At 38.2% G+C, this 72,089-nt stretch overlaps 1 protein-coding gene across 1 annotated transcript; it reads right to left on the reverse strand.

Moving 5' to 3' along the window:
* Window positions 1–21,308: 21,308 nt before the first annotated feature.
* On the reverse strand, window positions 21,309–41,582 carry IL6 (interleukin 6; the record flags this gene model as incomplete). Its single annotated transcript, XM_081283286.1, has 5 exons — window positions 21,309–21,476; window positions 22,411–22,563; window positions 23,085–23,198; window positions 24,223–24,429; window positions 41,496–41,582. 5 exons carry the CDS (start codon window positions 41,580–41,582, stop codon window positions 21,309–21,311), a joined length of 729 nt encoding a protein of 242 aa, XP_081139412.1.
* Between the last annotated feature and the right edge of the window lie 30,507 nt (window positions 41,583–72,089).

Here is a 72,089-nt window from a genome sequence, read left to right on the forward strand (position 1 = left end):
AGATAGAGCACTAATCTCTAGGATATATAAAGAACTCAAAAATCTTAACACCAAAAAAAAAAATAATAATAAAAAAACAAACAAAAAAAACCCCAAATTAACCCAACCAAAAAATGGGCTGAACAGACACTTCTCAGAAGATAATATACAATCAATCAACAAATATATAGAAAAAAATGTTCAACATCTCTATCAATTAGAGAAATGCAAATCAAAATTACTCTTAAGATTTCATCTCACTCCAGTCAGAATGGCAGCTATTAAGAATACAAACAACAATAAATGTTGGCAAGAATGTGGGGGAAAAGGCACACTCATACATTGCTGGTGGACTGCAAATTGGTGCAACCAATCTGGAAAGCAGTATGGATATTCCTTGGAAAACTTGGAATGGAACCACCATTTGACCCAGTTATCTCACTCCCAAAGGACTTAAAAACAGCATAGTATAGTAATGCAGCCACATCATGTTTATAGCAACACAATTCACAATAGCTAAATTAAGTGGAACCAACATAGATGCCCTTCAGTTGATGAAAGTATAAAGAAACCATGTTATATATACACAGTGGAATATTACACAGCATTAAAAGAGAATAAAATCATGGCATTTGCAGGTAAATGGATGGAGTTGGGGAAGATAATGCTAAGTGAAGTTAGCCAATCCCAAAAAACCAAATGCCAAACATTTTCTCTGATATGAGGATGCTGATCCATAATGGGGATGGGAGTGTTGGAGCATGGGAGGAATGGAAGACCTTTAGATAGAGCAAAGGGGAGAGAGAGGAAGAGAGGGCACAGGGAGATAGGAAAGATGGTGGAATGAGATGGACATTATTACCTCAAGTATATGTATGAAGACACAAATGGTGTGACTCTGTGTACAACCAGAGTCATGAAAAATTGTGCTCTACATGTGAAATATGAATTGAAAAGCATTTTGCTATTATATAGAACAAATTAGAATAAATAAATTTTTAAAATTAAAATAAAAATTATGAACTGTATAATTCATATAGAAGAGTATAAAAGACATGTGTCTTATTAGTTTTTAAAGACTAATAATAAAATGAACATCCACATGGATACCACCCAAGTTAATAAACAGAACATTTGAGTATATTAGAAATCTTCTGTGTTCCCTGCCTTGATCATGCCATTCTTCCCCTCATGGTAGTCATTTGCTGACTTTTGTATTCACAACTTCCTCACTTGAAACAAGTTCTAAAATCACCTATGTATATATGTCCAAGTGTATGAAAAAATGTGAGTATAATCACCCACTGTATGACACCTTTTTGGTCAATGATGGACTGAACATATGATGGTCATCCCATGAGATTATAATATACCCTAAAAGTGAAGTTGATGATATCATCTAGGTTTGCGTAAGTACAGTCTATGATGTTCTCCCAGTATTGCTTAATGACGCATATCTCAGAACTTAGCCCCATTGTTAAGCAATACATAGCTGTAGGAAGTACAGACCTAGTTGAATAAGGAAAGAGTGACTTTGCTTTTGTTAGTAGACTCCTATGAGAATATAAGCTGAGCAGAGTCTCTTAGACATAGTTTGTGGGGTCCCTTCTGGAGAAGTCTGTGGGCAAATGTTAGAATGAGAATTGGGAAAGTGAAAACATCTGGAAAGTCAGGAATGTAGGCCAGGAATGTCTAGAGGGAGCATGTGTGAAGAACATGAGACCATTTTTGGTTCCCTTCTCACTATGACCAACCCCAGCATTCTAGGTAAAAAGAAGTGGTTTTCAAAGGGTAGTTCCTTAGCCAATATCATCATCATGTTGGAAATTTCTAAGTCTCAGTCCAGAATTACTGAAGCTGAATCTCAGGTTGGGGCCCAACAAGCTTGCATGGTTTCAATGCATGCTAAAAAATTTAAAAATAAAGGGTAAAAGCAAACATTCCACATATCTCCAATTGATCCAGGTTGTAGAGCGTGGGGGAAAGTAGTATCTTAATTAATTAGCCCATGGTCAAGATAGACTGAATATAGATGGTAATATAAACAGGGTTCACCTAGGCATTTTGCCCTCTCTTAAAAGGACAGTGCAAACAGCAAGTGTTTGGGACACCCAGCCCTTACTGTGCTGTTTTTTTGGTCACCCTGATTTAATCTGCACTGTGGTCTGTTAAAACTGGTGCAGTTATCAAGCTAAGACCCTTCATCATTCCACTTCAGATTACTTTGAGTTCTTTCCTTTTTCCTTTACTCAGTGACTACCTTTTTCTTGGTTTACTCTCTAGTTTTGGTGAAACTCAATATTCAGTATCACTTTCAAAAGAGTGCAGGGGATGTAAATTTTTTTAGTTCCTGAATGTCTAAAAATATCTTTGTTTTGTCTTTGTTTTATCTTCATACTTGATTATTTGTCTGGCTGAATCGAGCAGCATGTTGAAAGTTTTACTCTATTGCATCTTATTTTTGTCCCATTTAAAAATTTATCATAAAATACATATTAAATAAAATTTACTGTCTTAACCATTTTTAAGGACACAGCTCAGTAGTATTAGTTACATTTATAATGTGCAGCTATCACCATCATCCATCTCCATAATTCTTTTCACATTGTAAAACTAAAACTCTGTATCCATTCCATAACAACTTCCCATTCCTGGCAACTACCACTCTACTTTCTGTCTATAATTTTGACTATTCCAGGCACCCCATATAAGTGGAATCAGAAAATTTTTTCCTCTTTTTGTGACTAACTCATTTCACTTAATGTTATGTCCTCAGGATTCAGCCACATTATACCATATATCAGAATTTTCTTCTCTTTTTAGGTTGAATAATATATCCCACTATATGTATATTTCTCAGTTTTCTTATTCATTCATCCATGTATGGACACTTTGGTTGCTTCCATGTTTTAGCTTTGTAAATAATATTGATATGAATATGATACATACATCTCTTCAAGACCCTTAATGTGGTACATATACACAATGGGGGTGGGAGGGTGGGGTAGTGGTGCTGGAGAGTGATATTGACCAAATTATATTGTTATATTCTGTGAACATTCAAATATGTAACAATAAATCTCATCAATATGTACAACTATAATGCACCAATAAAAATTGTGGGGAAAAAAAGACCCTTTCTAGCTCAGAAGAAAACCTGAAAGTAGAACTGCCAAAATAACTAAACAGAAAATTCTCAAAAAAAGAAATACAAATGGTGGACAAATATATAAAAAAATTCAACATCTCTAGCAATTAGGGAATTGAAAATCAAAACAACATTAAGATTTTATCTCATGCCAGTTAGAATGGCAATTATAAAAAATACAAATAATTAATGTTGGCAAGGATGTGGGGGGAAGGTACACTCATCATACATTGTTGGTCAGACTGTAAATTGGTGCATCCACCCTGTAAAGCAGTATGGCGATTCCTTAGAAAATTTGGAATGGCATCACCATATGACCCAGCTACCCCACTCCTTGGTATATATCCAAAAGATTTAAAATTAACATACTATAATGATGCAGCCACATCAGTGTTTATAGCCACACAATTCACAATAGTCAAGATATAGAAACAACTAGGTGCCTCCAGCAGATGAATGGATAAAGAAAATGAATATATGCACAATGGAGTATTACTCAGCCATAAAGAAGAATGAAATTATGGCATTTGCCAGAAAATGGATGCAAATGGAGAATATTATGCTACATGAAACAGGCCAGTCCCCAAAAGTCAAAGGTCCAGTGTTTTCTCTGATATGTGGAAGCTAACCCAAAATTGCGGCAGGGGTAGAGAAAGAGAAAAGAAAAAAGGGAAAAGGGAATTTCATCAAAATAGAGGAAAGATCAGTAGAGTAGACAAAGGGGTTTGATGGGGAGGAAGGAAGAACAGGAAAAGGGAAGAACAGTGGAATGAATATGACTGAAATGTAGTATGTATCTACATGAATATAGCACAGTGAGTTCCAACATCATGTATATCCACAAGACATGATTTTTTAAAAAAGTATAAATAAATTGAAGAAAGATCCAGTAGAGTAGAGGTAGAGGAGCAAGGAGAGGGAAGTGGGGGAAGTGGAAACTGCCAGGGATTGATTCAGAGCAAATTGTATTCCATGCTTTTGTGATTAAGTAAAAATATATCCTAATATTATATATAACTAAAAGGAATCAATAACAAAAAGAATTAAAAAGCTGATTAGAATCTCTGAGTATTTGTATTAAGGGTTTGTTGTTCTTGAACTTTATGAAATAATGGATAGATTGTTGGGGACCCCTGATATATATATACACACACCCCCACACACATCTTTTCTCTTTTGTCAAATTCCCTTGAGAAGATTTTTCCAATATCTTACCTGACTCCCAGTATTCTGGAACTTGAGTTCCAGGGGTGAGGGCAAAAGGAGGTAGAATTCAGCTTCTCAGATGGCATTCATTCTGTCTCCCTTATTTGGCAACCTCTACACCACCAGTCTCCTTGGCTAAAATGGAAAGGGTGGACAATAGGAGAATATGTGCATGGCTTCTCCATAAGTGACTATCCTTATGGACATTCATTGGAGTTGAACTATACTTCTCTATATGCCTAAAGGCAATTCTGCTATAACACTTTATACATTACTGGAAAATCCTATGTTCTACAAAATCATGCTAAAAATATAGGTGTTATGGAGAAAATAGGATTAGGAGAAGACTATTCAAAACTGTGTATAATATTTAATCAGTGTATCACAAAGCTAATACTAATTCTAATAAAAAACAGTAGTGCTTACCAATAGTGAAGCAGTGAAATTTAAAAATAAAAATGCAATATCAATTAAATTAATACCCAGGAAAATAAAAAACAGGTATAAACCTAAAGAAAATACATATATTTTATATATATATATATATATATATATATATATATATATATATATATAAGCAAAATCACAAAACTCTAATGAAAACATCAAAGAAGAACTAAATAAATGGAGAGATCTTCCATGTTCATGGATAGGAAGACTCAACAATGTCAAGTTATTAGTTTTTCCCAACTTGATCTATAGATCCTAAGTAACCTCAATTAAAATTTAACAGGGTGATTTTTATGATTATTGACAAAATAATACTAAGGCTTATATGGAGAGAAAAAGATCCAGAACAGCCAACATGATATTCATAGGAACAGTTAGAAGACTAACTGTAGCTCAGCTAGAGAGCTACAGCTCAAGAGCTGTAGCTCAGTGGTAGAGCACTTGCCTAGCATGCATGAGGCACTGGGTTCGATCCTCAGCACCATATAAAAATAAACAAATACAATAAAGTCATTCTGTCTAACTACAAAAAATATTAAAAAAAGATAAAATAATCAAGACAGTATGTTGTTGGCAAGACAAATAAATCAATGGAAAAGAATAGAGAGACCAGAAGTAGAGCCACATAAATACAGTCACCTGATCTTTGGCAAGGGAACAAAGGCAATGCAATGAAGAAAAGATAGTCTGCAAGTGATATCAGAAATACAAAATAATAAACAGAGTTAAATAGTTGATTAGATATTCACATAAAAGAAAAATAGAAAATCTAGACACAAATCCTACAGCCTTCACAAAAAAGCAGTCACAAAGGTCTCAAAATGGATCACAGAATTAAATAAGAAATGCAAACCTATAATACTTGTGGAAGATAGCTTAGGAGAAACTCTAGGTGACCTCAGGCTTGGTGACAACTCATATACAACAGCAAAGGTATAATCAATGAAAGGAAGAATTAATAAGCTGGACCCATTTAATTAAAAATTTCTTAAGAAAATAAAAAGGGGGCTGGGAATGTGGCTCAAGTGGTAGTGCGCTCGCCTGGCATGCGTGCAGCCTGGGTTCAATCCTCAGCACCACATACAAACAAAGATGTTGTGTCTGCTGAAAACTAAAAAATAAATATTAAAAAATAATTCTCTCTTTCTCTCTAAAAAAGAAAGAAAGAAAGAAAAGAAAAGAAAAAGGACTGGTAATGTAGCTCAGTAGCAGAGCCCCCCTGGATTCACTCTCCAGTAATGCAAAAACATTAAGTAAATAACATAAAGAAATATGTCTCTTTAGCTGATAGATCTTATACTGTGTGTGAATAATATTGCCAGATGTTTTGATTGAAATATATTATATTAGATGTTGAAAAAAATAAAATTTCTGCTCCATGAAAGGCAATGTCAAGACATAGGCTAAAGGAAAATATTCACAAAAGATAATCTGATGAAAGGATAGTTATTTAAACTCCATTAAGAACTATTAAAACTCAACAATAAGAAAACAACACAAATAAAAATAATGAGTCAAAGACCTTAGCAAACACCTTACCTAAGAAGATGGCAAACAATCATATGAAAAGTTGTTCCACATCAAATGTCACTAGGGAAATGAAAATTAAAACAATAACGAGATACCACTACATACCCATTAGAATGGCCCAAATCCAGAACACTATACACTGTCAAAGATGTGGAGCAATAAGAAGTTTAATTCATCGTTGGTGGGAATACAAAATGGCATTTACAACTACTTACAGCTATTGTCTCTTTGGTATTTACCCAAAGGCCTTGTAAATTGATTTCCACATAAGCACCTGCACATAAATTTTTGTATCGGCTTTATTCATAACTGCCCAAACTTGGAAGCAACTAAGATGTCCTCCAGTAGGTGAATGGATAAATAAACTGTGATCCAGTTTTAGTGCCAGCACTTAAAAAAAATTAGCTATCAATCCATTAAAAGACATGGAAGAAACTTCAATGCATAGTATAAAGGAAGCCAAATCTGAAAAGGCTATATATAGTATTACATGGTTCCAACTCGACTACATTTTGGAAAGGCAAAAATGAAAAGATCAGTCATTGGTTGTTAAGAGTTGAAGGAGGGAGGATGAACACAGAGCCCATGAAGGATTTCTAGGGCAGTAAAACCACTCTGAATTACTATAAGGGTGAATATATGCCATTATACATTTGCCAAACTCATAGAATGTATAAAACCGAGAACCCTAATATAAACTATGGACTTTGGGTGATGTATCAATGTAGGTTCATTGATTATAATAAATGTACAACTCTGTTGTGGGATATTGATAACAAAGAGGTTGTGCATGTGTGGGAGGCAGGAGACATATGGGATGTAGTTGTACCTTCTCAATTTTGCTATGAATCTAAACCACTGAAAAAGTAAAATCTATTAAAAACTATCAAACCCCACGTGGGGCAGCTAAATTCCACATGTGTTTGTATTCAGCATTACTCGATAGCTCCTTTGGAGCTCTAAATAGAGCTATAGATTCTTGAGAGCATTTGCTTCTAACAGAGATTAATATCTCTGCATTTGAAAAATATGCTCTGACCCAAGGGTTTCCAGTCATTTTTTTTTTAATTTAACATGGGGGAAATGCCTTTGCAATTTCTTCATCTGGACTCTTGGTTTCCTGAAATGGATTATGTAGTAGAAAATGTGGAGATTCTTGAAGGATTAACCAGCTGATACTTGTAACAGATTTTCAGCATTTAAAAAAATTTCCCAGAATTTCATATATTAAGGCTTTCTGTTTAATTGTGTGAAATCTTGCCCTTGGTAGCTTCAAAGTGGCACATTTTAGAAAGGTTGTATGTAAATCTTTGATATCTCTGCATTATTCTGGTATCATCTGATTGCTTGTTATGTATGGATTCACTATCATTGAAGAAATGTGTTATGTCTGAACATACCATATACCTCTTTCCTGGGCCTTTTCTGCTCCCAGACTTTTTAGATGCTGATATTCTGGTATTCTGCATGCACTCCATTCCTCTCATATCTCTGTCCAGACTCCCCATATTTCCAGTAGTGTGCTTGTATACTGGAACTGAGATTGTTTACTTGTTTCACTAACAAAGTTTTTTTTTTCTTCCCCTTAAATTTGTATCCCTTACTGTTTTCAGGGAAGGCAGTGGAGCAAAATATCATTACTCCACCATCTTTATCTAGAGCTCTACTACCCTGCCCTAGAGCAGTAATCTTCAAGGAAAAACTTAAAAGTTAGCTGGAGTTTAACCGGTTTGCTTTGGTCCCAGAGAGGAATCACCAATGCAGGCTTGAGAAGAAAAACAGGCCATGGGGAGTTAGAGGGAGGGAGAGTTTGAAGGAGGCATTTCCAGAAACAGCTATTGATCTCCTTTAATTGAGCTTGATATCAAGTCTTAGAGTACTCTCTTGTTCTCTACATTTTGAACCATCAGAATCACCTGGGAATTTGTAAAGAAGCATATTCCTGGTCACCATTCCTCAGAACCCACTTTAGGAAATTCAGGCTGGTAAAGAAGGGAAGGAAATCTAGCACATGACCATAATGTGGCATTTTCCATATAAAGGTGCAACTCGGTTCTATTTCTGATTTGTTGCATTGCATAGAGATGTAAAAACTCTTGCATCCATTTTATCAGCAGTTGTCCAACCACTGTCTAATTAAATTGAATCTATATCTTTAAGCATATATTTGTGTTTTAGTCAGCCTTTTTTGCCGCTATGACTAAAACACCTGGCCAGAATCATAGAGGAGGAAAAGTTTATTTAAGAGCTCACAGTTTCAAAGATCTCAATCCATAGACAGTCAGCTCCATTCCTCAGGGCTCAAGGTGAGGCAGAAGAGTATAGCAGAGGAAAGTGACTCACATGATGATCAGGAAGGAGAGAGAGAGAGAGAGAGAGAGAGAGAGAGAGAGAGAGAGAGAGAGAGAGAGAGAGAGAGAGAGAGAAACACTCCACTTGCCAGATAACAATTATATACCCCAAAGCTACGTCCCTCAATACCCCACCTCCTCTAGCCACATCCTACCTGCCTTCAATTACCACTCTATTAATCCCATCAGGTGATTAATTCACTGATTGGGTTAAGGTTCTCACCTGGTTTTGTCTCACATGTGAGCTTTTGGGGTACATCTCACATCCAAACCATAACAATATGAATCATGACTTGTGTCTTTGACATTTATTACTGCTTCTCCCCACCCCAAACAGAATATTTGACTCTTTCTATGAAACTCTCAATTTTCATTTTCTTTTATGGCTCTTTTTAAAGCTTAGAGACTTCTAAAACCTGAATTGTCCACTGTGAACCTATTGTCCACCTCCCTATTATAGCTCCTAGTATGTATGGCATTAATTATTATTGCACTGGAATTGAACCTTGTTATACTTTAAAAGTTTATGGATATGCTAAACAAGAATTTAAAATTTATTTTTCAACTTGTATGTAGCCTACCAACTCTACTAAAAATCCAAGATCTCTCTCTTATTTCTGCATAGATGTGTACACTGTGTGTGTGTGTGTGTGTTCAAAATTAGAATATAATTCTCTACCAAGACTCCATTTTGTAGAAGTTTAACTTCAGCTAAGTCGGAGTTTCCTCTGTTAATGCAGGCTCTTGCTCCCCTCCATGACCCTCACACCTTCAGGACTGAGCACTAGTCCCATGGCAGCCAAGACTTCCTGGGGGTTAAGATGGAGCAGGAGCAAGTCACCTGTGATCCAGTGGTTTCTACATGCTTCCAAGGCACCAAATATAAATTCATCAGACACAACACAGCTGTCCTTGTGTCTGCCTTGATCAGTTCCAAAGTCCCCAGGTTCTTCTTACTTGGGTCCTGTGGATACACACAAAACATTTGAGTGCTGTTTTCAGAAATATTTATAAAAAAGTAACATTTGTTTTTCTACCTTATGAATGAATCCATCTTTCCTACAGCTGAGGGAATCCATATTTCCTCTATGTAGGAAAAACTGAATTATGTAAGTCATAAATTTTATTCAATCTACTTGATAATGTATACTTTTGTCATAGACTCAAAAGATCAGGCTATTACAACAGATAAAAAAAAAAACTTTCTATAAAAGTGTTCTTTCTTGGAGGTAGGAGTTGCCTTAATGTTCAGTTTGAGTTGGGAGAAGTGTCAGAAGGCAAAAAGGAATGGCTAGAAATGAAAAAAAAAAAAATCAGTTTAATATGTAAAAATATTATCAACAAAATTATAATGAACCTTGGAATATATGATTGGTATCCATTGTGTATTCTGGATTCTTAATTTTAGTTTTATATTCTAGTTCGCTTCATGAATAGTTTTCAAGTCTTTGTGGGGAAATGGAAAGCTGGCGCAGTGGGAGATGGCTTGTTGGCACCAACAGCATGATAAAAGTGTGATCTTGCACATCTGATTTTGGGTTAAGAACTGGGAGTGCTTGGCTTAGTACATGTTGTGTTAAAAGGAAGTACATATTCTTCCAAGAAGGTGGAATAGTCATATTTCCCCCTATTCGTCCCATTTAGTACAACTACTATCCTATACATTATATAAAAACCAAGCATGGGGCTGGGGATGTGGCTCAAGTGGTAGCGCGCTTGCCTGGCATGCGTGCGGCCTGGGTTCGATCCTCAGCACCACATACCAACAAAGATGTTGTGTCCGCCAAGAACTAAAAAATAAATATTAAAAATTCTCTCTCTCTCTCTCTCCTCTCTCACTCTCTCTTAAAAAAAAAAAAAAAAACAAGCATAAAAGGACTCTTGAAAAGTGAAGAGGCAGACACTTAGAGACCTCAGCACTATGGAACAACATGGTGGTGAGTTCTCTGGGTTTTCTTTTGCCTCACATATTTTTAGACTTGATACTTAGAGGAAGTATCCAGAAAATTTCTGGACAACCCAGAAACACCAGTAGATGAAGAAATTTTCCAAGAAAAGCCTGTTTGTTTAGCCAAAATGCTAGGGAAGGGCCAGATTAAAAAGACAGAAAACTTTTAGATAATAACTACTAGACTCCTGCCAAATATTACAAAAAAAAAAAAAAAAAAAAAAAACATAGTCCTGCCTCCTCCTATAGTTGAAGCAAATAAAGAACCTAGATGCCCCACCCCCACCTCAAGAGGCTATAAGAAGGCATGCTGACACCCTGCTGGGGGGTGGCAGAGAAGGCTGTGATGCGGGGAAGCTTTCATTCCTGCCAGATGGTGATAAGCCCCCTTCTCACTCCACTCCTGTGGTGCTTGTGGGTCTCACACGGAGAACCTGGACTTCCATGCCTGATGGTAAGAAGATGGCTGTTCCTCTATCCATGAGGATAATGTCAAGGAACTTTAGTGGAGAATCAGGACTTATCACTAACTCTCATATGCAATAAGAACACCCTTCCTACACTGTCCCAGTGGAGTGCAAATGGGGAGCAGTAAAGAGTGACTCCTCTCCAAAAGGGGTGTATCAGTGGAGGCTCAGTAGACAGCCTCCCTTCCCTGCCTAGCAATAACTAGATACCCCTTCACCATAGGTGTCAACCAAGGACAGATGTAGAGGCTGGACTTTCTTCCTGGTAAGGAAAATACTTTGAAAGCAGCTAAAAAGAAATAGCATATTACCTATTGGAGAAAAACAGAAAAACAAACAAAATCAATTTGAATGACAAGCAGATTTCTCATAATAAACCACAGAAGCCAGAGGGGAATGACACAACATTTTTGAAATATTGAAAAAAGGACTGTTAATCTAGAATTCTATACCCAGTGAAAATATCTTTCAGGAATAAAAATGAAATCAAGACATTCTCAGATGGTGGAAAACTAAGAAAATGTGTTGTCGAGCTGGGGATGTGGCTCAAGCAGTAGCGCGCTGGCCTGGCATGCATGCGGCTCGGGTTCGATCCTCAGCACCACATACCAACAAAGATGTTGTGTCGGCTGAAAAAACTAAAAAATAAATATTAAAAAAAAAATGTGTTGTCATCAGATCTATTTCAAAAGAATGGCCAAAGGAAATTTCTGAAAAGAAAGACAAAGAAGGAATTCTGGAATACTAAGAAGGAAGGAAGAACATGGAAAGAAAGAGAAATTAAAGGATAAAAACAATAGATTTTCCTGTTTTGAGTTTTCTAAATTATGCTGGATGATTAGATTAAAAAATATAACTGTCTGTTATGGTTTAGATATAAAATGCCTTCCAAAACTCATGTGTGAGACAATGCAAGGAAATATAGAGGTGAATTAATTGGGTTATAAGAGCCTTGACCTAATCAGTGCATTATGCCACTTGAATGGATTAACTGGGCCGTAACTGTAGGCTGAAGGAGATGGGTCACTGGGAACGTGCCTTTGGGGGTGTATGTTTCATTCCTGGTGAGCCAAGCTTGGTCTCTGATTGCCAAGTACTGAGCTGCTTTCCTGTGCCACACAATTCCATCATGACACTCTGCCTCACCTCATAGCTCAAGGATTGGAGTTGACCAGCTATGGATAGAGACCTCTGAACCAGTGAGCCCGAAATAAACTTTTCCTACTCTAAAATTATTCTTGCCAGGTCTTATGGTCACAACAGTGGAAAAAAGATGACTAAAATACTGATACTCTCTACTGTAGTTTTCAAAGTATGAAGAGAAAATAGTTAAGATAATTACACTACAAATGGGATAGAGTAAAGGGATACAAAGAGAAATAATTCCTATGCTTCTCTCCAAGTGGTAAAATGTTGACACTAGTAGACTATGATAAGTTATGGTAATGCCTAGAAGAACTACTAAAAGAGATCTATAAAGAAAAGCACTCAAAAGCACTATCAATCAATCAAGAAAGGAATCTAAAAATTGTTTAAGTAACCTATCTAAAGATAGGAAAAAGAAAATAGAGAAATAAGAATACAGAGAGATCAAACATAATGCAGAAAAATAGAATAGCATTATTAAGCCATAACATATCCATGATTACATTAAGTGGGAATGATTTCACAATTAAAAATAAATAAACAAGATGAGCAAAAGGAATATCAGTAGAATAGAGGAAGGAGAAAGTGGGGAGGGAGAAGGGAAGGGAAAAGGGAAGAACATGAACTGAAATCAAATTCCATGCATGTATGAATTTGTTGAGATGAACCCAACTACTGTGTATAATTATAATGCTCTAAAAAATAAATGAACAGATGACATTTATGAAATGAAGGACAGTCTACAAAGATGTGGTCATGGAAAATAAGGGAATATTTTTTAAAAATGTAAATGATTTCAGCATACCCTTTAGAAGATGGGAATTGTCATAATGGACTTAAAAACTGACCCAACTACATGTTGCACAAGAAACTCATTTCAAATAGTTCAAATGATATATGTAGTTTAAAAATAAATAATATCTGGGCTGGGGTTGTGGCTCAGTGGTAGAGTGCTCACCTAGCATGTGCGGGTCCCTGGGTTCGATCCTCAGCACCACATAAAATAAATAAATAAATAAATAAAGGTATTGTGTCTGACTACAACTAAAAAATAAATATTAAAATAAATAAATAAATAAATGATTTCAAATATGTACCATGCAAATATTAATCAAAAGGAAGCAGAAGTGACTATATTAATATAAGATAAACTAGATTTTAGAGCAAAGAAAAACATCAAGGACAGAGAGGAGCATTACAGAATGACAAAAGAAGGGTCAATCCAACAATAAAACAGCAAATTCAAGTGTGTTTTCACAAAACAACAGAACAGCAAAATATGTAAAGAAAAAACCAATAGAAGTGAAAAGAGAAAAAAAATCCACAACTATAATTAGTGATTTCTACATCCCTCTCTCAAGAGTTGATAGGTCAACTAGAAAAAATCATAAGTATATACAGGAATTCAATAGCACCATCAGTCAACAGAATCTAATTGACACAGAAAGCCCTTCATCTAACAACTATATAATATGTATTCTTTCAAGCACCCATGGAATCTGTACCAACATAAACCATTCTGTGGGTCATAAAACAAAACAAAGTTAAAAAACTGAAATCATATGGAGTATGTTCTTTGACCATGGTCAAACTAGACCAGGATATCAAAAAGACAATAGAAAAATCTCTAAACGCTAGGAAACTAAAGAGCACATTTAAAATGTCTGTGTCAAAGAGGAAGTCTCATGACAATAATAGTAAAAAAAAAAAAGAACTTTCTAATTGAATGAAAATGAAAGTATAGCAGATGGAAATTTGTGGGATGAAGCTAACACAGTCCTTAGAGGGAAGTCTGTAGCATTAAATGCTGGATTAAAGGGATTCATGTAGATCTTTAAGCTCTTCCCCAATGATGACACAAGCTGGGACTGTGAAAGGGCACTGTTAGAGCAAGAATTGACCTTTCCAGCTCCTCGAGACCTATCCTAAGTGGACAGTGTTACCAACAGGCTTGTGCCCTGTCTAAAGACCTGGGCATCAAGGGAGATTGTGTTCAGATAAGCATTCTGCTCCTGTCCTGCATGATTACTTTATTTTCTACAAGAACAAATTAGGAGGAGTTCAGCGGTAGAGCACTTGCCTACCATGTGCAAGGCCCTGAGTTCAATCCCTAGTACTGGAAAAAAAATGTGAGCTATATTTGTTAGAGTATATTAGCTACTTTAACAAAGATATCTCCAAATATAGTTGCTTAAATAAGATAGAAATATGTAATATTTATATCATTTTTTTTTGCAGTATTAGGGATTAGATCCATGGCTTTGCACATGCTCTACCAATGAACTACATCCCCAAACCTTTTTTATTTTATTTTGATGTAAATTCTCACTAAGATGTCCAGACTGGCCTTGAAATTTTGATCCTCCTAGCTCAGGCTCCTGAGTCACTGTGATTATAGACATGTGCCACTGCATCTGGCTTATTCCTTTTTTTCTTTTCTTTTTTCTTTTTCTTTTTTTTTTTTTGAGAGAGAGAGAGAGAGAGAGAGAGAGAGAGAGAGAGAGAGAATTTTAACATTTTTTTTTTTTTTTTTTTTAGTTTTTTGGCGGGCATAACATCTTTGTTTGTATGTGGTGCTGAGGCTGGAACCCGGGCTGCACGCACGCCAGATGAGCGCGCTACCGCTTGAGCCACAACAATCCAGTGATTGTTAGTGGTCCAAGCTGGAGTCCATTCAGTTCCAGGAGATCATTGAGTGATCAAAGTTCCATTCAATTCTGTTCCATTAAACCCTAATATAAGCTGTTCAATAGAAAGTTCTGCAATGATAGAAATGTTTCTATACTGTTTATTACTACTCAATATGATAAATACTAGCCACATGCGAAATTGGGGTAATTAATTTCCAGTTTTATTTACTTTTAATTAACTTAAATTTAAAATTAAATGGATACGTATAGCTACTGTGTACCATCTGGGTGTTACAACTATGTGTATTGACTTCCTTTATATGATTGAAGCTGGTTTATCACATTTTTATTTTAATCTACAAAAAGATGAAAGACTAGAAATAGATGACAAATAATTTCTTTTTAAGTAAATGAAAGTAAAATTACATCACATTTCATTGGTGAAAGTTTAGTCTTTATGTTGGGGGTTTCCAAGAGTTCCCTGAGAATCAGTGATTTAAAGGAGGGTACCCACTACTCAGCATATAGTGATACTCATAGCTATAATTTATTATAGCAAAAGAATAAAAAACAAACTCAGCAAAGGAAAAGCATTTATGGAGTGGATTCTGGAGGAAACCATGCACAGGCTTCCAAGAATCCTCTTCTAGTGGCCTCATATAGAATGTATGTAACTCCTCCACCAACAAGTTGTGATAACACATGACCACCAGGATGGTAACAACTGGGTGCTCAAGATATTTATTAGGAGATCCTCCCTTTTGCATGTATTTAAATTTCGGATTCCCATAAGCCACATTGTTTGTACAAACCTTTAGATACTCCCATTCTTTGGAAAAAGTGTTATGTCCATGTTAAGGACTGTTTACCATTCAAATTCCCAGACACCAGCCTAAGACCAGGTTTGTAAGCAGGTCTTTCTAAGGATAGTGGACTGAGGCCTGCAATATTCTCTTTGTAGCATAGCTTCATATAAATTGCATAGGAGGATGGGCAATGTAGTTTCTGGAGGAATAGCCGTGCCTCATTATTACTGTGGACATGGTGGAGATTAGAAATGAGTGGATAATAAGTAGTATAATATAAAATTTGCAAACTTTGTGACTTTCATTAATACGTGTGCTTCTTAAATAGTACATCAAACTGTGCCTGGCACATAGTAAGTGCTCCATAAAACCATATCACCACATTCTTTTTTTTTTTTTTTTAAAGAGAGAGAGAGAGAATTTTTTTAATATTTATTTTTTAGTTTTCGGCGGACACAACATCTTTGTTCGCATGTGGTGCTGAGGATCGAACCCGGGCCACACGCATGCCAGGCGAGCACGCTACCGCTTGAGCCACATCCCCAGCCCCATATCACCACATTCTATTATTAATTATTAATCTTTTTTTTTTAAACAACATGTGGGTGTGTTTGGGAGCTGGTTTATCTCTTTCTTCCCCTCCTAAACCCACCCAAAACTCTGAAGTTGTTATCAGTGGAATCTATACTGCTGTCTTTCTGCTTTGTCTCTTGCAAAGTTTTGGATCATATTCATAGTGTAACCTAAGTGTTACCAAGCCTTTAACATTAGGGGTAACCTTTTCTGTTACATCCAACTATAATAGCCAATGTCTCTAAGCCATCATCCTAAGCTGATGACAGGAATTTCACATTCTTCCCAAATATCTCTGAGCATTTTTTATTTTCTTCGAGGAGTCTTGTACTTTGTGGTTGTTGCCTGTCCCTTTTATCTTTGTTCAGTTCTTGAGATCTCATTCTGATTCTTCCTGTGGTTTCAACCATCCCTTGTTCATTTTGCTCCCAAATGTGGCTAAGGACTTCCCTCCATTTTTCACAATTGGTTTGACCCCAGCTGGCTGAGATTTGCTTTGTCTTGGTGAATACATCTTACAGAAGTCTTATGAGTGTGGAGGAGGAGAAATTAAAATTTGCTACTAGACATCACAGTGTCTGAAATTTCTAGGGCACATCTGTCCCTCGTAGGTCTTTATTGCTTTCTCTCTCTATTGCCTCTCACCTCCTTGGTACTGTATGCCCTGTTGCTAGATCTGCAGTAGAAAACTGCATTGCTTCTAGATCTTCTCTATCCTACCTCTGTAGCCCACCCTCCCAACCCCATGTCACTAGCAGGTACTGAAAAATCCCTAAATATTAAAAAAAAAAAAGAAGAAGAAAGAAAGCAAGCAAACAAAGAAAAACTCCAAGAATATTTCTCTTTCTCTTTCTGTTGCATTAGCAATTTTATTTAATCCATCCTATCTGCTCTGTCGTGACTCTCCTACTGTAGAATAGCTGTATTCATTTTCTAGGGATGTTGTAACAAATTACCAGAAGCTGGGTAGCTTAAAACAACAGATTTTTTTTTTTCTATGACAGTTCTGGTGGATAGAAGTCTAAAATCAATGTGTCATCAGGACCACATTTCCTCCGAAATCTATAGGGTAAGATACTCTCTTGTGGGTTCCTACCTTCCAGTAGTCATGGGAAATCCTTGGTATTCCTTGACTTGTAAATGCATCTCTACAATATTGGCCTCTATTTTCATATGAACACCAGACCGTAGATATCTCTATATATTTTGAGTTGGGAGTCTCACTATGTTGCCCATGTGGGCCTCCAACTCCTGGGCTTAAGCAATCCTCCTGCCTCAGCCTTTTGAGTAGCTTGGATGCCCTCCACCACACTTGGCCTGTTTTCCTGTGAATATCTCCATGTGTGTTTCTGTGTCTCCTTTCTTCTCATAAGGCCCATCCTAATGACCTCATGTTATCTTGATTATGTCAGTAATAATCCTATTTCCAAATAAGGTTATATTCACTGGGAATCAGGACTTCAACACATCTTTCTGGGGGGATAAAAGTCAACTCATAACAGTAGCACACCTGCTTAGTATATGCCATCAGCCATTTCCTTAAATTGCTTTCCCTATACTGTAAGTTCTTTGAGAGCAGAGACTTTGCCTGTCTTATTCACTATTGTATCCCCAGGGCTGAGGACAGCTGGTACATTAAAGCTGCTCAGAGAACATGTGAATAAATGACCATTCTCAAATCCCAAATTCTTCATTCTTTTACCCTACTTCTTCTCTCCTTCAAAGCCTTCAAATGCCTTCTGGAATTCCTGTACCTTGCTCTGCACTCAGCACATCTTACTAGACTAGCTCTGCTGTTTGACTTATACTTGCCATTGCCATCTCTTCCTTTGTCATGACCACTTCCCTAACACAGGCCATTCTCATCTGGTCCCTGTACTATAATGCAGGTCTCTAGGAAGCTTCTCCAACATCTTCTTCCAGCTGTTTTTCATTCATTCTCTCCACTGCAGCCTGAGTGATACAATTGAAATGTAGATCTTTTATGCCATTCTACTACTTAAAATCTACCTTCTTACCATGTGTGGGAGAAATTCCAAAATTTCAAATATGGCTTTTGATGCTGTGGCTTGATCCCTGTCTCTCTTTCTGTTCTGTCTCTACCATTCCCTTTCTTGTTCTTTATGCACTAGACATAGTTTTCAATATCTCAACTATAATATGCTTTTTGTTGATTCAGGTCTTTTCACATGCTATTCCCTCTGCTTGGAATGCTCTCCTGTCTTGGCCTGCTTAACTACTTTACATCTTTCTTATCTCAGTTGAAACCTTGTTTCCTCTAGGAAGCCTCCAGGCCTACCCTCCCAAAGTTTAGTTAGGTCCCCCTGCCATCAATGCCCCTGAGTAGGGTTCTAGAGAGTCTCAACATTTCATTTTTGTAAACCCTCATCACACTTACACTTTTTGATCAATGCCTGTTTCCCCCCTGATAGTAAACCACATGAGAGTGGAGACCCTGACTATTTTGTCCGTAGCTTCCTCATGAACAGTCCTTGACAAATACATGAAGCTCAATACATTTTTGTTTGAAGAATGAATTCTTTGGTAAACTGGTATTTCTTGGATTTGACCTTAATTTTGGGAAGCCCACTTGTGATGCATGGTTTCTAGAAGTCAGAGCATGTGCTCTTTTCTTGCTTAGCTCCTCTCAGTTCTTGGCCTCTGTGGACTTTCCCTTACCCAGCAGGAGGAAGAAATTTATGGTGGTTAGGGAGGTGGAAAACTTTATTAGAAGGCAGAACTTTTACATTGTTGGGGTTAGAAAGGGGAAATCTGTACTAAATTCCCAATGTTGTATTGAAATGGGATAGAAGAGCCAATGTTAAGTTGTGCAGGTTGCTTCTCTCACCACCACTCTTGGTAAGGGAGGGGAGAGGACAGATGAAGAATATTGCCAGTATGAATGGAGGTATATCTACCTGCACTGACTGAAGGTATATCTACTTTCACTGCCTCCTCTAGAAGTCCTTAGAATATTTCTTTTAAATTCTTGCTATTGTTCCTAAAGATGAAGAACACATAAATATATAGAATTAGCAATTTCCCCTAATACTATGTGCCCCTAACAATTGAAGTGTTTTATTTTATTTTAATTTTTTTTTAAAGACAGAGAGAGAGAGAGAGAGGGAATTTTAATATTTATTTTTAAGCTTTCGGTGGACACAACATCTTTGTTTGTATGTGGTGCTGAGGATCGAACCCGGGCCGCATGCATGCCAGGCGAGCGTGCTACCGCTTGAGCCACATCCCCAGCCCAATTGAAGTGTTTTATATTTGATTACCTAACTATACTTTCGTTATTTAATAACTGCTTTTGGGGGCCTCCTTTGTTCAAGTTCTGGGTTATAGGTCTATGATGCAAAGAAGGATATACTACAGTTTGTTTTATTGAGGAGCCAACATGCTGGCTGAAAAGAAATCCCTCTATTTTAAGCTGATACAGCATGGTAGATGCTGTGACAGACAGGTTTGTTCAGTGTCTGAAGAACTCAGGAGGGAGGCAGAACTTCTCGTTGTTATTTGGAGGCTTGCACATTGCTATGTCTTATATAAGTGGTTGGATGATCTCAAAGTCTTTGATTGCATCTATAAATGTGTTCCCTATATTTAAATGGGATCTGAAAGTTAAACCTGGAGACAGGTTGACTTGGATTTCAAATATGGGTTCATGCTATATCTTTCCACTGAATGACTTAGGTATATAACTTTCTCTCCTACATCCAGAAAAGAGTGTGCAAGTGCTGGGATTAAATGATATGATGTATGTGACACATATAGCTTGGTACTTGGCATGTAGTTTGTGTTCAATTATTTCTTTCTCCAAGTGATTATTGCTTTTTTTATTTAATTAAGCTTTGAAAACCAATAAATTATAAATGAGATTAAAATAAAAGCAAAGAATGTTTATTTGGTGAGGAATACATGTGCAAATTGGGAAACAGGCTTAGCTAGAACCAACCAACCAATATTTCAAGTGGCACTTCACAAAATTACAAATGTCAATTGACAAGTCCTGCAGTTGGAAACTGATGCATAAGGATGCTGGTAAGTTTTCTAAGTGTTTGAATTGCCCTTGGACAAGAGGCAAAACTGGTCACTCTGGTATTTCTCAAACCTTGCAAGCTATTGTTAGATCTTGAAAAATTGTTCCCTCTGGGGGATTCAATTACCATCATGATTCTGTGTAGCAGTCTTTCTGTTGGTAAATCTCTAAGACTCAGGAAAGAATTTTTGCTTTTATTTTCTTCTTCTATATTGATGGGGCTGTTTTACCTCTGAGCCATGACCCCAGTTCTTTTTTTATTTTGAGACAGAGTCTCACTAAGTTTCTGAGGCTGGCCTCAAACATGTAATACTCAAGCTTCCTGCTTCAGCTCCACAAGTCTTTGGGATTATAGACATGCCCAGGTGCTCTTCCTTCCTCCCTCCCTGCCCCGAGTTTTGAACACAGGGGTGCTTCACCACTGAGCCACATCCCAGCCCTTTTTAAATATTTTTTAAATTGAGACAAGGACTCTCTAAATTAATAAGGCTGGCTCTGAACTTGCAAGCCTTCTGCCTCAGCCTCCCACACTGCTGATATTACACACCTGGCTGCTCTTTCATTGTTTAACATTTTGCAGTCATTTGGACTTTAGCTTCATGACATAAATGCTGATTTTTAAAGAATGTGATTTTTGGTATAAAAATAGTCTAAACATAATAAACACACAACATGAATATTTCTTTAAAAATGTATAAATTAGCAATTTTATTGAGGTAAACTTATACATTCCAAGAAATGATCTGGCTCTGAAGCAGGATATTCAAACTGCCTAGACTTTTATATCATTTCAAAACCATTATATAAAATATTTCAAGTGACACTTTATAAAATTATAAATATAAATCACATATAAATTAACTCAAATCTCATATTTAAATTATCAATAAATTAAAAATAATTAAAATAGTGTCCTAACGCTCATACTGTCAGTTCTTCGTAGAGAACAAGATAAGGTAGGTACCCAGTGGACAGGACATGTTTTCTGACCATGGGAAGCAATACCCATGAACCAATAAGCTTAGATGCCCACTATGCTTTCCGAACAGCTCTCAGGGTGAACTGCAGGAAATTCTCAAAGTTGCTCAAGATGAGTTGCATGGTCATGACCTTCTGCCAATCATTCTGTGACTCCAGTTTTGCCAACAGGTGGATATTTGCAGTTGGGCTGGGGAAGACTATTTTATTGGGATCCTTCACCTGAAGGGAAAAGAAAACAAAAAGGATTGTTAGAAAACAAAAAGGATTGCTCCAGGCTGTAGGAAGATGTTTAAATTTGGGGTGAGATTATTTGAGGCCACTTGTCCTAACACATCCAGGGGAAGTGCTTTTTCTCTGAGCCCACACTGAGAAGGTCCCTTCTATAACAACTGAATTCTAATAGTCTCCCACCAGATGGTTAAGCATCTATAGGACAGCAACACTACCTTGTCTGTCTTTCCCTTTAGTTTCTAAAACAGTGCCTGGCACAAAGTTGTTATTTAATAGGTAAATTAAGAATTCAGTTTTCCCCTTACTATCCATCCAGCATCTTTTGAGAGACCACTGATTTGTGGTATAAAGAGGACTAGAAAGGACTTTAAGTGTCCCAAGGACAGGGGGACAACTAGTTGCAGAAGGCCTTGAATCCCCCAGGTGTGGTCCTGGAGTACTGTAGCATTGACATCAACAGGGAGTTGTAAAAAATGTTAATCTCAGGCCCCACCCAGAACTGCTAAATGGGACCACAGCAAATGATACTGGAATTCCTGTGCAGATTAAGGTTTAAGGCAAACAACTACAAGAGGTAGGGTTAGCACAGAGCATTTTTCATTCTAGGACTCTCCTCAATTCACTTTGCTTGGCTCATCCAAACTCTGAGCCACCAACCTTCCATGACCTACCATTTAATAGTTAGCTGGTGGTGGCAAAGCCCTTGGTCCCTCCTTGGTCCCTAGCCTTTGGCCATTTCTCTGCATTAACTTTCTGGTAACAAGAATGTCACTTGGCAGTGACTAAAATATGAAAACCATTTTTTGCTGTTTTTTTTTTAATAATGGCTCACTGTCCCTCTGCCTCATAGGCAGCCATCCCTGTCTAAGCAGCCTTGCATCACTGAGTTCTTGAGCCCTATAGAGGATAAGGAAGTACTCACCTCTTGTTTCAGAATCTCAATCAGGGCTTTGGAACTGAACTGCACATGTTCAGCTCTGTCCCTGTTATTGCCTTCCTGAAACTTGTTCCGGATGTATCTCAGGTAGACCTGAAACTCCAGAAGCCCAGAGGTGATTCGCACAAGGCAGTTGTCCTATAAGAAGAGAAGGAGAAATCAGTTATTGTCAAGAGACAGAATCAATCTGAAAGCGTAAAATTTCTATAATTCAGCATCTTTTCACTCTGTCTCTCTAGAGAATTAGGCATCACATTTTGGGACACTGGACAGCATCAGCTGCCCCATTTTAAATATCTGGACAATAAGAGACTCCTGGAAGGAGACGGGTGTAACAGAGTGACATCAATAGGGAGACTGGGCCTGGATCCTGCCTAGGGAAGCCAGAGAGGAGAATGGTCCCCTAACTATCTTACCCAGAATGAGCTAGGTTAACATTAAGCAGCTGTGAAAAATCCCAACACAGAGGACCCATCTCTGGCCTTGCCTGTTCAGAGATAAACCTTTTTTTTTTTTTTTTAGAGCTTTAAGTTAGCTTTGTCCTACAATTAACATAATGTTCTTTACATCTGTCCCCTTCTTTGTTGCCTGCCTGGTTCTATATGTATGCAGGCCCTTCATGCAAGAGAGCTTTGGCTGAGGAAGTTAAAAGTTTTTACCCGATTGTATCCAGTTTGGAAGCATCCATCTTTTTCAGTCATCTTTGGAAGGTTCAGATTGTTTTCGGACACTGCCACATGGCTCTTGATACAGGTCTCATCATTCTTGCACAGCTGGGAAAGAACACTAGAATTGTTAGCATTTAAGTGCCCCTAAAGCAAACACCACTAGAGGGCTGATTTGTGTTCTATCACAGCCAGGAAAGTCTAAGAAAAATGAAGTCACAATCTATTTGTAACTGGCAAGAAAAGTCTAGTGGAATTAGGCATACTTGAGTTCAGTCCCAGGCCCACCTGTGACTTCACTCCAAACTGGGAATCATTAAATATCTCCTTGTTTTGAGGATTTGATAGTATATTTATATAAAGTGCCTGGCACATTATAGGTATTTAATACATGACAACAATTTGATGATAATTTTGGGCAAACATAATTTAAACTATAAAATTTCCAGCTGGAAGGACCTATGAAATCATCTAGTCCAGCTCCATAATTTTAGATAGAGTTCAGAGATGGTAGGAAATTTGCCCAAGATCACAAAGGTGATTCTGCACAATCAGAACTATAGTCTGGGCTCCCAGTTTGCTCTCCTGTATTCTTTCCTTTTTATCAAACAAAGTCCAAATACTTTGCAATGACAGTTGAGAGATGCTTTAATCTGCTTAAGGTTTTGCCTCTTTGGTGGGCCCTCAGGTAGGCATCTCAGAAAGAACGACACTAGGGAATCCTCATTGAGCTTACATCACCTAGAAGTATTACAACTGCCTTGAGAAGCTGAGCATTAATTTCAGGGGAATCTAATCTACCCATCTCTGAGGTACAAATTGAAGGTTTGCAGACTTTACTTTTCAGTAAAGGAAAAAGATCTGAGAAGCAGTAACCCTCAGTTTATGTCAAGTATGGAGCTGAGAATGGGCCAGGGAACAGAGATTCAGGCCCCATTCTGTATTTTTCAGAAAAGGACCCCCACCCCAGACCAGCAAAGAAATACAGAACAGTCTGCCCCTTTGCCTCAAGCCTAACATGCCCCAGAACCCAGCAGAGACCTCCTAATTCAGAAGCCCTGTCCACATTTCAAGGACAAGAATGAATGAATGCCCACATGGGGCCTTCATCCCCAACACCAAGCCTACCCACCTCTTTTCTCATTTCGAAGACTTCCTTGATGAGGTAGGAAATCTGTCCTGCGGTTTTTCCAGAAGAGGCACGTGTTGGTTTATTTCGAGTGACACTATTCTCTCCATCTTCTCTCCTAAGTTCTGAGGCAGGGAAGGCAGCAGCCACCACTAGGAGCAGCCCCAAGGAGGCAACTGGAAGAAAGGCGAAGAGAAAGCAGGGCGTGAGCTGACAGCACAGCTGGAGCCTGCTGCTGGCTGGCAGCCAGCCCTACTCGACCACACGCCTCCTCCCTCACACCGTGCTCAGTAGCCCCGCCAGCAGGACTCCCAGGGCCAGGGATTTTCTTCACTTACTTGAGAAGAACTTCATGGCTGTTCCTGGAGGGCAGATGGAGTGCTCTTTCTTTCCTGGTGGGCTCAAGAGCTGAATGTGCCTCAGACATCCCCAGTCTCATATTTATTGGGACTTGAGGCTCTAATTTTGAGACTCATGGGAAAATCCCACATTTGATAAAAATCTTTGTTGTGGGGTGGGGGTGGGGCCAGAATGGGTGAGGCTGATTGGAAACCTCATTAAGATTGTGCAATGTGACGTCGTTTAGCATCAAAATATTCACACAACTCTGGGGGGGGGGGAAAGTGTGGCTTAGGTCATCATTGAGGCTAGCTCTAAGAAGCAGGATCACTCTTCCTTTACTTTCTTCTTTTTTTTTTTAGTGACTCAGCACTTTAGCATGTTTTGAGAAAGTAAAGCTGAAGTCACACACAGTATTTTATGAGGGGGAAAAAGAAACTAAAGCTATGATTTTTAAAAAACAATACTTTGATTACCAGACTAAGAGGCTAGGATTTAATGTTCTGTCTATCTGTATTTGTGAAAAACCTTAGATGTTCTGATCTGAGTTTCCTCAGCTCACACCACAGGACCCCGGCCTTCTGGGGTTACACAGAAGATACTACTACCAGTCATCTCAGAATTTTTATTTCCTGGCTTTCATCATGACCAGCTGTTGGAGAATTGTCTGGCTATCCTCAAATCTTGTGCAGTTATTTCTAGGAGTCTCCAGATAGAGTCTGTGGTACATGCATAAATGACTCCTTTTTGCCAAAAAGTGGCACCTACCAGTTTCCTCCTCACCTGTTCCAGCCTGCATAGGGGAGATGCCTGCTCTCACCTTGGTTCCCTGACCTCTTCCTGGGGGGTCCTTGTGAATTCTTCTGGTAAGAAGAATTAATTAATCTCTGTGTCAGAGTTATCCTGTACTCTAGCTAGTTATGTCCCTACTGCTGCCCAACTTTCTTCACCACTGCCAGCAAACATGCAATCCTCTTGTCTTAGGGCAGCATAAGGTAGGTGAGTGGGCCCAGGTTTGTGGGAGTACTCAAGTTGCTGAAACACACTTGGTTCAGGGTAAAAATGGGGAAAGAATACTACTAATTTCTTTGATGAGGATGTCAAAGATGGATCTTATGGCGTCTTCTAAAACTTGACTACATAGTTTCCTCTCTATGTGACTTGATTTGAATCTGAAGATGGCATGGCTCTAGAACTGAATCACCTTCTCCTCCAATGCCTAAGGCTTGCTTATTGGGTATGTTTAGACAGCCCTTCCCCCTTCCCTCAGGATGACTTTGTTTGCTTAGTCTCCTGTAAGTGAATTCTAGATCAGGCTGCCCTACCAGCCTCCAGAATCCCAGACAGCTCTGAGGATGGTATTTCAGGTTTAATCTTGGATACGTGTATGGCACTGAAAGAAATATTTACAAAACACAGTGTTAACATCACAATGGGCTTCTTTGCTTTGCAGAGCAGATACCTTCAACTTTGCTAAAACAATGACCTTTGTTAGGGCATTTAAAACATGATTATAGATGGCCACACCTATAATCCCTTCTGCTGAGGAAGGATGGTTCCAAGGTCAAAGCCATATTTAGCTATGTATCAAGGCCCTAAACAACTCAGTGAGACACTTTCTCAAAGTAAAAATAAAAAGGGCTGGGGATATGGGTTAAATCTCTAGTACCAAAAATTAATTAATTAAAGATAAGGATGATTTCCTCGAGTTTTGTTTTGTGAGTAACATTTTAGGACCCAACTGCTGAAGAATGTGAGATCACCCATTTTCCCCCATTCATCTAAACAGAGAGGCCACAGTCAGGTCCTCTGGCCATAGTGGGGGTTTTTAGTTTGAAAATGAAAATGGGGGAGGATGGCTGGATGGTTTCATTTTTAATGCTTTTGGGTTGTCAGCAGCCTGGACACCCTGAGTCAAATGCTTTCTCCTGAATGAAGCCATCTCTCCCAGTTCCCCTGGGTAGGCTGTGATAGACCTCTGCAGTGTGGAATTACTTTTCCTCAGTTATATATTTTTTGAAAATATGACTCAAAAAATTTCAAATACTTGAATTTAATAACTCAATGCAACATAGATTTATCTTTTTTAAAAAAGTGCTTTTAAATTAAGAGGCATGTATCCATATTAAATTGTTTAAACAGTACCTCAGGACATACAGGGAAAAGTAAGACTCTTTCCTTTCCTGGCTCCTTTTTCCAGAGGTAGCACCTAGTCCTCAGTATTCTCAACCAAATCCTCTGTTGGCCTCATCTGGGAGAGGTTTTTACAGCTTCCCAGGTACTCTTTATTTATTTACATTATCGGTGTGCCCCCCCCACCACACACACACACACACACACACACACACACACACACACACACACACACACTGTAATTTCCTATGGCCTGAATATGCCACCTATGCAGCCCTCCTTGGATGTACATATAACAGAGCACAGGCTCTTGGGTATCACAGCTTGGGTTGCAAGTCCAGCTTGGTCACTTGCTAGCTGTTTGACCCTGGTTAAGTTACCCAAAGAATCTGTGCCCTTCTTTATTCACCTATAAAACTCGGGTAGTAATGCTTCTTGCCTTATAGGGCTGCTATGAGGATTTAATGAGATAATGTAAAAAAATCTCTGGGGCATATTAATCCCTCAAAAGCACTAAATTTTTGTGACATTCCATGGCTGGAGCCTCTGCCTTAGCAAATTCTTCTAGTATAGCTCTGTCAGCTCACCTGGGGTCTGACTATGAGTCACTATGAAAAGAATTAGGTCACTGTGTCAGTGATGAATTGGTCTCCCAATCATAGAAGTGAGATCCTATGTTCTGTTGAAAACTCCTTATAAAAAATGGAAAATTATCTCCCTCTTTTCTTGAGAACATTAAGCTCTCTAAAACAGATCCCTTGAGGTCAATAATTAGCTCAATTGTGTCTTGCTCCTAGATGATTTCCAAGACATTCTGCTAAGTGATTTTTCTGTGTATTTATTGATTTATTTTCCAAAAGTCCACAGCCTTCCCTGTGCATGGCCATCATCATTATTCAAGTTTCTGAAGTGGCTTCTGAGCATGAGGGTGCTAGACAATCCTAGATCATGTACTTCTGGCAACAAAGGGCAGATTGTATGGTCCAGGAAATGCAAGTTACCCTGTATAGCCACTTGCACATTGGAGCATGGATCTTTGTATAAATGCCTGGGCTGGCATTTGTGGAAAAACAGACTCTTTCTGTTCCAAAGCATTAAAGCAACATCCCTAATCTACCATGATATCTGCCTTTCTTTACATCTCAGTGGGCTTTTCCACACAAAGAATTCATCCTTTGCAATTTTTTACTTTTTAAACTTTTTTGTTTTCCTTTGAGCAGTTTTAAATTCACAGTAAAACTGAGATAAAGGTACAGAGATTTCCCAAATAACCCCTGCTTCCAAACCTTCCTCACATTTTAATATGAGTGACCAGAAAAGACTGTGGTGTCGACACTTATTAATTAATACTACAGCTGCTGGATTTCACTTTTGCTAATTTGAAGTGACTGCCAATTGAGAGCAAGAGAGGAAATACAAATGGGAGCATGTGTGGAGGAAGAAAGCCAAGTCCATTCCTTTATCACTTAACATAGGGCTGGCCGTGTTTCCTGAATCACTGTCTATGTCTGCTTTCCTACATGGTGGTGGAGTCCAGGTCACAGTCCATTGGTACATTGGAGGTGAGGGGAAGAAAGGGATTTCTATTTGGTACATTAGCCACCAGAGGAGAGGTATTCTCCAAGTCTCATAAGCTGTGGGGGTGTGCTCTTTGGCTATATTCCACGGGTTGGAGATGGGTAGGTCTTTGATTTAACAGGAGGGAGTATCTGAAGGAAAAAAAGGAACTCACTGGGTACTAGGGAACTTGCAGTTGCTGTTAGAAAATAGTTTCACTTGTCACCAAGGCAGAGGAAGTTTGCAAATTGAAACACTGGGTGCTTTAACATCTTCTGGAATTCAGTCCCAGTGAGCAAATGCCAGGCCTGAAGGCTCTGGTAAATGTCCTACTTTGGCAAAAGTGTTGGTATTACTTAGAGTATATGAGGAATAGATGGTGTGTCTATTTGGGAAGAGCTGGCTGATCTTGGAGAGCAGCCGGACCCAGTGACCAAAGCTCTTGACAGTTGCCAGCTTGGTCCAAACCTAGTATGGCCTCAGTCTCGGCTCTGATGCTCCATTACAGATCCTGGTGACTTCATCGTCTGGTCTCAGCTTTCCTGAGGGGGGTGATCAGTGTGTTTGAGGGGGGTGATCCAGCCACAAGGCCAGGAAAAGAGTACATCTGCCCTGCTCTGTGTCACTTTTCTATGCCCTCATTGTCACATGCTGGGTTACTCTTCTCTTGCCAAGGGAGAGAATCCTAGGCATTTTAGGATGGAAATGACCTCTCCTAGGGCAACAATGAGGACTTTCTCTGCCTTTGGACCCTCATGCAACCCCTTCCACCTTGCCTGCAGGCCTTCCTGGAAAAGAATTTCAGATCTCAAAATGTTGATGAACTAGCTGCTTTGAAGTTGTAGCTTGGTGATAAGAAATTCCTCTAGGGCAGAGAGATCCCTTGGGCAGAGTTTTGGAGCTTTATCTCTTCTGTGTCTGCAGGACTGGTTTTCTGTATTGCTGATTGCTGGTTCTGCTTTATGATTGGGAAACTTCAATGCGGAGCAATCAGCTAACTTAGTCTCAGAGTCATTTGAACCATTAAAAAAATATTTGTTTTTAGTTGTAGTTGGACACAATACCTTTATTTTATTTGTTTTTATATGGTGCTGAAGATTGAACCCAGGGCTTTGTACATGCTGGGTGAGCACTCTACCATTGAGCCACAACCCCAGTCCTTGATCCATTTTTGGTTTCTACAAAGATCTCAGTTCTCTTGAGTTCAGCGTCATAGGCAGAAACTAAGCATGCAAACTATGGGCTGTTTCCCTCCACCTTTTTGCCTCAAAATTAAGGTACTAAGTACCCATTTGAAAGTATCACATGTACTGGCAAGACCAGGGGATTCTGCTGGCCTGGCTATGATGTATTTTACCTCCCTTCCCTGCCCTTTTGGATAGTTATTTGCTTAAAAGACTGTCTTAGTTCCTCTGAATAAAGCCTCCTGTGTGTACTTAGCAAGCTGAATTCATGAAGGTAGGGAAGGACTTCCTAGTCTTCATGGTGGGAAAATACTCTTGAGTTTCTGACACATTAGGTTTTATTTTTCCTGAAGAAAGGTCTACTTGGATTGATTTAAAATGTTACAGAAGCAGGTAAGCAGATCAAAGAATCTTAAATGATCTTTTCAAGATATTGAATTCTATGTTGTATAGATCTATGAATGTGTGTGTGGGTGTGTGTGGCATAGAGCAGAGCCTTTGATTTACCATAGACATGGCTCCAAGGGGGTGCTTCCCACTCTGTGTTAGGGCAGCCTTAGCGATCTGGGTCCCCAGGAAGCCTGGGTGGGCTTTCTCCTGTCACTCAGGCCTGTTACTCCTCCTGTGCTGCTGGGTCTCCATAGTAGTCCATGTCTGGGCTTCAGTTTTGTATCCTTCAATGACTTCCCTGGATCCCTTACCCTAGAAGCCATGTTTCTTCTGTGCTACTTTCCTGTGGGTGACATGGGTGGGTGAAAAGTGGTGACAGAAAGGAAGGTGTGGTTTGCTTCACTAGTTTGGCTAGAGATCAGGATGCTTGGAAATAGTTTCTTATTCCTGAAGGTTTATTTGGGGGCTTGATGCCTATGTCATTGCTGCTAACTGCCTCAGATTCTCCCTTGTCTCTAGAAAGCCAACATAGAGGCTGTCATATACTTCTCCTCTGTATTTAGTTTATTTGCTGTGGGTCCAGGAAAGCTTCTGAAGACACCAGGTTTGTGTAGTCTAGGGCAGGTCAGGCTTAGAAGGAAATTTAGGTCTGGGGCGATTTCTGTCTGACATTTTTGGCCACTCTGTCAGTCAGGCTTGTGAAGGCCCCATTGGTCCTCTTGACTTTACTTAGATTACAGTATTCAGAAGAAGGTTGTGGTTTTTTATGTTGCCAGCAAAAACTTTTGGCTTAATGTAGGGTTTCCCTGAATTAGGCTTGTCTTTTTACTACATTGCCAAATCCTTGATTTCTTGTGTTTTATGAATGTAGTTGTTGGCAGATATGAGTGTTTAGATGACGACTAACTGGAGGATTTAGAGCAAGGTATTCTCTCATCTAGGGGCTTGATTAGGGAATGCTCTCCACATTCCTCCCTAGCTCTAGCATTGTGTCAATGTTTTGTGATTCTGTGGATCTTCACTAACCATACTGAATATTCTAGAGCCTACCTTTAGTGGAGCTATAGGAGTAGGAGTCCCTAAAATGGAGAAATAATTCTTGAAAGCTCAAAAGTCTGATGCTGTCTAGATCCCACCCATAGAGCAATTAGTAGACCTGTTTGTTGGGGTGCTGTCCATTTTGATATGCCAGTGTCTTGGTGGCCTCATGCAGATTAAACTGGATTCAGGAGAAGCCAGAGCACCTGCACTGAGACATCAATGCAAGGAGATCACAGATTTCTTAATTATGTACAAGTAGGAAAAGATCAATATACAAAGTTAAGTACTTAAAGCTTAAAAAACAGTTATGTGAGAAAGATGTATTAAATGCAGAAAATAGAAAAAGGCAAAAGGAAACAAAATTGAAAAGTAATTTTATCACCCAGCTAATTGTTATCATTATAGTATAATCATTTCTAGTTATACACACACACACACACACACACACACACACACACACACCTCTGAAACTAGCATTTAAAGACTATAATGTTTGATAACCTGCTTTTTTTTTCTGTTTCTTTGTGTACATAATATACTGGGTAACTATATAGGGATGATGTAAATTATTCTATAGATAAACCAGAGTTTAGAAGAGACATATTCAGTAGGTTTATAGATGACTCCTATATGTGCACACCATTCTCCTCATAAGACATATGAGGAGTTCATATCTTAAGGAGAATGGGAATCATTTAAAATAATCACTGGGTTTCCTGAGTGGTTAACTTACTGTTTGTGAAGTAATATAATCTCCAAGTTGACAAATTGTGCTTATCATTTGGAATCATGAAAATGAGTTTGCTGTTTGACCAAAGTTTGTGTTTCATCTGGTCTAGGACACTGTCAAGCTCTGGTGAGACCTTATAGTGGGTTTCAGTAGCTCAGTATTCTTCTTTGCCAGTAGGATGTATGGAGAGTTGTCAAGTGCAACAGTGTCATCATGTCTCCTCAATTTTGTGTGGCTTATTACCTTTGGTAGCTTCAAATTCATTATTGAGGCCTGTTTCACAAAACAAAAGAAAAATGAATTAAAGCATTTCATAAAAATTTGTGGTCTTGGGCTGGGGATGTGGCTCAAGCTGTAGCGCATGCATTAGGCCCGGGTTCGATCCTCAGCACCACATACAAACAAAGATGTTGTGTCTGCTGAAAACTAAAAAATAAAAAAACATTTAAAAAATTCTCTCTCTCTCTCTCTCTCTCTCTCCCCCCCCCCAAAAAAAAATTTTTTTTTGTGATCTTGAGATATCTCTGTCCTTTCTATTTCAGTTCTGGTGTGTCTGCCTCAGGGGACCACTCACCTATTATGATTGTGTGGCTTGTGCAAGAGAAATTGCAATACTAGAGGGCAGTGAAGCAAGATCCACCACAAACCAGTTAGCAGGTATGATAGCCTGCCTTGATTATGGTCAGGGAAGGTATGTAGGTGAGAGGTGATAGCCATGCTTCTCCTGAAAACTCTGAGATGCCAAAATGGACTACCTCTGGGTATTTTCGCAAAATTTCCTCTCTAGATCTCTTTAAAAACACAATCATAAGCAACAATGTGGGATAGTTTTAATAGACTGTGTGAAGTAAGATTCTATACAATATTGTTTTTCTTCTAAAGTACTTTGAAAAAACGAGTATTTGCATGTAGGATAAATCAGGCATTTGTTGAATTCTAGTGTCTGGGCTAGGTGCTTTACAGGCATTAGCTCATTTAAACTTCACCCTATGGAAGTAGCTATTATTATCTTTACTTTGGAGATGAGAAACTGAAGTTCAAAGACGATAATGATTTACTTAAGGTCATGCAGCTCCCAGAATCATGAAGAAGCTTGATGGTTTTGGGGAGGAGAGGTGAAATTTGTTAGGTTGGTTAAACATAGGGTTGTCAGATTAAATACTGGCCACCCAGATGCATTTCAGATACACACAAACAATTTTTTAGTATGACCATATTCCAAATATTACATACTTATGCTAAAAATATTTCTTGTTCATTCAAATTTAACTGGCATCTGTACTTGTTAAATCTAGCAACTTTATTTTGTAGGTCCAGCTTATTGTGGGGGTAGTAGGTGCTGAAACCTAGGTAGAAGTATAGGTAGCCAAGAAAGATAGTTTGAGCAGAGCAGTAATGTGATGAAAATATTTAGTCTGAGTGATCAGAAAGAAGACCGTGAAGGACTGGAATCAGGGAGATGGGCTTGGAGGCTGGTACAAACATCTCAGATAAGACCAAGAGAAGCCCAGGTAGAAATGCTTGGAGCTGCCTGGTTTGGACTTAAGAGAGCCAATTGTGCTTCTCTCTCCCCAACTTTCCATTCAGTTACTCCTGATAGTAGCTTGAAACTAGATAAGAAGGGAATATTTATACAACAAAAATTGGTAAATGCTAAAATTTAGAGCCTTCCCTTCACTTCCATCTAATCCCCAGCAAGTTGTTAAATATTTTCCAACATGTTCAGGGGGCCCAAGAAAATAGAGGGATAGTTTGAAGACAAACTCAATTAAATCCAGAGATCAGTTATTATATAAATTCTATTTGGGGAGTGTAAGAAAAGCAGATGTCAAAGGGATTAAGGACTATATGATATTTTCTTATTTCAGAGGCAATTGGTCAGGAACGTCTGTGCCCCCAAATGAAGGCATAGAAGTTGCTACTTGTGTAAATGGATAGACACTGCTACCCATTGAACCCCAGGGGAGTGCTAGGATTGCACAGGGCAGAACTTGATTTACAGTTAGATGCCCTTGGATTTTCCCCAGCCAGGAACTGGATCATGCCTCAGTAGATCAGGGAAGAACCATGGATGAAGTTAGGGACTGAAGATTAGTCACACATAGCAAAGCAGCAGTTTAGAGGACTAGGGATTTCTGATTTGTCACTGTGTCACACCAATAAGAGCTGATGAATGGCCAGGCTAGCTTTGGGGCCCTGAGTAAGACATGATGACCAGAGCCCTAAAGGGTTCTTTGGGTCCCCAAAGAATTGTTTGTTCTTGGATCATAAGTTTAGCTCTCAACTGTACTGGAATGACAGGCAATCGTTTTTCTTGATATTATTCTTGGCATTGCACCTTGTGCTGCATCCTCCTTCTGATTCATCTCTGTTACAGTTCTATTGCGTATTTCTAAAAAGTTGCTTTAGAAAAACAAACAATATCATTAAATCCAATCCCTTGACCTCTTTAACAGTATCTGCTAATGACAGGAACCTGGTTGATACTTGACTGGGTTATAGCCAAATTTCAGAGTATTGAGTAAAATATGAAATCCCTAATAGAATTTTGGTTCCATTACATGGCATAGCTCCCAGGCAGGTCACATGAGGAGTCTCTGTGTTATAATTATTTTTTCTTTCTCCAAAGCATGTTAGTCTTTTCAGAATCATTTCAGTGCAGGGAAGAATGACATCTTGCGGATGCCGGGACGTCTCTACATTCTGAAATTCTATCAAGACTCAGATCCTGCCTGGATCCTCTCAGGAGCCTCTGTGCATCCGTTTCCAGGAATAGTGAGGGTTTTCCTTGTGCTCTCCAGTAGGGTCATGTACTGAACTAATGTCTTTCCAGGCAATGTCATGATGGCACAAGATCTGGAAACAAACTGTCTGGGCTCAAATCCTTGCTATCCACTGAGAATTTATTTAACACCTAGGCTTCATTTTTATCATTTGTAAAATGGGAGTAGCAATGGTACCTTTTGTCATAAGATTGTTGGAACCTATGTAAAGCTCTTGGTATCTGCTTGGCATATACAAGGGGCTCTGTAAACTCAAGCTATTATGATTACTATTTCTCTTTCCACAGTTAATTGAGAGTTTCCTGAGGACTATGTCTTTCTCATGCCAAGCAATAGCACAGAGTTAAGCATTTGGTTGATGCTCAGGGTTGATGAATTAATGAAAGGCAAGGTCTACTTGCAATGGATATGTTGAAAATAACCGTCAAAATTTCGAAGAACAGATTAATTCATGCCATTTTCTTTGTGAGCTTTTGAAAAAATCATTTAAAACATTAAGTTCACTTGATTTGCAAATTATAAAGACCAATACTTTGTCCAATAATTTAACATATGTATATTTATTTATTCCATACCACAGGAAGTATGGTTGACTAGATAAAACATAGATTACAGGGACAAACTTGGTTTAAATCCCAGCTCCACCCTTTATTGCTTGGGTGACTTTGTTAAGGTGCTTCAGTTCCCTGCTTCTGGGTTCCTTCATTTGTAAACTGTGGTAAATAAAGTTTACCATCTAAGAGTGGTACAAAAATTAAATGAAGCCAAATCCATTTAAGCACAGTTATTAGAATATGCTAAATTGTCAGTTGATGCTAATTAGTATTATTGTTGTTGAATTGTTATATTGAATGAGGTTAGGCAAGAGAAAAAAGAAGGGAAAAAGAAAGAAAAGGATCAAAGTAAGCAAAGCAAGAATGGAAGAATGGCTGAAAACCCCAGAAATGGCCACTAAAAAATAAGGCAAATAAAATGACTTATAGATTTTTGTTGTAAAATGTTATATTTTACTTTATGGTTTTTGCGTTGTGGGCTGGGGACATAACTCAGAGGTAGAGTGCTTTCCTAGCATGTGCAAAATCCTGGTTTCCATCCCAAGTACCATTACCACCAAAGAAAATGTTATTTAATTTTTGCATAGTTAACACATACACATGACACAGAATTAAAAATGTTACTCAGTGAAAAATCAGTTGCTTCCATCATTTACAAACTATTAGGGGTGACTACTTTTTTTTGTGATTCTTTCTAGAAATACTTGATGGGTTTATAAGCAAGATATTTGCATTTCTCATGATTTATTTTTATTCTTCTACATACATGATGATGCACCAATCACACTACTATACATCTTGCTTTCTTTATTGAATGTATTTTAGCAATTATTTCTCATTGGGAGATACAGGGCTGCCTCTTCCTTTTAAAATCATGCATTCCATTTATTTGACCAGGGCCCCATTGATGGAATTTTAGGTTGTTTCCAATCTTTTGTTTTTACATGTAAAGCAGTAATGAATAATCTTTTCCATGTGTGATTTCACACTTGTGAGTGTGTCAGGGGAATAGTTTCCTAGAAATGAAATTGCTTACTCAAAGGAGATGGGCAAATTTGACAGATAGAGACAGATAGAGGTTGTACCATGTAACATTCCCTCCTGTGAGCTTCCGCATATGATCATCAGCATATGATGCTATCAGTCTTCTTGATGTTTGTCAGTGTGAAAAGGGAGAAGACATATCCTATTGTAGTTTTAATTTGCATCTCTCTTGTTATAAGAAAGATGGAGCATCAATTCAGATATTTGGGAATCATTTTATTTTCTGTTAATTGGCTGTTGTTGTTTTGTTTTGTTTGTGGTATTGGTGATTGAGCCCAGGAGCATTGACTTCTGAGCTACATTCCCAACATTTATTATTATTATTTTTTAAATTTTAAGACAGTGTCTTGCTAACTTTCCCAAGTGGGCCCTGAACTTTTGATTCTCCTGCCTCAGTCTCTCAAGTAGCCTCTTTCTGTTGATTTGATGGAGCTCTTGATGTACTCCAAAAGGCAAACTTTTGTTTTCTTATGTTTTTAATTTATCATTCATCCTTCTATTTAGTTTATAGTGTTTTAGTTTTTGTGTCATGCTGAAAGCTTTTTATTTATGTGAAACAAACTTTATATCTCTTCATTTATGGCTTCTAGATTTTGTGACATACTTAGAAAGGCTTATTTAATTTACTCTGATAGCATAAGAATATTCTTCTAAGTTTTTCTCGGTATCTTTAAATAATAACCTTCAAAATATTGGGCTAATGCAGACTCTGCTTATCACATGACAAGATGAGTCCTTCTTGTCACACTCTGATATAAATACATACACAGAAAAAAAAGTTTAGGTCTCCCTGGAAGGTAGAATGAGCAAGATTTATTTTTTCATTTTTGTATTTTTCTTTGTTTTTTAGGTTTTCTGCATTGATTACATATTGCTTTGGCATCCAGAAATTATTTTCAATTAAATAAAAGTTTATTTTGACCTCCCTTAGCCTTATTTTAAGGTATCCTTGGTTCCTAGATCTTTTGGAAGCATGCTAAAGATGTTGCTTGTTTGAAAACAGTCTGTTTGGCTTTCTATACTGAATAGCTTTGGTGAAGTCCTAATGACTTCCTTGTTGCTCAATCTAGTGAGAGCATTTTAGTACTAAATTTACCTAATCTGGCCTATCTGAAGCTCCTGACCACTCCTTCCTCCTTTGCCTTTGCCCTTTCTCTCTCTGCCGCTTCCTCCTTGTGACTTCTGCTCTGGCCATTGCCCTAGCTGTTCCTTGTGCTAGATGCTCTGAGTCTGTATGTCATCTCACTTAGCATACACTACAATTTTCTGAAGGAGCTGTGGTTATCAATTGGATTTTCCAGGTGAGAAACCTGAGCATTGACAGAATTAAGTAATATGAACAAATAAGCCCCGTTAGAAAAGGGTAGCGCCAAGTTTTGAACCTAAGGACTCTGTCATCTTAACCACCATACTAAGCAGGACATTCCCTTTGTGCCTTTGGTGGGCCAGCTCAACATTGTGTGGCTTTATTTACACTTTCCCTTCCATGCTTGCACATGACTCCCAAGTTTATGTCTCCAGCTTCTATAGCTGTATTGCATTCTAGTCACATGTCCCCTTAGTAGTTCTATAGACATTTTCAATTCACCATGCCTATATCTTAAGAGATTGTCTGGAAAGATAGGGCTATTATTCTTTTTTTTCATAGTGTTTGGTATAGAAGGCTGGCAAATGAGAGTGCAGTGACACCTGCTCAGGTATTTTAGATCTGAGATTGGCACTTTGCTTTTATTAAGTTAGATTCAAATCATCTTGATCCCTGCTCTCAGGAATTTCTACTGATTCAGTTATATTTGCATGTCCTTACCCTTTTAAGGTCAATAAATCCTTCTGGAAGATTGGTTGCCTTTTCCCCACAGCTCAAAGTACTGTAACCAACATATCCTGATGGGAAGGCCAGTTCATTTCCTAAAAGTGCAAGGGGCTTCCTCTCAGGGAATAATTAACATAGAAGGCCTGGAATCCGTTCAAATCTCCTGAGAGTCTGGGGTTCAATCCACTGGAGTTAATAATCACAGAGAACTCAAGGTAGAACATCAGATTTAAAAACAATTGCTTTTCAGCAGGAAGAGCAATCTTCTGGCTAAAAGATTTTGTGTGTGTGTGTGTGTGTGTGTGTGTGTGTGTGTTTCCCCTTTTAAAATGCTTTTATAATTGGTAACAGTCTCTGTAGGAAGAATATTGCCAGTTCTCCAGCATGGTATTTAAACTTTTCTAATAGTTAAAGATCCAAATTACACAAGTAACATATACTCATTGTAACTAGGACTTCCAGTCCATCCAGATGACCATTAAAAACCTGGACTGTCTTCTGCACCTTGCCAAAGGCTCACACAAATTTATACAAACTGACATCCTGATTACATAGATAGGGTTGGGATTGGGTTATTTATTTAAATACATGTAGTGATGAAATTATACAATGCATATTAATCTATAACTTGCTTTTCTCAACTAACTATATGATGGATATTCTATCCATTCAATCAACACAGCTTTCATTTTGTAATAATAATATTTCATTTTGTAAATAATGTGCAATATATCACATTTTACCATTTATTCAACCAATTTCCTTTTGATGGACATCTAGGTTATTTTGAGATTCTTACCTCTACATACAAAGCTGCAGGAGATGTCCTTGTACATGCATTTTAATATTATATTTCTATGGGGTACTAAAAGTAAGATCGCTGAGTGCTAGGGTTGGCTAGTTTCTAAAACTACATTAATATATGATCAGAGGAAGAGAAAAGAGAAGTCATGTGCTTCTGTCTGCAGGTACTATAGTAGGTACTTTCCATTAGTTGTTTAGTTTCATCTTGGTCACCTGTCTGCAGTCCTGCCCCAATCCTTCCTCTATAAAACCGCAGATAAACACCCTGGTCTTTGCTCAAAAGCCCTGCATGGTTCCTTTCACCTTCAGGGAAAAGGCTGAGCTACTAACATGGCCCACAATACCCTCCACAGTTTGGTTTCATCTCCTTCTTCTGTCTCTCCCTGTCCCTCTCCCATCCTCTTTGCATTTCAGCACAACTATTTGCAGTTACCCTCCTTAACAGACCGTTTCAAAACTCTGGCCTTTGCTCTGCCTTCCTCCCTGTTCGGCTGGTCCTTCTTCACACAGTCCCCTAGCTCTTCTTTCACTCATCAGCACTCCCTCAATATTTGGCTCTTTCAGCAGGCCTTTTGCAGGTCAGTTTAGGAATTAGTAAGGCTGGATCATGCTGTGGGGAGTTTCAACCATTTATTGTTTAATTCAAGTCTGCTGTGCATCTGGGTCATTTTCTTGGGCAACTGCCCTCAGAGACCTGACTGATGGAGCTGATGGAGGCTTTACCATTCTGCAATTATACCATCCAGAACACTTGGCTTCCTAGGTTGAGAGAACTAGATGATATTTTGCTAGCCATTAAACGTATCGGTTCAGAAATGACCATGTTCCTCTCATTCCCAGCCTACTGGCCAGCACTATTCCTTACTGCAAGGGAGCAGAAGGTATACTCCTATCGTGAGGCCAGAAGGAAAAGAGAATTGAACATAAATGAGTGCCAGAATCTTGGACCGCAGGTGAGATGCCACCATTCTCTATTTGTCTATTGGAATTGTGTGGTGTTAGAATGATGGTTTATGTGTGTCTCCCCTGGTAGAGTGGGTAAAGAACTTTATCTTGTTTGTCTTCATATCTCCAGCATCTGGTACAGTGTCAGTGCATAGTAAATAGTAAAAAAAATTTGTCAAACAAATCTATTCATACATCAATAATATACATTTTACATAGGGAGACAGTTTAGAGAAGTCAATTAACTTGCACAGCTAGACTATAGCAAAGCAGGATTCAAACCCTTATCTGTCAGATCCCCCAAAATACATACTTTAAGGATAGGTTCTAGAATTGAGATTCTTAGGTCTGACTGACAATAGGCAATTTGCCTGCAGAGAATTAATTCAATCTTAGAGACACAGGAATCCTAATTGGCTATTTAACAAAGCAAGTCTGGAATGCACAGGTGTATATCCGCTAGAGGGTTTTCCTCTGTGTTTTCGGAATCTGTGGGGAAAAATTAAGCATCCAATACCTTCCAGGTATAGATTTTAGAAGAAAACAAAACAAGGAAGACCAGTCCTAGCCAAACCAAAGGACGTTCACTTCACTATCAGAGCATTCCTGTCTTTACTTAATATATGTGACTACTCTCTACTTTCACACAACTTGTATTTCTACAGAGTACTATAGAATATGGAGCTTGGAACTTATTTTGAACCCCAGCTGCCACATTCCAGAACCATCACTGATCTCTCTGAGCCCCTTCCCACCTTTTTTATTGTAAATAACAACACTTGCTGGGTTGGGAGACTGAGGCAGGAAGATCTGAAGTTTGAGGTCAGACTCAGTAACTTAGCAAGACATTATCTCAAAACAAAAAATTTAAAAAGGACAAAAAAGGGGGGAGGTGGCAGGAATCGGGAATGTAGCTCAGCAGTAGAGTGCCCCTGGGTTCAATCCCCAGTACTGCAACAAACAACAGGAAAAGAACACTGACTATGAAAATACCTACTTCACTTTTATTTGGGGTAGAAAAAAAATGCTAACTTTGTGCTCAATTGGCTTCAAAATTCCAATGGAACTTGAGACAGGTACTCTACCTTTCTCACACTCCTATAGTTTTTAATGTGTCAATCTATAGCACTCTTTCTGTCAGTCTTTCTATGTTGATTTATGTTGCTAAAAATCATAAAAAGAAAATATTGGGAATGAAGTAATTTTGCATTTGAAAGATACTTTTAAATGAGAATTATTTGCTAAGAATAGAGTAATAATTCAGTTCAAAATAATCCCCGTTGCTGTTCACTCTGTTTTCCCTTACTCTTCTTTATCATAGTATTTACCGCTAGCTGAGGTTAGATTGTCTATTTGCAGGCATGTTCCTTATCCATCTCTCCCACTAGTATGGGAACTTCCTGTGGACAAGGACTTAATTTTATTTACTACTGTATTAAAGTTGCCCAGTACATAACAATCTCTCAAAAATATCTGTGGAATGGGTGAATGAACAGGTGAATCTTTGATAACTCTAAGCCCCTCACTTAGGGAATTATTTCTGATATATGCAACTTAAGAGTTAATATGATATTGTTATCTTAATGAGATTTAAATGTGCTAGACTCTTTTATGTTTGAATATGGGACTATAGAGTTCATTAATAAAATAGAAGAAATAATTGATTTCTAGTAAAGTACCATATAAAAAAAAATTTATGCAGGAGTAAATGAAGTGAGATAATTTTGCTTCATCATTGCTTTTGGATATGTGTGACTATGTAAAATGTTTTAACATTTTATATCATAAAGGTAATAAAGTTTCCCTCCGTTCATACACACTGACCTCTTGTCTTGTGCCCCAGAGATAACCTAAGAGTTCTGGAAGTTTTATGCAATATATTTTTTGTGTAGTGGTCACTGATGAACTTACTCCCTATGCTTGGTGTACAAGATAGCTTATCACTTATCTTTTTCTCACAGGTTCTTCCTTATTGGGCAGCAGAGAGGTCTGGTCCTGCCAGTTAGCAGGAGCCCAGTTGTTCTCCTTCATACATTCTTCTTTCATTTTGACGCAGCTACTTTCGAGGAACTGCTTGGTCTTTTAGCTCTCTGTTGCTTGCCTTCTCCCCAGGATGGCTCCTTGGAAACTTATTTGGGCACTCACTAGTACTGTGATGAGAGCATGGGCCATACCTTATCCCCCTGGTTAGCCTGCTGGCATCTGCTCTTAGAAACTGAATCTAGAGGACATGAGGACTGTGCTCCCTTGGCTTTGTCTGACTTGGCCCATCTACAATTTCTCAGCAAAGTGGCCCCTCAAATCTCTTTCTCCCCATACCTTTTCCTTGAGGACCTCCTTTGTAAACTGGCTAAGCAACAGGACCAGCTCCCTACCCTTTGTTCCCCTTTCCATGGTACAAAGAAACTTTCTAGTGTACAAATACGTCCTCTCCACACTTGTCAGCTAAGGAGTCCTCAGGCACTTAATTCAGGTCCTTTATCTGTCTCATCACAACACGCAGAGGATTTTTCCTGCCAGAAACTCTGATGGGCAGTATCTTTCCAGTCAGTCAAGTGGAAAAAGGAGCCAGACACCCATGCTTTCAATGCCTATGTCTTCTTTGCACAGCCTTGAAGGTTGAACTTTTATTTCACTTCTTCCTCCTATGTGCTAGGGCCTTTTTGTATGACTTATCTTCCTCTGACCCAAGTACTGTGTCTTAGGAAATGATAAGTGCAAGTTCAGGGAGAGAAATAAGCTTGCCAATAAAAAACCATGAGCTGGGAGCTACTTCAACATGGCATGTTTCCATGCTCTTTTATTTAGCTTAACTAATCAAATGTGAGGTCATACTATATACAATGCTTTGTTCTTTCTGTTTCAATTTGGTATTTCTTGAGGACCTTTCCATATTCAGACACATCTATCTGTCTTATTCTTTTTAAGAGGTACATAGTATTGCACAAAAAGTAACATTTTATTTTGCCAATCTCCTACTAATGGGCATTACAGTTATTTCCAATAATTTTCTATATATTGATGCTATAATGAATGTTGTTACATGCAGTCTTTTTCACACCCATGTGAGTATATACTTTGGTTGTATCTTCAGTAACAAGATTACTGAACCAACTGGTATGTGGATTTAAGATTTGGGTAAAAAGCTTTTATAACTTTGTCAGTCTCATCTATAGATATTAAGTCATAGTTTTCCCTTAAGATAATTATTTTAATAACTACAGCAGTGATTAAAAGAACATGGAAGTACATTTGGAAGAAAGAGAGGAAGAAATAGGAAGGATGAGTCATTTGGTGAGTGCCAGTATAATCTGGGAGATAAGCTCATGGGTGTTAAAAGCATTTAGATGGGTAGGACCTTCGGCTCTGCAGTGACCTGCTATATCACCTTAGTTTCCCCATCTAAGTGGAACTGTGTGAAGAAAAGTCAGGTAATACAGGTAAAATATTTAGCATTCAATAAATGCTTGCTCTCAGTACTGCTACTATGCTGGATGTTTACCTGTACTAGGCATTGACAAGTATATAAAAGCAAGTACTAGGCTAGTTGGAAAAGCACAATAAGCCCACCAGAAACCACCAGGAAACAACAGAACTTCAAAAGCCCTAACTGCCCTAAAAATCCAGATCTATTTTGCAGATAGCTTATATGAAGAATTAAAAAAAATCTATTCCAATAAAATAACTTCTTTTGGGGTGTTTGATGCTTTGAAGAGCTTTCTCTAAGTTTGCAAGACTTTCTTGAAAGCATCTCACAAGTCTTATATCAAGTGGATACATCAACCTTATTTTTCAAAAGTTTGATTGCATGTTTGTCATGGTTCTATAGAGTCAATATTCTGAAAAAATTTTGCAAAAGATTATTGATATTTAGGTTAAAAAATAGCCTCAGAGTAGAATTGAGGTCTATCTGTTCTTCCAATGGGTTTCAAAGGGAAATTTTAGGTTTGTTTTCAGGATTTTTTATTTCGTAAAGTCCTACGTAGGTCACGATGGAGGATGTGGTAGTGCCTGCCCTGGCTCAATAGAGGAAATTATGAAATAATGAAACTTAACTGTAGTGCTCTCCAACCAGGAGATGGAGGGACAGATACAGCTTTTCCCAGACCTGGACCTATTATATTATGACATATCTTTAGTGGTGTTATGGAAATGCTTCTTGGGACCGTCTCTATTCTCTCCTCTATTACTTATCTCTTACAGTTTTAGGATGAGTCAGACCTGGAACTGAGCCTTCATTCTGGGTCTAACTACTGAGTGTTATCAGGCAACTATTTTAAATCTATACTTCTTTGTTGTCCACTAGGGACAGATATCCATAAATGTGGACATTTATGCATATTTCTGGAGATTTATATTCTCATATTATATGAGAGGAAGGTGCCAATTGTCTTTCAGAGAACTGAGATTCTGAGAGGCAAAGTGATTTGCCTTAGACCCCATAACTCATAATGAAAAGTCCCAAGTTGATCCAGAGTTTCCTGATTTGGGGTGCAGCATTCTGACAATAAAAGCAGTGACCTAATGGGGATGAAGTGAAGGCAGGAGGGACCCTCTAGCGTTATCTCCAGCTGTAAAGTAGTTCAAATATCCTTCAGAAAGACCCACCTGCTCAGTTCCAGGGTGCACCAGTTCACCTGCTGCTTCTTTCCAGCATTCATGGATGCAGCTCCTTTCTTTAGATTCCAGGTGAAAATCTTGGAGTCCTGCAGATGCCTTTATTCCTCTTAGCCCACATGTAATCTTTTGGAATTCCTATTTATTTCATCTTGTAAATCTTGCAGATTTATCCACATCTCTGTCTCCACTGTCAACCAAGTTGCCATCACTTTCCACCTGGACCAAAATTTCTATGTGGTCTCAAGTGCAAACTTTTCACAGTGTGAATCTGCTGCCTCTTAAACCTTCAGTGGCTCTTACGGCTGTTAGGTTGGGAGCACAACATGATGGGGCTGCCAGAATCCTGTGAGACCTGATTCTTTAGTCGTCCAGTGCCATTTTTCTCCCCACTGTGCTCCTTCCCCCTCCTCCCTGCATTTGTCAGCTCCTTCCTGCCATCAGCCCTTACACCCGATACCCATTTGCCTGGAGCATTCTTTCCTACCTTCCTGCTCCTTTGCCCTATCAGCACATTACTTGCCCTGTAGTTCTTATCTTAGTGTTTAATTTCTTAAGAAAACCTTTCCTAACTAACCAGTTTTTAGGGTTCCCTTAGAGGCATTCCTGGAAACCTTTCTTCCCTCTGTGTGTATGCATATCACAGTCTGTATCTAATTCACTCATTTGCATAAATGCTCCAATTATTTTGATTGGTCTCATCATATTACATGTTCCACAAGAGCAGATAAAAAGACTGCTTTTGTTCACTATTTTTAGTGTTTAGAAAGTTTGTTTAGTGAATGAATGAAGTTTGTGTTAAGCTTTTCCTTAAATCTTCCCTGATCTATCTTAACCTAGCCCTGATCACCAAAGGCCCATCTTTCATATATTTACACTTAGTCGAGCACATATTAATACAAGCATGTCTTTAATTTTTTTTTGTAATATTGAGGATTGAGCCCAAGGGTAATCTACCAAATAGCAACATTCCCACGTTTTCTTAAATTTTGAGACAAGATCTTGCTAAGTCATTGAGGCTGGCTTTGCACCTGTGAACCCCTGCCTTAGCTTCCCCAGTTGCTGGGATTACGGGCATGTGCCTCTGCAATACATGCATAAATTTTATATTCTCTCTAGATAACTTCTACCTTCCATTTTGCCCATCTTCACTGATATTTTCTAGTCTGAATAACTCAGATAGGAAATAGCAGGGACCTTGTGACTGTAAGGAAGGGAAGTACTTAGTAAATCACCCTTCCTCTCTGTCTTTTACTGAACTGCTGGGGAAATCCCTTTACTCATGAAAATCAGGGACAGAGTCAGGCTGGAGGCATGAACTGTCATCATTTGTATTAAGGCTTGAACCCTAAATAACTCAGGAAAGGAAGTTTGAATTCTATAGTTATTCATAATCTATTGAATTCCTTTCTCTGTAAGAAATATAGCAGTACAGTGGTCTCTGAGATCTTTGGATAGATCGTCTCACATATTTCATACTATTATAAATCATAACTAAAAATTGCTTTAAACTATACCCTATATCTAGACAGGCTCTAAGATTGATAGGTGATTGGGATCTATGGCATACAGCCTATGTGTTGCACAGATCACATAAACTATTGGCCAGAGGCTATGATTGGGTGGGGAGGCTCTGAGGTCTTCCCTGGGGCAGCTTGGAGTGTCCCCAAGAATCAGAAATTTGGCATTGTGAAACCAGGGACTCTCCGAGATAAGGCATACAGTGCCTCTGCTCTTAGTGCTTAGTAAATACTGCCAATGCTTTTATTACTGTAAAGAGCATATAGGAACTGGTGCTTTAGTTTGGGGGAAGAACCAACTTGCATAGCTCTCCTTTTCTCCAAAGAATGGGCTCATTGGAATCTATCCGCCTTTATTGAGATAATCTATGGTCTGTCTCAACTTCAAAAGAGGAACATTTCTTTTACAATGCACTCCTAAGTAGAAGAATTTGTAACATATTCCCAGTGTTAGCCAAGAGGGAGCCATTTTTCTGTTTACCTGTCATTTCTGGTTACTTTCATTGCAAAATCACTGAATTCCTACCCAAACTCTGAGAATTTGTCAAGAAACATGTCCCCTGCCATAACCTTTACTATGATTTTAGTGTTTATGGACTTATAACAACATATTATTTGTTATTTGTACCTTTTTATTTTTTTTTCTGTTTCTAGAAAACTAAATGTGTCTTTCCTACTAGACCATAAGTTCCATGGGAGCAAGAATCTGTACTTTGATATCTTCTGTAATCATCAGATGCAGAACTCTCTCTGCTAGAGGGTAGATGCTCAGCAAGCTTTGATAAGCAATTCACTTAGTCCTCCCAGGAGCCTTAAAGGCAATTATCATTATCCTTGTTTTATAAACGAGGAAGCTGGGGCTCAGAAAGAGTTAATTTGCTAGTCAGTAGTGGTACCAGAATTTGAATCTATAAGTTTGAATGAATTCATCATGACAATCTCATTTCTCTGCTACAAATGAATGTTTGTGAAAAGAATGAATGTTCTGTAGGACCAGATTTGGAGTAACTTTTTCAGACAGACACGTTCAGTGTTTCAGCAAGCTGGGGAATCCTGATTATGCTGTGTGCTTGAGCTAGGGGGGAAGTGAAGGGCTAAGGTAGGGCAGAGGGGGATGTGGTAAGTAGGGTGGGAGAGTCTTCAGGAGTCAGGGTGGTTTGGTCTGTTCTGTTTCATACTACTCATTTTCTGGATCAGGAGTTAAGTTCTAGGTTATTTCTATACCTGAAAGCAGAATGGCTTAATTGGGAAGAGTATTTCAAGAGGTCCTGAAATCAAACATAGAGTTTGTTTACTTTCCAACTGTGTGATTGGAGGAACCAACTACAACAGAAGGGTACAAAGCGAAAAGTAAAAGAAACCTCAGCCTCATTTATTTTTCTAGATATCATTTTTGTTTCTATCAGCCTATACATAGTCTTATCTTTTTTTCACATAAGTGAGAACATAGTATATCATGTATTTTGAATTTTTTTATTTTATTTTTATTTTTTTAAAGAGAGAGTGAGAGACAGAGAGAGAGAGAGAGAGAGAGAGAGAGAGAGAGAGAGAGAGAGAGAGAGAGAATTTTTTAATCTTTATTTTTTAGTTTTCGGTGGGCACAACATCTTTGTTTGTATGTGGTGCTGAGAATCGAACCCAGGCCGCACACATGCCAGGCGAGCGCGCTACCACTTGAGCCACATCCCCAGCCCGAATTTTTTTATTTTAAAAATAGATCTATTTGAGGATTTCTGAGTTAATATGGGAAATTGAATACATGATTTTGCTGTGTTTTAAGGACTACACCAAAACTATAGGAAGGATTTTTTAAAAGACCAACATGTAGTAGGATGGAGCCAATAAGAAGAAGCAAAGCCTCTTAAAGTTTTGGAAGTGGAAAGGCAGATAGAAGAATGAGTGGCAATGGATGTAGTAGAACTAGAGAAGCTGAACCCCCAACTGGCCACTTTCTAACAGGTGTTAGAAAGCTAACACCTGCCCTGACTTATTGCTCAATGGCGCAGCAGCTGACAGCTGGAGCTGGGTTTATTAAAGCACTTAAGAGGAGGAAGAAGAAGAGGAGGAGGAGGAGGAGATGTGGGAAACAGGGTTTCTATACTGAGATTGCAAGGCACAGGTGCACACACAGACTTTGTACTGAAAATGAGGGGCTTAATGAACATATGCATACTGCAGATTTTTCCCCAGTAGTCCCCTAAGTTCAGGAGTCAGGACTTTACCCTCCAGGTAAGGACTGGAAGAGTAGATCCTAAGGCAACATCTGTGCAATCAGAATAATGACATAAAGATATGGACACTGTTTATTGTCCTTCACTTCACAGTGAAGGTCAAGGTCAGTGACCCCATTTGCAAGCTTAAAGCTCCAGTCAACACTTTGCCCCCCTTCCTTTAAACATGAGCAGAAAACTAACCATGTGTGGACAGCATCTAATTGGAAAATTTCAAAATAAGCAAGGAACATGGAAGAAACACTGAGCAAATAGAAGAGAATCTGACATTAATATCTTCAGGGAAAATATTTCATCCATGAAAGAGCAGAATACTATAAAAATAGTGTTAGAAACAAAAAGAAGCCATGCATATAAAAATATATTAGAGATGAAAATTAAAAAAAAAGTTGAATGAGAAAGTTCTCAAAAAGTAAAGCAAAAAGACAATTGAAATAGGAGAGTAAACAGAAAAGAAAATTAGAAGATGAGCCCAGGAGACCCAACAAACAAAACCTCAGAAAGAAAGAGCAGAGACTGTGCAGGAAGGAACATTTTTAGAACTTAAACATGAATTTTAAGAATAAAAAGGCCAATTTTGTTTCCCCATTCTAATGATTGGAAAAAATACCTTCAGTGTAGCTGTGAAATGTCTTACTTTGGGAGTAAGGAAGATTCTATAATCTCTCAGAGCAAACCAAAACCAAAGCAAACTTAACAAAAAAAAAAAAAAAGGAAAAAATACATTGATCCCCATCCCCCACTATATATATAAAAGGAATCAATGATTTCTTTAAAAACATGAAAGGCAATTCTTTTTTCTTTGTTTCTTATTTGAAAGAACTGAACTGAACCCAGGAGCACTGAGCCACATTCCCCAGCCCTTTTTTATTTTTCATTTTGAGACAGGGTCTCACTAGGTTACTTACAGCCTTGCTAAATTGCTGAGTCTGGCTTTGAACCTGTGATCCTCCTCCCTCAGCCTCCCAAGCCACTGGGATTATAGGCATGAGCCAGCAGGACATTTCTTTCTTTCTTTCTTTCTTTCTTTTTTTTTTTTTAATATTTAACTTTTTAATGATTGGTACAGTTTGAATTGCCAAAGACAAAACTCTTCCTTTTGCAATTGAAAAAATTTAAGGCACTAAAATGAGGATGGCTGGAAGTCACTATCTTCTTGATAAAAAAAAAAGAATCAAATTTACAGAAAAGTTGCATGAATAGCTCCAGAATAGCACCAAATACTCCCGTACACCGTTCAAAGGTCCCATTCAAATTTTGCCACTTGTCTCAGTAATGCACTTCCTAGCAAAAGGATCCAACCTGGGCTGGGAATGTAGGTCAGTGATAGAGCACTTGCTTAACATGTACAAGGCCTTGGGTTTCATCCCCAGTGACCTGATTTTTATATTATATAAACAGGCCCTTTGAGAGAGGAGATGCATTTCTGAAAGTCATTATACTTGTTCTAAGGCTTCTAACATGCTGATAATGTTTATTTCCTCAAATTAGACTATTTAGGTATTATTCGGTTGCCCACTAGTTGCCATTTCCACACATTCATCTGTCATAAGATTCATAAAGGGATCAAAGCCCTGCAAAATTCCTTAGACATGTCTGCCACTGTTTAATTTCCATAACCTCTTGTCCACAAATGTCTTCAGCTCAGGAGAGAGACCTTTGCTCATGGCGTCTTCATGGTAGGCTCAGCTGCTTTGAAATGGAATTGTCCTATAGTTTTGTTTTGTTTTGTTTTGTTTTTTTAAAGAGAGAGTGAGAGAGGAGAGAGAGAGAGAGAGAGAGAGAGAGAGAGAGAGAGAGAGAGAGAGAGAGAGAGAATTTTTAATATTTTATTTTTTAGTTCTCGGCGGACACAACATCTTTGTTGGTATGTGGTGCTGAGGATCGAACCCGGGCCGCACGCATGCCAGGCGAGCGCGCTACCGCTTGAGCCACATCCCCAGCCCCTGTCCTATAGTTTTTTATGTCGTGCTTTTTGTAAACTACCAGTATTTATTTTATTTTATTTTTTACTTATTTTTTTTATTTTTGACATGTTCATGTTTATTTCTAGATGATGAATTTAGAAAAGGCTTCTGGGCTTCTTTTTTTCCCAGCTCTTCCCAGCAAGAATACATTACAGGTGTCGATGGTCTTTAGACCCAATAAACCAGACACACAATTGTGTGTAGTGATCACTGTTTGTTGAAGTATGGAGACATTTATTTCTAATTGAGATTTTACAACAAGTTAAGTCACTTCTCACTTTCAAGTGAGAAGGTGAAAAAGAGACACTTTCAGGCAAGCACATCCCAAGAAATAAAATGCTGGAATGTTCCTTCTCAGGAAGCTCTTGGAGCATCTACTCTAGGTAGGTGAGTGAACAGGCCAAGAAAGAGGAAGGCGAGGAAAAGAGAAAACAGAGGAAGATCTCTGAGATAAAGGAGTCTCCTGGAGAGTGGTGAAGGGAGGCGCCAGGATGACAGTGGTGTATCAAATGTTCAGGGTGATCGGTGTAGATTGGGGCAGTGAGACCCTGGGTGAATTGGGTCTGCCAACTCAAGTCCTCTGCCATTGTTCCAGTCTTCTTAAAATTAATTGTGGTAAGAAACACATAACAAATGTACTATCTTGGGCTGGGGATGTGGCTCAAGCGGTAGCACGTTCACCTGGCATGCGTGCGGCCGGGGTTCGATCCTCAGCACCACATACAAACAAAGATGTTGTGTCTGCCGAAAACTTAAAAATAAATATTAAAAAACTCTGAAAAAAAAGATTTTTAAAAAAGTAGCATCTTAACCATTCTTAGTTGTACAGTTCAGCAGCATTCAGTATGTTCACATTGTTGTAAAACAGATCTCCCAAACTATTTCATTCTGCAAAACTGAAAATCTATATCCACTAACAACCCCCCAGCCCTCCTCCCCACAGTCTGGTAATCACCATTCTACTTTTTGTTTCTATGAATTTGATTAGCTACCTTATACAAGTGGGATCATACGCAGTGTTTTGTTTTGTTTTGTTTTTTAAAGAGAGAGAGAGAGAGAGAGGTAATTTTTTAATATTTATTTTTTTAGTTTTGGTGGACACACATCTTTATTTTTTTCATTTTATGTGGTGCTGAGGATCGAACCCAGCGCCCCGCATATGCCAGGCGAGCGCGCTACTGCTTGAGCCACATCCCCAGCCCATATAGTGTTTTTTTTCGAGTGTCTTATTTCACTTAGCATAATGTTCTCAAGGTTTACCCATGTTGTAACATGTGGCAGGATTTTCTTTCCTTCCCAACTGAATTATGTCTGTACCACATTTTGTTTATCTATTCATCCACCCATTCATTGATATTTGGGCTGTTTCCTTTTCTTGGCTATTGGGAATAATGCTGTTATGAATATGAGTATGCAAATATCAATTTTGAGACTCTACTTTTGATTATTTTGGATATGTAGTCAGAAGTGAGATTGCTGGATCATGATAGTTTTATTTTCAATTTTGTGAGAAGCCACCATACTGTATTACATTGTTGTCACACTATTTATAGTCCTATCAAAAGTGCACAAGTATTCCAATTTCTCTACATCCCCACTAATACTTGTTAAAATTTTTTAAATTATTATTTTTATTGTAGCGACTCTAGTGGGTGTGAAGTGACTTGATTTGCATTCCTCTGCCATTAGTGATGTTGATTCTTTGTGATTTTTGGACATTTGTCTATTGTGTTAGTCAATTTCCCACCACTTTAATAAACACCTGAGATAAAACTAGAAAGTTGCTTTTTTTTTTTTTTTAAGTGTAATTCCATGATCAGTTGGCCCTGTTGGGGCTTGTGGTGTGGCAGCACATCAGCAGGAGTGCATGGCAGGACAAAACTGCTTACTTCATGGTCAGGAAGCCAAAGGCAGAAAGGAGACAGGGTCCAACATTACCCTTTGAGGACACAACCCTGAGACCCAAAGACATCCTACCAAGTCCCTCCTCTTCCTCTCTTTTACTTTCTTGAGGTGAATAGTTTTGCTCCACTCAATGTACTTCTTCTATCATGTACTGCCACACCACATTCCCCAAAGCAACTGGGCCAACTGATTATAAACTCAGACCTCCCAAACTGTGAGTCAAAATAACCTTATCTCTTTATGAGTAGATTATCTCATTTAATTGTTGTGACAGAATGCTGATTGACATACATATCACCTTTGAAAAATGACTATTGTCAAGTTCTTTGTCCATTTTTAAGTTGGGTTATTTGATTTTTTTGTTATTAGAGTTGTAGGAGTTCCTTATTTATATGTAATAACTATTTATCAGACTTATGATTTGCAAATATTTTCACCCATTTAATAGGTTGCCATTCACTCTGTTGATTGTGTCTTTTGATGCACACGATTTTTAAGTCTAATGTAGTTCCATTTGTATTTTTGCCTTTGTTGTCTGTGCTTTTGGCATTATATGCAAGAGATCATCATCAAATCCAATTCTATGAATTTTCCCTCCATATTTTCTTCTAGAAACTTCATTATTTTGGGTCTAAGTTTAGGTCTTCAATCCATTTTGAGTCAATTTTTTTTGATGGTATAAGATAAGTGTCCAGGGGCTGGGATTGTGGCTCAGCGGTAGAGTGCTCGCCTAGGTTCGATCCTAAGCACCACATAAAAAAAATAAATAAATAAAGGTATTGTATCCAACTACAACTAAAAAAAAAAAAAAGGTCCAACTTTATTCTGTTTTCCCAGCTGTCTCTTTGTCAGTGCCATCACTCTCTTTCTTTTGAGATTGTAATTTGCCCACTGAGGGATATTAGCAATCTTTTCAAAGATCATTTGACAATATATGCAATAGTTTACTTCTTGATTCTCTATTCTATTCTATTTGGTACATGTCTATTTTTATGCCAGTAGCATATTGTTTTGATTATTATAGATTTGAAATATGTTTACGAATCTGGTATTGTACATGCTATAAATATCTCTCTCTTCTTAAAAATTATTTTGGTTATTCAGAATCTCCTGAGGCTAAATGAGTTTTGGATAGTTTTTTTTTTTTTTCTGTTTGTATCTGATTTTGATTGAATGCATTCAATCTGTAGATCACTTTAGGTAGTGTAGACATTACACCAATCTTTTTTAACTGTGTAAAATTCCTAGAGGTTGGGCAGGTGGTGCATGCTTATAATCCCAGTAACTTGGGAGGCTGAGGCAGGAGGATCACGAGTTCAAAGCCAGCCCCAGCAAAAGCAAGGTGCTGAGCAACTCGGTGAGACCCTGCCTCTAAATAATACAAAATTATGGCTGGGGATGTGGCTCAGTGGTCAAGTGTCCCTGAGTTCAATCCCCAGTACCCTCCAAAAAAAAAAAATCCTAGAGGATGAGTTTGATAAAAATGATGATATAAAGCAAGCAAGTGAAAGCTAGGAATTGAGAGGTTACTTGATGGCACTGATGAGAGAAACACTGTATGAAAGGCTATTAGACTGTATATGAGTTAGTATAATAGGTATCAGATTCTCAAGCTATTCAAACAAGACAATTATTAAATTCAAGAAAAATAAAAGAACAAGGAGGTAGGCATTATCATTATTGCATTAAGAATTTTTGTATTGAATACATGTTGCAGTGTTTTGAATTTGTGGAGTTAAATAAAAGATATATAAATTAATTTCACGCTTATTTGATTTTTTAAAATATATGGCTACTAGAAAAGTTAGAAGTACATTAGTGACATATTTTATTTCTTTATTTTGTATTTGACAAATAAGTCAGGTAAGTAAATAAAACCACACCTGTCCCAGAAACAACAGCACTGGTTTAAAAATAAGGTGATATGTAAGTGCCACAAGAAACAGCTAAGATAATAAGAAGTGATTGTTTCTGGAAAAGGAACTGGGAGCTTGGGTAAGAATTCAACAGAAAATTACTGTATTTTACTCTAAGCTTTTTAATATCTCTTTGCTTTTAAAATAGATGCCTATGTAACTATTAAATACAATTCAATTAAAGTATATTTATGAAGATATTCTCCTGTTGGTCCATGTGGGTTTACCTGAATTTTAAATGAAATTAAATAATATTGTACTATATGAAATTACCATAATTACTATAATTAGTCCTTCTTTTTTTTTTAAAGAGAGAGACAGAGAGAATTTTAATATTTATTTTTTAGTTTTCGGCGGACACAACATCTTTGTTTGTATGTGGTGCTGAGGATCGAACCTGGGCCGCACACATACCAGGCGAGCACTCTACCGCCCAAGCCACATCCCCAGCCCTAGTCCTTCTTTTTGATGAATGCTTGTGTAAGTTAGCTTTCTGTAGCTGTGACAAAATTACCAGAGATAAACAGCTTATAAAGAGGAGAGACTTAATTTGGCTCATGATTTCTGAGGTTTCAGTTCATTGGTTGCTTGGCTCTGTTGATTCTGACCTGTGGTGAAGCAAAGCACCATGACAGGGAGCATGGCAGCCAAGAAGAAAGGGAAGAAGGAAGAGGAAAAGGAGGAGAAGAAGGAAAGAGAGAAAGAGGGTGGGAGGGGACTGGGATCCCCAAATCCTCTTCAAAGGGCACACCGCCTCCCAGCAGGGCCAGAAGCTGGAGAACAAGCCTTCCAAACACCAGGGGGACAAGTATCATCCAAACTATAACAGTACTTACATTGTTTCTAGATTTTTTTTTTTTTTTGCTATTTCAAATAACGCTTTAATAAATACCTCTGAACATAGATTTCCACCATATTATATCTAAAGATAAGTATTCAGAAACATGTTTCCTGGGGATAATGATTATGTCATTTAAAGTTTTGGTAAATGTCCCATTTCTTCTGAGAATAACTCTAATTTATAGTCTCATAAACAATGTCTACTTCTGCACACTTTGATCAACACTGAGTAATATCATTTTTTTTAGCCTTCACCCTTTCATTATTATTTGTGATATTTAGTATCATGTTTCTATTTTATTGGCCAGTATTCTATTAGTGCTTTTGCTCATTTTTCTTTCTGCTTATTGTCTTTTCCTCAAATGATTTGTAAGAGTGGATAGATAATGTCTTGATGAATTCTGAGGGCTATTGTAGACATCCAAGACGTTTGTCCTCCTGAATAAGACCAATCCACAAGTGTCTGATAAAGGAACAGGTAAGCATGTCTACATAGGTTAGCTGTATGTGGTAGTTGAAGAATAAGTCATTTAAATAAACAGACCCACCTATGTGTGGGGTGGGAGGAAGAGTTAGTCCTGCTAAGATCATGGTTAATGCTTAGAGTGATAAAAAATAGTGTTGGTGGACAAAGTGATTTTGTGGCAAGAAACAAATGGACTTTTAGTTTTTAAATCTTTGCTATTTCTTTTCTCATTCCTTTGTTTAACTGCATTCTGGATTTCTACACTTTGTCTTCAGCCCCACCCTCATACACAAGTACATTCTCATCTAGTCTCAATGTTTAACATAAACCTACACACATCTCCTTGTTTTTATCAGAAACTATGAAATAATGTCCCCACCTCCAAATTATTCTTTCTTTACTGCCCAATAGCCTATCTTCAGGAGCAGCAGCAGCTTGCTGAACGTTGGACCCTCAAAAGATGGGTTTGCACAGTTGAGCTCTTCATGGTCTAGGGAGGACCTGTGTCCGTGTCCATAGTCATTATCATTTTGCCAAGGGAAAGAGTTGTTTCTGATAGAGCAGCAGCTGGGGCTAATTTACCTAAATAGTTTCCCTTTCCTCCAAATGGACAGTAAAATACCTATGTAAAAAATAAAGTAGAAAACTGTGTCATGAGGTAGAGAGGTATGTGATGGAGATTTATAAGGTACAAGTCAGCCCAGAGAAGTAAGAGCTAAGAATCTAAAAATAAGTATCCCTCCATTGTTTATAGAAACACAGTGCTAAAAAAAAAAAAAAAAAAAAAAAAAAAAAAAAAAAAAAAAAAAAGCCCATATAATGTCCTAGAGTACATATCTTTGCCACTGGGAGCTTTCCTCTCTACCCCCAGACAGGGGATGGACATCCTCCTGCTCTTAAATGTCTCTGGGGCAGGGAGGGCTCCATGACCATTCTCAGAAAATTTTTGAGGGTCAAACTTTCCTGCAAGCTAGAGGGTTCTGGCTTTGCTTAGTTGAAATCATTCTTCTTCTGCCCTATTATGGACATGGAAAGAGACCCAACTGCTGTCCATAACACAATGTTTCCCAAGGCTTCTTGCATCACTTCCATGCTTACTTCTTCAAACTGCAGGGATCCTCCCCTGCTGTGCATTCCCCTGGCTTCCTTGAATAATTCCAAGGCTCCTTCCCCATAGGTCATCAGAATTATTCTCCTTTAATGTTGAAATTTGTGACCAAACATTCACTTATTCTAATAAGTGTTTGGAGACATTGAAAGTGAAGGTCTTGTTTTGCTGTGATGAAGTGGTGATGAAGTACTTCACTTTTTCTCTTCCAACCTGCAGCTTCAGCCACTGGTGAAGGCAACCTGACCCCAGGCTAACAACGATTTCAACCAGGTTTATTTATGTGACAGCATTGTGCCAGCAGCTCTTCCATTTCTTTTCCTTTTTTTTTCTTTCTTGTTCTTCTCAGTTCTCTTTTCTCCAGCAATCAGACATTGTGTTCTGCCCCTCTTCTTGGCTGGAAAAATGTTTCCTGCTACTTTTCCCCCTATTTTTTCTTAAGAATGAGTGTTTTCCTCCCTATTTACAAAACATGCTCAATGCAGAAAATTTGGAAAACACCAAAAAGCACAAAGAAAAAACTATTCATAATTCTATTCATAATTCTACTACCCTGAAGTCTCCATTATTATTAATTTAGCCTGCCTATCATCTATCTAATCATTCTAAGCATTTTATTCATATTACAAAAGCACCATTATACTGTGCTTCCTGTGCTATATATTTTAAAATTTGGTAATATGTTATATTCGTCCTTTTATATTATTCGTGTCAAGATTTATTTTCAATAGCCTCATTTTATTAGCTTAACATTTTATTAGCTCAACTTTCTAGATGTAGATTTTCATTTTTTCTGTCATATGCAATAGTGAAATGAACATGATTGCACAAACTTTTTAAAAAAATATATTTGTTTTAGTTGTAGGTTGAAACAATAACCTTTATTTTATTTTTATGTGGTGCTGGGAATCAAACCTAGTGCCTCATGCATGCTAGGCAAGTGCTCTACTGCTGAGCCACAACCCTAGCCCTGCACAGGTGTTTTTGTACTTTGACATTTTCTTCAGAATAAATTCCTAGAAGTAGGATTAAAGAGCCTGCACATCAGAAGGCTTTTGATAAATGTTGCCTTCTTGCCCTTCATAAAGGCAGCACCAGTTTATTCTCCCACCAGCACTGTATGGAAGCACCCGTTTTTAAGTACTGTTGAGAGCCACAGCCAAAGGGGCCCCAGCAAACTTCCAGCTGCCGGCTGATGATTGGCTCACAGCAGCCCCAGCAACATCTAGCTGATTGGCTCCTCTGCGGTGATGTTCATTGGGCTGTTTCCCTGCCCTTCAGACTGCCAGCTGATGATTGGCTCACAGCGGCCCCAGCAACATCTAGCTGATTGGCTCCTCCACAGAGCTGCTCATTGGGGGACTTCTTTGGCTCCGCCCACATGACCCAGCCAATCAGCCTCAAGAGCAGGAGGATTGTGGGAGGTGGTGAGGCTTGTGTGGGGGTGAGAGGCTTGTGGGAAGCCCGTGGTGGCAGTTGGGCTCTGAGGGTTTTTTCCTGAGGAGCTGTTTTGTTTGGCATTTGTAGTTCTAAAAATAAAGTTAGTTTCTTTTGACAAGTGGCTCCTGAATTGTGCCCAGCCAGACTGCGGCAAAGTACTATGGTGAGCATCAGATACTTAACATTTAAAATCTTCATCAGTTGAGTGGGTATAAATGCTATCAATGTTTAATATAGTATTTCTTTAATTATGAGTTTGAATATATTTACATGTGTTTCATGGTCAGATATACTTTTGACAATTTGCTTATTTAAGTTTTTAGTCCTCTATTTTGTTCATCTTTTTCTTTTTTGTATGTGTTGATACATAAAACTCCACTAACTCACTGGCAACAATCAGAGTGGTTATCAACCTGAAGTCACAATGTCTGAGGCCAAATCTCATTCTACTCCTTACTAGCTGTGTGACCCTGGATAATTACTTAGCCTTAGAATGAAACATATCTTCCCCAAAGGGTTGTTGTGAAGATTAAATAAGTTAATGTATACTAAGCATTTAAAATGGTTTGGCACATAGTAATGAGTAAAGAAGTGCAAATCATTACATATAGTTAAGACACCCTCTGTATAAGAGGATATCAATCCTTTATTATAGATGCTGCAAATACTTCCTCCTTTTTCTTTTTTCTTTCTTTTCTTTTCTTTCTTCTTCTTCTTTTTTATTTTATTTTTTGTATTGGGATTAAACCCAGGGTACTCTACCACTGAGCTACATCCCCAACCTTTTTTTTTTTTTAAAGGAGTAGGATTTATTCAAGTATGAAGAATAGAAACAGAACTCTCACAGGGTGAGAGGGACCCTAATAGCAGGTTTTGCCCCAGCCTTTTAAAAAAATTTTTTATTTTGAGACAGTGTCTCATTCAGTTGCTCAGGCTTCAAACTTGAGATCCTCCTGCTTCAGCCTACCAAGTCACTGGGATTACAGGTATGAGCCACCATGCAGGTCTTCTCTCTCTCTCTCTCTCTCTTTTTCTCTTTCTTTCTCTGTGTGTGTGTGTTGCTGGGGATCAAACCCAGGGCCTTGTGTATGGTAGGCAAGCACTCTGCCACTAAGCGAAACTCCCAGCTCACCCCTAATTTTTTAAATGATATGTATGTATAAAAATGACTTATAAAAATCTGCAAATTAAATTTACCAATTATTTTCTTTTATGAGTTCTGCCATGGTGTAAGGTATAAAAAGTATTTTCTTATTATCAGTATCATATAAATACTGTATTTTCATCCAGGATTTTGTTTACTTTTTTGTTTTTAAAAAATTAATTATTCAACCAAGATTGAATTAATTTTGGTAGAGTAAGGCAAAGCACCAATGTTAAAAATCTCAATACTCTTTTTAAATCCCATTATTATTTATGAATAATCTTTAATTTTCCCATTATTTGGGATATCACCTTTATTATATGATAAATACTTATGTATTCTTTTTTTTTAAAGAGAGAGTGAGAGAGAAAGAGAGAGAGAGAATTTTTCAATGTTTATTTTTCAGTTCTTGGCGGACACAACATCTTTGTTGGTATGTGGTGCTGAGGATCGAACCCAGGCCGCACGCATGCCAGGCGAGCGCGCTACCGCTTGAGCCACATCCCCAGCCCTACTTATGTATTCTTGTCAGCTTCTGGACTTCCTATTTCATTTCTCTGAGCTTACTCTATCTCTTAATATTAATGCCACAATGTTTAAATTATTGTCACTTTAAAATATATCTTATTGTTGGGCAGTGATGATGCTTTTTCTTTTACTATTCTTTACATTGTTTCTTTCACCCAACACATATCATTAACTTTGGAATATTTTTTTTTTCAAATTTCAGAAAATATTTTTAGCATTTGAATAGGAATTTGCATTAAATGTACAAATTATTGTGTATTGACACCTTTACAATGCTGACTTTCTCATTCAATAGGTTAATTTATGTCTATTTTCTGATATTTTATGTATTTCAGTAAAATTTTATTTTTATCCCTACCAGGCTGATTTAAAAAAAATTGTGGTAAAAAACATAAAAATTTAGATTTAAAAAGAAATGTATAGTCCTATATATTTCCTTTTAGATTAAATCCTATATAGTTTATGGTTTGCTATGCATTGGTAATAGAATATATTTCTACTACACATAAAACTTGTTATTAAAATTTTCATTATAATGGAAGGAAACATTTTCTTTTTGTATTTTTTTAGTGGTTGTCTCAATGAACTGTCCTATGTACTAATGAATGCTATTTATGTAGATTTTTCTAATATTGATATCATTTGTAGTCTCTTATGATATATACATTTTTTTCTGACTTGTTACTATGGAAAATTTTAAATGTTAAATACTTGCAGTGGTCTGAGCATTCTTGTCTCACTGTGGTTTTTACTGGCAAGGTTGGTTTTTGATTGGAGGTACATATTCCATTTAGTGGTATAATTAAGAACACATTTTTTTTCCCTGAGCAAAATCATGAAAGCCTTATCTTTTCTGTGCAAAATCATTCCGCTTCCCTTGTGGTTAGAGTTGCTCAAGGGTGGAACTGTTTGCCATTTTGTGTTCAGCATGACTTAATCTGCATTTATTATATGATGTAATTCTCCTAACAATGCTCTAAAGTTATTGTTATCCCTATTTTTGAATGAGGAAACCAAAATTCAGAAAAAATATAAAAATTGCTTAATTTCTAGTCACACAGCTACCACATGACAGACAGAAAGTGATATTTGAGCTAATTTTGTTTTTTCTTTTCTAGTGTATTATAAACCAGTAGGAATAGTGTAAGTTTCTAATTTCATTACTCTGTAAAATCCAAAAGGAATATGAAAAAATATATGTAGTTCTTAACTCAGTAGCTTTCAAATTTTAACGCTCATAAAAATTACCTGGAATGCCTTTTAAAATACTTCCTGGCCACTTTTTTTCAGAAATTCCAATTCATAAGGGATAGGAAGGGGACCAGGGTCTATAGTTTTGAAAAAGAAGAATCACAAATCACTCTTCAAGAAACAACATTGTAGCTGTATAATCAAGGCTATTGTATCAGTCAACCACCATGTCTAGGAGCTGTCTGGGATATGGAAATGCTGCCCAGAATTGATGAGAAATCTCTGTGAGGTATTCTAGGGTAAGATTCTTATATGGTACATCCTCCCATATTAAACCACCAGACCTAATTTGTTTGTTTTAATAGAAGATGTAGAAACTGGTGTCAGAAAAGTAAATAGTTGGGCTGGGGATGTGGCTCAAGCAGTAGCGCGCTCGCCTGGTATGCGTGCGGCCCGGGTTCGATCCTCAGCACCACATACCAACAAACATGTTGTGTCTGCCAAAAACTAAAAAATAAATATTAAAATTCTCTCTCTCTCTCTCTTTAAAAAAAAAGTAAATAGTTTATTGAACAAAATTTTGCATTTTTGTATCTATAATGTTAAGGAATGAATATTTTAATCTTTTGCTAGGACCCTCATTTTACTCAAAAGTAATTAAGGAGTTTCTCCAATTTGTTTGTTTGTTTGTTTGTTTGTTTTTGTCTATTACTGCTTCAACCAAATCCTTATCTGAAATTCTCTTTTCTGCATGGCTTAAGGCTATGAAATTTTAAAAGAAATTTAGTATTTTTATTATCAGATATGTTATAAAATCACTATATCTTTAGTTTAATCAGGAAGAATTTTACTCTAGTGGCATTAAGCCAACAGTTGATTACATGTGAAAATGATTGACTACTTGGTTTCAATTTTTGGTTTTAATTACTTGGCTTTATCTGTATTATTCTGGACTATAATTTTCCTATGAGAGAGCTGATCTTTACATATGTGTTAAGCTGGGTTTATCTGCCCCATACTTATTTCATATTTTTAAACTTTAAGTCTAACTTCTCATAGTTCCTAAGATTATGGATGGGAACTGATTTTATTGTAGTTTTTGGAAAGCAGCCTCAAGAAGATGCAGATAGTAAAAGATTTTCATCTTACTGGAACTTCACAAAAGGATATTTTTATTTACTTTCAAATGGTATCTTTTTAAAAAACTAAAAAATAAAATCCTCCAAATACAATGTATGTTAATTCATACAAGTTGGAAAACAGGGTGTACCTGATAGAAAAAGCTGTGAAACCAACTCAGGGCACATTTCCCAGCTGAAGAGGGGCTGGAACTACAGACTCAATTCTTTACTAGACTGCCAGCTACTGATGAATTTGAACCTGGCAGGTAGGAGCCTGGGAAGTATTATTCTGAATTCTCCGGTCCAGGTGCCTTGGAGTCTAAAGTTTATTCTTAGAGATGTCTTTTCCACATGACATAATCTGTTTTTCAAAATTTCCAAGGGCAGATGGTTAAATTAATCTCTAATTCCTTGATTTCTTAGAATGATTTCTGCCCTGATGAGACTGACAAGGAGAAAGGAGTGAAAAACAGCTGATGAGAGGAAAGAGCCCCCCATAGTGTAAAACCAGGCTGGGGCTGGCCAAGTTTCTCCCAGCCAGACACCCGGGAGATGCTGTCTCCCAGCGTGGTCGCTTCCTCAGTCATTTTGTATCCCCCAAACTAGATGGTCCTTTATGAGAATTTATCTGAATTCCTAGTAGAAATTCTTACAGGCTGGTTACACTTCGCTTCCTGCCCAGGCATGCACAGATTACAGTTTCCTCTGGCCTCACTTAGAACCTTTGAGGAATATTCTATGCAGGAGAGTAGGTGTGATAGTGATAAATGGTGTTGGTGCTCTTTTGGATCACACTTCATTTATTACAGTAAAACTTGGGTACACTCCACCCACAATAACATAACACCAAATGTAATACAGTTGTCAATTAGCTCCCACCCTCATTTCAACACTTTTTCTTGGGGGGTGGACTCATTATAATACTTTCTTTAGGGGGAGGGGATAGAAAGTGATTTCCTTCTGATAATTGGATAGTTGGTCAGTTCATTTATTAGTCAATGACCTACACATCTAATAAGTACCAATGTTTTTAAATTTCAAAATATCATTTCTCAATAATCTTTCAGTTTCACAACTCTGTGCTTTAAAGAGTACTATACTGTAGACCAGTTACTTCATTTTACCCCACCACTATCATCAAAACACAGTCATAAATCACTTCAGTGTCTTGCTTTCCTCCTCTCAAGCTGTCACTTACTCATCTCCTTGGCCATTTTCTCAGACGGTTTTCTATCTTTGACATGTATGATTCTTCTTCCTGCTGTCTTCTCGGGGCAGTGACCATATAACATATACTTCTGATGTTCCATTTCTGTGGAGACCTTCTTGGTTCTAATGCTCTCCACCTCCTTTTTACTTTTCCAGCCTTTCACACCAATGGCCTCACCTTGGACTTGGCTCTCTAGCAGGACTCCTCCACTCTGTGACACCCCACCCTGGTCACAGCCTCTGATCTTCCCACCCATCACTCTGTTTTTCATTACATCAGCTCAAGGATCCTGCAGGGTCTGTTTTCTAGCTCCTTCCTTTTCCTTGGCTTGTGCATGGATTAGTCCTCCTGTGACTTCACTCTCCTTCCTGGATTCATTGTGTATGTGTTGTGTGTGTGTCTGGGGAGGAATGCATGCAATATTTAGTTTGTGACAGATTACCTATTTTTATTGATGTAGAATTTATGTACGGTAAAATGCTCAAATCTTAAATGTACAATCTGGAGAATTTTTTCATATGTCTCCTATGTAACCATCTTCCAGAACATTTCCATTGCCCCACAGAACTCTGTCCAGCTTCTTTCCAGTCAATAACCACCCTCCAAATGTAACCATTATCTTGACCTCCAATCAGCAGAGGTCAGGGTTTGCTTATTCTTAAGTTTCCTATATATAGAAAAGTCTCTACTTCTTAAAAATCAATATTTAAATAAATTATATGTTATCCCTAAATGTAAGAGGTCATCATATGGTGGAAACTGGGGTTTAAAATGAGTTTCATTAACTACACACACACACACACACACACACACACACACCCCGCAGCTGTTTTAATAAAGAAGGAAAAAACCTTTCTCCCCAAAAGTCACTGAGATCTTTTTCTTTCCCTCAGAGTTGTCTGTCCCAGGATATTCTTGGCATCTTGTATCATTTAGCTCAGTGTCTTCATGCTCAAATCCTCCCCTCCCCCAATATACAGCTCCAGAGAAAGGAAATGGTCCTTCCTGTCTTTCTCTGACTCTACCCCTTGGCAGAGTAATTCAACTGGGCCCAAACAATGACAACTATGTCACGTACCTGTAGGTCAAGCATGCTACCTTGATTTGAACAGAGAAAGAAGCTTAGCTTGCTGATTTATTTATTTATTTATCGGAGGGGGTTACTATGAAAGGAACCTCAGTCCTCATACATGCTAGGCAAGTGCTCCAACACTGAAATATGTCCTCAGCCACCAGTTTGTGGTAATTTCGACTGTGTACATTCCTTTAGGTGATCTAATATAGTAATGTACAAGGTTTTATTGGTTGAATTTCACAATACTTGTGTTGTATGAGAAGGAAACAATGTCAGAATCCAAAGGAAGAGCAGACCACACTTACTTATGTTTTTCTCAATCCCTTTGTTGTCTCTAGATGACCTCTTCATGTGTTTCCAGAAATCCATCCTTGGGCCTCTTTTCTCCTCCTGCCATACACTCTTCCCAGGGAATTTCTTCATCATTGCCTGCTGTGGCAGCCCTCTTGTCTCTATAGGTGTGGCTCCACAGATGTTCATCTCAATCCAACCTTGGACTGAGCCCATGACCCCAGTGACCCTTCCTGGATATTTCCACTTGTACATCCTGTAGGCATCTCCAAGGCAACAGATACCAAACTCCACTCAGACCTTCCTCTCCTCCAAATCTGCTCAACCTCCTCCAGTCTATGTATTGATGAGGTGAAGTCTTCCCCCTTCTCACCTGAGTTCTGCCTTATCAAGTTCTTGATCTAATTCTTGTCTTGCAGGGTCATTGCCAAGCTTAGACCCCATCATAGCCTGCCCAATCTTACCTCAAATCTTCCCTACTCATTGCCTTCATCTGTTCTGCTCCTACTGACAGAATGAGGATAGGGAGTTGATCTTTTTGACATGAGATCCGATCGTGTCAATCCCTAATTTAGAATTTTTCAATGAGTTGGGAGTAGGGGTTGTTAGGAAGATGTTGGTCAAAGGTTGCAGACTTTCAAGAGTTCAAGAGATCTATTTACAACATGGTGACCATAGTCAATAGCAATGTATTGTATTGTTGGGACTTGCTCAGGGGACAGGTGTTAAGTGTTCTCAGCACAAAAAGTAAGTTTGGGAGGTACTGCATGTTAACTAGCTCAATTTAGCTATTCTACAGAGTGTACTTATTTCAAAACATCATGTGGTAAATGAAAAATAAATGCAATTTTTGTCAACTAGAAAAAAATAATTAATTTTAAAAAGTGCTTCAATGGCTCCCCATTTTAGCCTCTTAATCTGGTTCCTGTCTACTTATCCAGATTTACAGCTTTTGCTACTCTGCTTCAGACTCAGAGCTTCAGTAATGCTGAATCATCCAGCTTCTCTGCACGTGCTGGATGCTGTGCCCATGTACTGCTGCCTACTTTCCCTGGAAAGCACTTGTCCTGTTGTGTGCCTGGGAAGTGTGACAGCCTCAGTGCCACTCTTTGTGAAGTCTTGCCTAACTCCATGTGTGCAAGCACAGACTCCCCAGTACCATAGACATGAGGCAATGAATCTATAAACCCTGCAAGCCAGCTGCAAAGCAGATCCAAGGCTCAGTGCTTTCTCATTGCACAGCTATCTGGTGCCCTGGCTTCTGTTGCCTGTAGGTTTCCAGAGGGCAGAGGTTTCCATTTAGCTTTGCTCAGAGGAGATATTTAATATTCAGTTGTTAAATAAATAAAAGAATGAATAAAGAAGGTAGCATTGTACTGGGTATCTTGCAAATAAGTTGGATGCCATTTCTACCCTCTTCAGTCATACCTGCCAAAAGGATGACAAAGGCAGGAAGGGAATAAGTAATAAACAGTAATTCTTTAGTAACTATTTGCTTTCAGTGAGCATGGTGGGGCAAGATGCCAGGAAACTACCTTCTGTTTCTGATTAGTCTGTGGAGCTGCAATCTGGTGGGGCTGGGGCTTTAGGATCTGGGGCTGGGTGTATAAGGGAGCCTACCCAGAGGGTGGAGAAGGGTTCCAGGAACTGGGTGGGGTTTTTTTTTTTTTTTTGGAAGAGGCTCCTGACCATGAGTAGAGTGTTGCTAAGAAGACACTTACAACAGATTGCAGGTTGCAGACTAAAAGCTAGAATACAATTTTGAACTCAGTATAAATTAGCATAGACATGCAGTCTTGAAAAGATTAACAAAGTTTGCCTCTACATAAATACTCTTAAGAAGTTGCCATAGGGGCTGGGGATGTGGCTCAAGCAGTAGTGCGCTCGCCTGGCATGGGTGCGGCCTGGGTTCGATCCTCAGCACCACATACCAACAAACATGTTGTGTCCGCCGAGAACTAAAAAATAAATATTAAAAATTCTTTCTCTCTCTCTCTCTCTCACTCTCTCTCCTCTCTCACTCTCTTTAAAAAAAAAAAGTGTTTCTAGCTTTGAAAAAAAAAAAAAAAAAGAAGTTGCCATAGGATGAGTACCATTCAAATAATGGAGAAAACCAAAGAAGAGAAAAACCACAGAGGACAGGGGGGAAAGCTGGAGGGGATCTCAGCTGATGAAAAAGTGATATTCCGAGATAGTGACTCTGCACCAGGCTTGTAACCTCACCATCCTTCAGTTTCCTTGTCTATAAGATAGGGACAATTGTTGATGTCTTCCCCATGAGATTATAAGGATTAAATGATGAAAAATGTGCTCAGCACTTAGAACAGAGACTGACACACAACATTAGCTATTAATTTTTTCCTAGAACTTTCTATTAATGTAGCTTAAGAAACCCACTAATATGTTTGATAGTTTGTTTTAATTACTCAATGAAACCAGCAATCAAACAACAAATATTTATTGTGTGCCTACTCTGTGCTAGATGCTCAGAAGGAAGAGAGTAAGAGTGGTCCCTTATTTGGAGGAGTGGATAGTGTATCACTACCTTGTCTCATTGAGAACTGATTATTCTATGCTTTTTTATTGTTTCATTTAAAAAAAAGTTTTTAAAAAATTAATCATCAAAGGTGTATATGCACATTATCAAAAAGTTAAATAGGATTTAAAGTTTAGAGCAAAACACAGCAGTTTTCCTGGATTACTCCTCAGACTTTTCCATTTCCTCTTCCTGGAGGTAACTGCTTTTAAATCTTTTGACTGTTTCTTCTGTTGTATATATCTTGGCGCTTCTAAATAATATGGCTATATTATACTGTTTGCAATTGTGACTTTAGACATAAGCACCTATTCCAATAGATGAGCTTCCAGGTCTAGTATACCATCCTCTCTTCTATTCCTTGCCCTACCCGCCCAGATAATATAATTTTTGACTAGATAAACATCTCTACATAACTTACTGATGCAAATACTATTCCTAGTTTATTATTGTGGACTATGATCATTTCTTTTCTGATTTTTTTGCTCCCCCCACTATTTGATTTTTTTGGGGGGAGTATGCACTTTCTTTTTTTTTTTAAAGAGAGAGGGAGAGAGAGAGAATTTTAATATTTATTTTTTAGTTCTCGGTGGACACAACATCTTTGTTGGTATGTGGTGCTGAGGATCGAACCCGGGCCGCACGCATGCCAGGCGAGCGCACTACCGCTTGAGCCACATCCCCAGCCCTAGACGCACTTTCTAACAGATGTGAGGTCAACCAACATTGGTAGTCTATTCCTTCCTTCTTTCCTCTTTAGCAGGCTCTCCTCCCCGCCACTCTGCCCCTTCATCCTTTCAGGTTGAGTGTGCTCTGTAGGCTATTGAGGAGCTGACAACCTGACACAGACCCACCACTATTCCTTCACTATCCTTAGGTATTTCTCTCAAGTTGTATTCCTCATCTTTTCCTCTTTTTTGGTTTACTCTCTTGTTTTGGGATAAAACATGCTCCAGTGCTCAAGTAAAAAAATCCTTTTTGAGGATATCTTTTCTGTTCTCATTCTGAAATTCCACAATGATGTTCTTGGGAAAGAATCTCAATCTCTCTCTCTCTCTCTCTCTCTCTCTCTCTCTCTCTCTCTCTCTCTTTTAATTTTTTCTTAGTTGTAGATGAACACAATACCTTTATTTTGTTTATTTATTTTTATTGGTGCTGAGGATGGAACTTAGTGCCTCACACATGCAAGGCAAGCACTACACCACTGAGCCCCAGCCCCAGCCCCAGGGAGAATCTCTTTTCATCCAATCTTCTATGGCCCCAGTAGCCTTTTCAGGAAATTTGGAAACTCATATCTTTTGCCTCTGAGTCATTTGCTTGAATTATTTTATTGATGATTTCTGCCCCCTTGGTTTTCTGTTTCTTCTCTCTGAAACTTGTTACTTAGATGTTGGATCTTCAGAATTGGTTCTCCAATTTCTTCAGTTTTTCTTTTTTCTATTATTTTACTCTCCTTGCTAGAATACCTCAACTTTATTTTCTGATCTTTCTTTTGAAAGTTTTTCATCACTACCATTAATGTTTATTAATTTCTAGTTCTTCTTCTCCCCCACCCTTTCTTCTTCTCTTTCTTTTGTGACTTGAATGTTCCTTTCAATAGTTTCCTATTCTTTTTATCATAGCATATCATTGTCTCTTATTTCCCTGAGTGTATTCTTGATACTTTTTCAGTTTCAGTCACTGTGTGTTTTGTGTCTTCCAAATTGATTTTCTGTTTTATTCTATAGTTTTTTTGTTGTAAGTTTTCCTTACATACCTGGTAACCCTTGATAAGCATTAGAGGACTAAATAACTGATTGGGGCTCTGAGCTCGTCTTGTTGATTTTCAGCCTAACTAGAGGGTGAGCTAGGGGAGTTTTTTTATTCTAGGAAACCTCTAGTTGAATCCGTTCTGGTCTTTCTTCTTGGGCTAATCAGATTCCCCAGAAAGAAACTATTCTTATCTTCTGCTGTGGTTACAAGTACACTCCCAGTGTTTTAGTAGCTAACTAGGAAAGGAGGCTGGAGAAAGAGAACTGAGATGTCAGCATTTTGGGGTCTCAAATACCAAGCTTCCTGGTACTGTTCTCAAACTAACCACTGTGCCAGTTGACCTCCACTTTCGAAAGCGTTCCTTTTAAGAATAAACCTGTAAGATTAGGGGTGTAACTCAGTGGTAGAGTGTTTGCCTGGTATGTGCAAGGCCCTGGGTTTGATACCTATCACTGCAAAAAAAAAAAAAAAAAAAAAAAAAAAAAAAGAAGAAGAAGGAGGAGGAGGAGGAGGAGGAGGAGGAGAAGAAAGAAAGAATAAACCTGCCATATTCTGTTGGGGTGGAGAAGAAGTGCTCAGTGAGGTGGAACAGGAGAGGACTGAAGGCCCTAATTGCTATTTAAATCACTTTCACTCAGCCCTTAAGTTTGTTTCACCTTAACTTTCAGTTTTAGAAGTGTCTGGGTCTGGCAATTCTTTTGAAGACTTGGCAACAAATTTTTTTGTAGTTATTTTTTTTTCTTTTTTCATTGTTGGCTCAGAATTCAACATTCTATGATGTACTAAGTTACATCAGCCCTGACTACATTCAGAGAGCATTGTGTGGCCCTGCACTCCACCCCCCCTTAGCTTTTTTTTTTTTTTTTAATTCTCTTTGGCTATTGGTTGTTCTGGATTGAACCACTTTTTAAAATCTTCCTTCTCCTCTCAAGTTCTTAGCTTTATCTCTCCTATAACATTAGAATTCCCAAGAATTCTCTTTTTAAAAATACAGATGCTTCTCAACTTACGATGAAGTCATATCACCTGATAAACCCATTCATTGTAAGTTAAAATATTATAAGCTAGGAACACTCTTAGTACCTGTAACCTACCAGACATCATAGCTTAGTACCCCAGACACTATAGAGTGCTGGTATTTATCCTTGTGACCAACTGGCTATCTGGGAGCTGCAGTTTGCTCCCATTTCCCAGCATGATGAGAGAATACAGAGCTACATGTCACTAGCCCAGGAAAAGATCCGAATTCAAAATTTGTAGTGTTTTTTTACTGAATGTATATTACTTTTGCACCATTGTATAGTTTAAAAATTTCAAATTGAGCCATTGAAAGTCAGGGGCCAGATGCAGTGTCCTGCTGGGTGAACGTATCTTCTCTTATATCTCTGAATAAATTAATATTATCTTACAACATGTTATCAATGTCTAATTAGTCTATTTTTTTCTTCTTCTTTTTATTTTTTCTGGTCTATTTCTTTTCAAGATGTGGCTTTTCTCAAATGTCTTGGTCACTTTTTGTTTGTTTGTTAGTAGAGCATGATTATTTTGTAAGATTAGAAAGTATAGATAAAGAACTAAGTACAAAAATGACCGATTATTTCACCACTCAGAAGACTACTGTTAACAGTTTGGCAAATGTCTTTTCACTCTTCTTATGAGTATTCAAAAACGTGTTTGTTTATTTATTTATTTATTTAATTATTCCCATTTTTTTGTTGTTGTTGGCACAATATAGTTGTACATAATAACGGAATCTGTTGTTACATTCACACAGTATAACAATATAATTTGACCAATATCACCTCCCCTCTTCTTCCGTCACTTATTGTTAAGGGAGAGGTATCACAAAGCTGGGGCTTCCTAGTTAGTAGGCTTCTCTGAAGGATAATCTGGCAAGAGCTCTCATTTTTTTTTCCATTGGAGGAAATTTAAATGACATTGTATGCAGGGGATGGGGTCAGGTTTCTCTTGGGACATTTAGTTTCCCCAGCAGGGAAATAGTGTCTTACCTGAAAGACATGAAGCTGCCTTCCAAGCTTCCAAAGCCAAGCTTTGCTAAATTTGGTGCCTGGGGCAGTGTTGATGTGCACTCATCTCCTTATCAACTGATTGGTTCACCTAACCTTGTCACTCTTGGTGCCCAGTTCTGTGACTGGAGTCCCTCCAAATGCAGAGTCCCTTGGCTGCTTAGCAAATTTTTTCTTAAAAAAAAAATCATCTTTCATTTTAATGGGCTCGGGGGAAATAAACACAAATCTTTAACTTTTCAAGTGAATTTAGAAATCCCATTTCTATTTTTTTTAAGAGAGAGTGAGAGAGGAGAGAGAGAGAGAGAGAGAGAGAATTTTTAATATTTATTTTTTAGTTCTCGGCGGACACAACATCTTTGTTGGTATGTGGTGCTGAGGATCGAACCCGGGCCGCACGCATGCCAGGCGAGCGCGATACCGCTTGAGCCACATCCCCAGCCCCGAAATCCCATTTCTATATTTATGCATATCTACTCTAGCTTGTTGAATCCACCAAATCATATACAGCATAAAAAAATCACTTTCTGTTCTTACCAAGAGCCCAGGAAGATGGTTTGATGGGAGTCTAGCTGAGCTTTGGATTAGTGTGGGATAGATCTTGAGTCAAGTTTGGCATTGAGTCCTCAGCTGTCTATGCTTCCTCCTCTGTATGTACCCCATTCATCATCTACAGGGCAGGAGGGAAGAAATTTTGCTTCTGTCATCTAGTACAAAAATGAGACTATTTAGGTGCTGGGTTTCAAGAAGTTGGCTGGGCTGCCTTCTGGAATGTGGGTCAAGATACTAACTTCTGAAGGATAGCTATGGGTAAGAGAAATGAGACAGAAGAGTGAGTGTACAAAGGGGACAAAGGCCTGTGGATGTGGAGGCATTCACACCAACACACATGCTGAACTAATAGTATGTGCTGGTTCACAACCCAGGGCCCCTGCCACTGTTGTGTGCCTCTGGAAAGCTGCTGTGATGCCTATAATTTATGGTTTGCTCTGTTTGCCCTGGAAGATTGCTAGTTGACCCCCAACCCTCATGGTCCTTGAGAAAGTCTGGGCAGTGCAGTTTGTCCTTCTTGAAGGCTGTATGCAACTCCTGTGCTAACAGGTATCATCTGATTAAGACGCAGTGGGGCTGGGAATGTAGTTCAACAGTTTGGCACTTGCCTAGCAAGTGTGAAGCTGTGAGTTTGAACCCCAGCATCGGGAAAAATAAAATAAAAAGAGTGGCCAGTGGTTAGGCTGACAATTCAGACCCAGCAAAAGCTAATTTAATTATACTTGAGTCAGAATAGAATTTTATAGAAATGTTTAAAAAGGAATGGAACAAATGGTTTCCTAATTACATTTGGACATTTTAGAACTTAATGAATGGTTCATTGAAAGTCTTTTTTACCTAGTCACTAAGCAAGAAATATCATAAAAAATCCTTTGTCAGCCTGTCCTAAAGGTGCACCATGATTTCAAAAGTAATAAGGACTACTTTAAAAAATTGTCCTATAAATAAAATTAAAGCATAAAGGGGGTTTTCACAAAGTCAGACTGGCTAATGCCCTGTTAGTTCAAAATGTCCCATATTTTCAAGTAGATTCTAAGTGTTTTGTTTTGTTTTTTAAATAATCCATGGATGTTTGATGCAGTATGAAAAATTAGCTTTCTGTTCTCATCAAGAGCC

This window comes from Spermophilus citellus, assembly GCF_964194105.1.
Source record: "Spermophilus citellus genome assembly, chromosome: 3".
Classification (NCBI taxonomy): Eukaryota; Metazoa; Chordata; class Mammalia; order Rodentia; family Sciuridae; genus Spermophilus; species Spermophilus citellus.